This window comes from Phalacrocorax carbo, chromosome 12, assembly GCF_963921805.1.
Source record: "Phalacrocorax carbo chromosome 12, bPhaCar2.1, whole genome shotgun sequence".
In the NCBI taxonomy this organism is placed as follows: Eukaryota; Metazoa; Chordata; class Aves; order Suliformes; family Phalacrocoracidae; genus Phalacrocorax; species Phalacrocorax carbo.
The window spans coordinates 15,256,307-15,313,757 of record NC_087524.1 but is presented as its reverse complement, the minus strand read 5'-3'; the positions used below and the strand labels follow the sequence as shown (position 1 = coordinate 15,313,757).

The following is a 57,451-nucleotide window of genomic DNA, read 5'->3' as shown; positions in this document are numbered from 1 at the left end:
CAACCTGAGGAACAGCCTTTGTTAATATCATTATGTTCAAAACAAGCAGTTGTGGAGCAGGGACAGCTCACTCTGCAGTAACCATCTGCAGTGCTAGCTCATTTTCATCTGTCGGTAGAGCTAAGCATGGCATTTTCTGTCCCTTCAGTCTTATATGGTCTTCCCAATTTTCAGGTCTGCTTTTTCCCCTTCTATACTGAAGTTTAAGTTCTTCACCTTCTTTCAAGTCTTCTTTTTTTGTTTCTTACCATTTATGTGTTTTTTTCCATATTTTCCTGCCTTACAACTCCCACCATACTTCCTATATTTCCTGCACTGGCACTGTCCTTAAATGGAGAATATTTTTGTCAGTTCTGTCTCTCCAGTGTTTTATTTTAGCCTTGTATGTTTTTCAGTAGTTTGGCACAGAGCTCAGTTAACAGTGTAAATGCTACACAAAGGAGGAGAAGCCATCCAGAGTTTAGTGCATAAGCCTTGGGTATAGGAGTTACAGGTTAAGTTTCCTGTTGTCTCGACAGGATGCTGAGGTGATGTTCTCTCTTGCATGGCTTTAAGGCTGAGGCATTTAGAGAACACTTGCTAATTGCACACCCAGGCATTATAACATTTCCCAAAATGGTAAAGGAAACTAAGGAAAAAAAAAAATTACAATAGTATCTTTAGGCCTCATAAAGCAGATCATGTACATATCTAGCCATATGCAAATACATGAACATACAGTATAATTTTGTTTGGTTTATTTGAATGTAATTTTGTAGAGGTTGTCTGGCTCATTCTTTACAAGTACACAAAGAATACCATCTTTGCCAGGCACAGTCCCTGTGCGGTAGCTCAGACATAGTATTTGTCCAGACTATCAAATACTGAAAACTGGTAGCACAGTACTGGACAAAGTGTTGGTGATACCCTGTACTAGTTCAGGTAGCAGAGTAATTGACACAATTGACAAAAGACTTAATTTCATCTCCAGCTCCTCCTCATAAATAGCCCATAGTATGGTCCTGATTCCAGATGAAGGCTTTTTGGCACTGCTTCAATACAAATGAGTAAGAATAAATAAAAGAGCATCTTGGCATTAGGCAGACTTCTTTCCTGCTGGCTCACCAGCTTTTATGTACAGTTAAGCTCTCCAGGAGGAAACCAATCTTAATTGAATAGCTCTGAAACCCACAAATTTAATATTAGATAAATTAATTTTGTAGTGGAGCAAAGATATCCAGAACCTTTTGCAGATTTCCTTCTCCAAACCACCCCATACGAAATAATGACCAAGGCAAGGCAGGGCTCACATATGTTGTCTCGTCTGGGTAATAGTTTTCTGAGTGGACTAGGGCATTAACCTGAAATAATGACCCAGAACAGTGATACAAATTCTTTTCTTAAGGCCTTTAATGTGGGAAGCACTCCGATAAAAGGTTAGTGAGTATGCAAAGTTGTACGTACATTTGTTCATTGTTGGAGGATGCAGTAAGATTTGGGCTTTTAAGGTGTTTAGGTCAGTTGCTTAGAAATGGTGAACAATCTAAAGAAACTGCAGATAAGAGTAAAGAAAACCTATTAAATATCAAGTCCTTGGCTTCCCGCTTTAGGACTTTGTGCAGTATCTGCTCTGATTTCCTAGATAATAGGGTTCTCACCTTGACCTCACACCAGTATTCATATATTTAAGTTTACAGACACAGTTATGATCATTTAATCTGACTTAAAAGCATCATAAAAACCCACCAAATTTGATTTAGTTTTGGGAGGTGGCTGTGCCAATTCTGTGCTAACTAGGGAGCCTTCAGCTGACTTGCAGCCACCACCTCGCTGCTTGTCTGCCTTTCCAGAAGGACCTGCACTGTTCCTCTTCACGATTAGGCTACTGTTAAATTTAGTCGACTCAGAGACCAGCACTATTTTACTTTTGCTATTTCTGAAGTGCAGAATAACCCTTGCTGATGACTAGTTCAAGTTCCTTTGTATATGGTGGTTTACCAAAATATATCTCATTTGCCACATTCTTCCATATAACCACTCTGTAATTCTTCCCCACTTCCATTCTCCCTCTAAATTTGCAATGCTCCTAATGCTTAACTTTGTAGCCTAATTAATCTCCTTTTCCACTTCAGCTGTTACTTGTCTTCTGATGCATTTTCCCTTTAAAAGAAAAAAGACCAGATTCCATGTGCAAATACTGTCATTTTGTTTTTCCTTTAAAAGCATAAAGATGTATTCGGTCTTAAATTACCATAGTCCCCTGAATCCACCCTGTTTTCCTAGCTGCGTTACATTATCACAGCCCAGAAATTCTCATCTTCTACTGGTATTTCCTGGAATTAAAAAGTTTTAAGCCTTGTAGCTGCTGCCAGGGTCTCCTCAGTATCACTCTGAATTCTGCTGTTTGTTTTATATCTGTTGACTCAGACCATGCTGTTCAGCTTGCATTTTTTCAAGCAGGAGTCCTTATGGTTCTCCATCCCAGCCAGCAGTTAGTAAGGATACGTGCCCAGCATTTTCAGCCACTTACCACTCTGAATGCAGAAAGGGTTGCTGCTTTGCAAGCTCTGTTCAGCCAGCTCCCTGTCAAATCCTGGTTGCTACTGGCTCTTTTCAGTTGGAATCAGTCCCACGACGGTGGGTGCGGACCTGCCCACAAGGTGTCTAATTATAGGCTTCATGTGGGTGAGTGAGAACCTTTGTAAGAATGATACCCTTATTGCTGGATATAACAGATGTTGCCTTTTCTTGTCTCCTGTCATATCTAATTCATCAAACTTTTCACCTCTTAAAGTTTTGGTTTGGGTTTGAAGAAAAGCAAGATGAGGCCATTTTAACCCTTGAAGGAGTTATTGTGTGCAACACCCGCGCAGCCAGCACAAACTGCTTACCTGTAAGCTCCTGTTACAGGCAATGGGCTGAGCCTCCTCTGCGGTGCAGTTCAGAATAGGAGCTTAATTTTGCTGTTCTATGTGACCCACTGGAAGTCACCAGCTCTCTGTTTGTTATCTGTCTGCCATACACGCCCTGCGAAACAAACCCTTGTATATTTTTGTAAAACCAAGCCTGTTTATATATTTATATAAGAAAAATTGCATTACAACTTAAGTGCCTGAGCATTTCTTAGTTTTTTCTAGTGAAGTTACTCAAGCTCTGTCTACACACTACCATTTTGACTAATCTATGTCCTCTTAGGTCATGTGGGCTTCACAGATTAGGTGTCTCTGCAGCAAGCTCTCTCATTGGTTGGTATGCTCTGGATATAACTGGCATCTACTGAAAATATTGTGATCAGCTTGGAGCAGAGAAACCACAGCCATTTGAATTCAAAACTGTGTCAGGAGGAGGAGGACAGGATGATGATAATCATGCCATTCATCTCTTTCTTTGTAATGGCTTCATGACTTGTCCATCATGTAAGTCCCAGGTTCTCTTCTGTGCTCTGGAGGTTGTGGGTCACAACTATGTCACAGTCTTTCAGTTCCTGTGCAAGATCTCAAATCACTGCACTGCTATCTATGGGATGGGTGCTGTCATAATCACCTGTTCAGGCAACTGTATAAGAGCGACTGTCATCCTTATACAAGGAGTGATTCAAGTGCCTAAGGGCAGGAAGTAGCTTGGGTTGAATCTACGGTTCACATAGGAAGCCAATTTGTGGTCTTGAGATATGTGCATTGCATGAGAGAAGATATAATTTCAGAAATAACACCAAAATAACATTTTTCCATATGCTGAGCTGTACATAATGCACTCAGCCTGAAAGTCAAGAGTGTCCGCTATTCCTTGTAGCACATGGCACCTGTATGAATGTTTGGATCTGGGTCTGGTTCTTATTGATAAAGTGCTGCAAGCCAGTGCCATATGTAATGATAATCATTAGAAAGAAATCTCAGAGGAATCCCAAGGAAGCAGTGGCTAGTCAGACATGTATGTAATTTCAGGTAAGACAGAACAGATCTAGGTAATATGAATTTATCTACAGTCTAGTCTATGTCCATTGACTGGAAGATGGAAATTTGGCAGCAGTTATTGGACCTGTGTCTCCTCAGATGATATAGCTCATTAGGTAAGTCTGGGGAGGAATGAGGTTGGGAAGCCACGGAAAAGAGATAAGGAATGTCATGTGCCCCATTAGTCAATATATTGACATGTAAGTTAAATGGAAAGCAGCTAGTGTAACTTGTGCCTCTATTAATGATGAAACATCTTCAGAAATTGCTGAACATCTTTGTGTGAAAATCAGACCCCTTTGAAGTACTTTTTTATGGGACCAGGATTGCTGGATATGCTCAAATATTTTGCTGTACTTTCCACAGAGTTATTTCTTTGTGTGTGGTGTTAAAACAGTGCCACCGAGACACCCCCACCCCCCCAGTTACAAACTGAAACAGAAGTACACGCTTTCAAGCTGAAAACTACATTTGGCAAGAATATAAGTTTACTAACTTCTTTGGTTCGCTCTCTGATCTGCTCTGTATGCTGACAATTGGCAACCTGGTTGTTACAGAGGGACCATATACGTTTTCAACACAGAGTTTCACTATTGGTGTATTTCACAGTGGTGAATACACAGTGATGCAGTTTAAATTATTGTAGGGCAGTATGACAAGTCGGAATGAACAGTAAAAAGAATTTCTAGTCCATGTTGTAGGGTTTTGAGGTCTAGCTTCTTTTAGGAATGGTTTATTTTTCTGGGTCTGCTTTTATATCTTAAGAGGAAGAGTAGGTTTTTATGGACAGTAAGCAAAGGCTGGCTTTTGCAGTTGCCTCTGACAATATGCAAGTGAACACATCCAGGTGGTTTTATAAATGTCAGCTTGAGAATTATCAAGGACATAAATGCATTCTGGTAGTAGTGGCCTTCGCATGGGGAGAAAAAAGAGGATCTAAAACATTCACTGAGAATCATGTTCTCCAAAGGAATCTCAGCAACTCTGTGTCAAGTGCAGTGATATATAAATTACTAAGGCTTTCATAGAAAGATAACTGAAAAAAATTGTAAAAGCAATGTTTGTCTCTCTCATTTCAATTTTAGATTGAAGATGGTTAATGAATTTCTTAGCTTGGATAGAGGTCATCTGGAAGTAGCTTTGTGTATTCCATTCCCTAGAGAATTGCTGATACATATAAACAAAGAACAGTCACCTTTTTGGAGAATCTTACCTTTAGTCCTTGAGTGGCAGAGCCATGAATAAAAGACTTTCTTGATATTTCTATTGTCTAACTGCAATATGTTCATTCTGGTCAAGTGAACAAATCTTATATTGAATAGAGAGCAAATCAATTTGCCTTAGTGTATCCTTTCCAGTATTGCAGCAATAAAAGGAATATTTTGAAACTGATAAATTTTTATGACCTTCCACAATACACAGTCTGCTAATTAAATCAGTCAAAGCAAGCAAAGATAACATTAACTTCTGGGTTTGTGAGCTGGAGGCTTGTGAAGCATAGTATCATTTTAAGGAAATAACACCAGGGCAGAATTTTAGAGCAGATGATGAAAGTAACTGAAGACAGAGGAGTCAGCAGGGACAGCCAGGATTTCTTTACAAGTAATGGCCAGAATTAAAGGAATGTGGTTTAATCCATTATTCTGAATGCTTGATCTCCTATTACTGCTAGAATATCAAACTTATTTGAAAGAAGCAGCTGATATAAAAGGGAATAACTGCAGAGTTTGCCTTGGAGATTGAGAGGCAAATGCAAATCTTCTTGAATGCTTAGATTGGTAAAAGAATGACTCTGAACAGCCAGTTCTGACCAGTGGCTCAGAACAGTTAGCTGTCTAGGGCTCTGCACATGTCCTGCTTTGGGTCCCAAGCTTTCCTAGTGTCAAAAACCAGGAAAAATTGACATGAAAAGGGGGCTGACACCAACACCAGCCCATTTATTCACATATTGCATATGCTTCCGGTGTTGTAAGCCACTTGCCCCATCCAACCTTGTGGTAGCTGGGAGATAAGGTGTGTTTTTCTGCACAGCAATGTAGGCGTGCTCTGTTTGTGCGAAGATTAGTGATGATGCATGTTCTTTCCGGAAGTTTTTAGATCCTTGATAGTTAAAGATAAGGAACAGATTCTTGGCTCTGTTTTATCTTGGAAATATGCCATAAAAATAGATTTGGGCATGCTATCAACTTCTGCTTCCCAATTATTGGAAACAGAATAACTTAAAGCATCTTGGAGACAAAAGAAGACGACAGCCACGAGTTTCATAGAGTCTGTATAGACAGAATCTTAGAATCATAGAATCATTAAGGTTGCAAAAGACTTCTAAGATCACCAAGTCCAACCATCTGATAGATTTGCTAATAGGTCAGCGAGCAATTGTTTACTCTCCCAGTGGCTACTCCAATGCCAGACAGCTTTGGTTTTGGAAGAATAACTCAAATAAATGTTAGGAATGCACAAATATTTTCATTTTTGCTTCTGTCCCAGGACCCTGCCAAACATAACTGTTACACAGAATACCCTGACTGCATTACAGTCTCAACAAAATAACTTTCCAAAGATTTTATTTTATGTTCTTTATAACAGGCACACATTTGAGAATTAGAGCCTGCTGTAGGAAAAATCAGTAATTGTCACTGAGGGAAAAGAGTGAGGGAACTGTAGGTAAATAATTTCACTATAAAAATATCCAGGAGGAAATGCAAGTGAAGGTAGTGAGGCAATCCCCCTGCAAGAATGTTAACTGGGAAAATAGGCTTGCTCCCAGGAGATGTGATCTTACAGGTGGGTTGGTAACTGGTATGATACAACTGTGGGCTAAAAAAAATTAGAACCAGATCTTGGATCTTCCAGAAGTACCTTCAGGATGCATGTTCTCAGGCATTGAGCCATTATAATAATTTGCTCACTTCTGGTATGCCAAAGATAGACTCTAACCTGAATTAGATGTAAAGGGAGAAGGCAGAAAAAATTATCAAAATGCAACTATGTAGAAAATAATTAGCTTTTCTTGGGGAAACAGAAGCCTCAAGAGAGAAACAATAAATAAATAAATTAAAAGTCATGTGGGAACACATGAAATACAGATTATCTAGAAAAGAAAAAAAAGCCTGATGTATTTTTACCTGGAGAAAATAATGGGGTTTCCTGTGGAGTTTCTATAAGTAAAGATTCTGGCAAGTAGCTGGGCTATAAAATGATATAATCAGAAAGGAGATAATTTTAAAGGCAGAATGAAGGCAGTGGGGGGGCTTTCTGTATAGGAGCCTTGTCAAGCTTCAGCTCAAACAAAGACGAAAGACCAAAAGGACTAGGTAGGCTTATTCCTGCAAATTTGTCGTTCATTTACAAGGATTTTATCAATATATTCTAGGATATCAGAGTAGCAGGAAAAGATCTGAAAAGTCACAGAAAGAAAATAGGTTCAAAAGTGAGAGGAGAGATGGCGGAAACTGGACATGGAGATCTCTGCCTATTAGTTCTATTTATTAATTGTAATTACCCTTATGCTTTTGGTTCTGGACTCACAAATATTTATGAGGGACGTTTCGATAGGCTGTGCTTTTTGGAAAGAAGAGAGTCTGCTGTGTTATGCAAGAGAGTATTTTTTTCCTGTTAATTGAGACCTCTGATAAAAATGGTCCTTGTTTTCTCATTAACATACCTGCATATATCACTTTATGACAAGCATTCTGTTTCTCCTAAAATTTCTGATGTTACATATAAAGTAAATACAGGTGATGTAAGTGGAGCAAACAGATTTAAGAGGTTTGTTTGTATGTATGTTTGTTTTACCTTACCCCATTGCCAAAAGGCTGTCATGAGAGAGAAAAGGGACTGAGGCTGAATGCTTTATAATGGCTTTGTTAGTAATTTACTTTCAGCATAATTTTTGTAGTGAACAAATGTGTAAGGAGTATTAAATGAAATTTGTATTGTAATTCTGAAGCACTCATAGTGTTGCAGAATATTTAAATAACATAAAAGACTGAATGCAAATCATAATATGTCTTTAAAAACCCCAGACAAATGAAGCACACTTGATTAGAAAGAAAAGCTACCTTTCAACGCAACAGCCAAACATATCAAATGGGGCATCTCACTTGACATTTTAAGGATGCAATCTGAATTATTCCAAAAACCTAGCTTACCTTGTGGTGGGGATATGAAAGAGTTACCTGTTCCAGTCTTTGTCAAAGGCAGATTGTCTTGTGAAATATCAAACCCTTGCGGTTTTGGACTTTCTTCAGAGTCATAGCATCCAAAGGTTTCATACAAGTAACAATTTTCATTTTTAAATACAGAAGAAAATAGGAGGAAGACTATTTTCTACCAGTAACACAAAGCTGCTCTAAATGTTTTTCTTTTCACCATTAGCTCATAAAAATAAACCTCTTTTGCTCTGTCTGTAGATGTATTAGCAAAGAAGTGTGGTGTTGATGTTTACTACACTGAGGAATGAAAATTAACTCAAGAAACAGTATGTGACAGAAATGCAAAACAGAACAACACAAGGGAAGAAAGTAATGCAATATTTTATTTTTAGCAGAACTTATTGGGTGAGAAAATGTATATTTTAAAGTGGTCTAATCAGCTGGATCACATTTGTAGCAGGTCATCAGCCCATATGAGCTGTTATGTTTTTTCACAACACTGTTGAAATCAGTAGCTTAAAATTAGACAAAATGAAAGTTTGTATTTTTGAAACTAAGAATAAGATTTATTACTCGTAAAAACATTAAATTAATTTTTTATTAATTTAAAAGTGGCACAGCCAAGTATGGAGGCAGGAGGCGAGGGTCTTTATAGAAATCAAGTTCAACAGGACTTTGCTTCTCTCTTGTGACAAGCGGTGGCCTATATTGCACTGCTCACGCTGCCGTCTCCTATCATTAATCCAATGACCCAATCCAGTGCCTGGCCCTGCTGCACACTTTTTAATAACCCTGAGGAAAATATTTACATTTCTTTTGCTTCAGTTCTTGACTGTAAGAAGGGGGAAATAAGTCTTCCTTTTTCCCTCCCTGAGTATCATTTATTTGTGCAACTCTGAGGCAGAGAGCCATGCCTGATTTATTGAGGATGTTTGAGATGGTGTAATTGTTAGCTACAGATACTTCCCAACTGCATAGAAGTACCTGGGGTTGTTTTGTACTTCTCCAGGGGAGCGCAGAAGAGGGGAGACCCTACTTATGCAAGAAGGGGGACTTGCCTAAGGAGTTTCCCTAAGGGGCAGAGGAGGATGAGTTCCCTGCTCTTGGAATGATCTGGATGGTTTCCGGATCGTATTCCACATGGGTGAAGGTGGTGAGGGTACTGAAGCAATGAGTGTGAGAAGGTAGGCGGTTGATTTGTCAACTTTGCTGCAAGCATCCTAAGCAAGCTCCTCTGGCAAACTTCAGCTGAGGTGACTGGATTCTGACATCTCAAAATTGTTGCTGCATAATTTGAAACACACTTGTTCATTGCTCACGGTCAGCCCTGTGTAACGCATCTCCTTAACAGCGTCTGGTAAACCTCACTGGAAGTATTCTGGAGTAGCTAGTTGTTAGGATGGGACAGAACAGAGATGGCCACACACAGGATTTCTGCACCCCAATGATAAACCTCACATTACATTTAAAAATTAGCTGTATTTCTCAGACCACAGTGGGCAATTAGAAACCAAAAGAATTTTTGTGGGTAGCTTGTATTGAAACAGAAACAATCTTAGCTTACTTTGGCTGATGCTGGTAACTCTTAGTGGTCTGTTTTTGTTAACCAGTATAATCAAAATGCTGCCAAATTTGGGTGGGCTATGCTATATAGTAATGCAAATGGTGCAGCTCAGGCCCAACTTCAGTGGCTTCAGAAACACAAGGTAGAGGCAGAAAATTCAGCTTCACTGCTAAAGAGAAAATAGTTAATTTGAAGGCTGCCAGAAAACTGAAGATCTTCAATAGTGCAACAGAGTTTTGGTAACGAAGATGCCTGTTTTGGATATAGAGAAAGAGTCCCAGCTCACCCAGCGCTCAGCAGAGCTGAATAGGGCACATCAATGCGTTCTTCCCCAGGAAACATGCAACAATCAAATATTTTGCTGTATATTAAGCTGTCCTGCTTGACATGTGGTGAACTTTCATGGTAGAGTTTCTCAAGGTCTACTGTAAAACTTGGTATGCAGTCCCAGCTCAGTCTTCTGGATGTGCTGTTACAATATTGTTTAAATGTGCTCTTCAGGAAGAAAGGGCATGTCAGGCGAGGCCATTGAAACTCTGATTATTTTTATATTTAAAATTATTCCTCATATTCCTGATACAGAAGCAACCAGGTGCTTCTGAAAGCGCGAAGGTGTCCTTTTCCTGAACAAGGAGGTAGGCAATATTAAAGAATTTGGCTGTCTATGCTCCTTTTTTCTTTTCTCTGCCAGCCCCACCCCTTTTTGTTGTCTCTTTTTCTTTTTCTCTCTTCTTTTTTTGTTTGTTCTTTGTTTCATCTTCCTTCTTTCTTTTCTTTTTGTTTGTTGTTTCTTTTTGGATGCTTCTCCTAAGATAGGTAAGTGTATTTCAAAGGGGAATTGGCTAGGACATTTTTCCCTGTTTTATTATTTTCTCCCTTGACTCTGAAATATAATCACACTGCATGTGCACGTTACTAGTAAAATACATGTTATATGTCCCTGTAACTGGAATTCACCGAAGTGCAACTCCCCTGTATGGATAAAAGCTGACAACACTAATTTGGAAATAGAGCTTATGTAGTGGGCTGGGCAAATTTTTCATAATCTGTTGAAGGAACCTCGTTAATACTTTGTTTCTGACTGAAGAAGTGACCTCTTCCAGATGGTGCGGGTTGCCACAGTGGACAACCATTGCATTCCTCACCAAGCCTCAGCAAAGCGCCAGGGCTTGCCATGTGCTCGGCTGCACGGTTCCGCAGCCACAGAATGCAGACCTGGTAAGAGAGGAAGAGTTTAAGGAAATATTTTTCAGCACAATGGGATATTTTCTTAGCAGCAGCCCAAGACAATCAATATAAACGCTATTTTTATTTCATATTAGGTCAAAGCATGAGTTCTAGTAGACTGAGATCATGAAGTATGTGTTATCAAATGTGTTTTTTAAAGAATTACTAGTTAGTGACTAATTATTAAATTTTAAGATGTGTTTGCCTTTATGCTCAGACACCATTAGCATTTTAATTTGGACCATGAGTGTGCTTTTGAAGGTAATCTCTCAGTCCATTTTCCCCACTTACCATACTTTAAATTACATGACAGGGTGGTGTTGGGACACATAAGCTGGATTCATTTTGGTTAAAACTAAACTGAGAGGTGTTTTCTAGAAGTGTACCTAATGCACTGCAGATGCCAGTGGGTGCCCGCTCCATGGGATCGGGTTGGAGTCAGCCTAAAGTGCCCTGCCAGGACAAGTATACTGTCACACTGTGGAGAGCCGCTTCTGGCGCACTGTGCTACGTGCTAATGGAGAGGTAGGCACATGAAACTGCAGTTTAGGAGAAAAACTTGTACCTTTCTTATAAGCGCAGGGCCACACCTTGCCAGAATTTCAGATTTGATATCTCTGGTCTTTGGGGAAGTCTGGCTGCAGTGCTGAGGTGGTGGGAGTAACTGTAGTCAGCCAGGCATCCATGTACTGCCATGAAATGTGGTTTAGGTTCTTACTTTTGGTACTTAAACCCACTGGCTTTAAGGGGCATGATACCATGTGATGAAGGTTTAGGTATTTTTTCCCTTTTTCTGTTTGTTTGCTTTGTTTGTTGAGTGTCGTGTCCGTGTCTGGTCCCTCCCTCCCCCCCCCACCCCCAACCCATAGGATGGAACTGCCATTAGACGTGTACTCACACATTTCCGTTTTCCCCAGATATTATTGTGACTTCTTCAGCTCCCATGCAGCCTCTGTGTACATGACCTGGATGGTTTTTCCAAAGGAAATCAACTTCTGAAATGTTCCCAGAAATTTCTGTATCAATATAGTTCAGGTATGTGTTGCCTGGTTTGAAAGTTCCCCTGCCAAAAGAAAAGCATGGAAGTGATGCTCTGTGTTCTTTACAAATCAAGGAAAAAAAATGCTACAGTTTAGGCAGAAAGAGAGATGAGTTGTGGGATGCTATGAGAGTTGAAGCTTTGAATACTATTGTTATAATTTCATTACATTTTTTTCAAGAATTACCAATCAGGGATGTTAGGTAAAACTTCAACTTAGAACATGTTCTTGGAGAATGTGTTCCTTGGGGAACACACAGGGCTCATGATGTGGAGCCTCACGCGGATCCAAGGATTTCAGCTCAGGCAGTAGGGGATCACGTCTCAGCTCCAGAAACACCAAGTTCTGTCCTCCCTGCTGACTAGCTATTTGAGCCGAGTAGCAGTCTTTTATAAAGTCCTTGGATCTTAGATTTTTCACACATAAAATATATCAAATACTTTTTTGGACAAACACTGTAACAGGGCTAAACTTAAGGGAAGATCACACACACACACCCCCACACCCAAAAAAAAAAATGTGTATAATGTACTTTCCATTTAACCTTTTTTGTAGGGATTGGGAAGAAATGTCTTGTCGACATTTTGGTTGATTTCTTCCTCCAAATCAGTACTGCATTTTTTTTGCCTTCCCTGAAGCTACGGTGGCAGTGCTGAGGCTACCTCACCTCTCCCAATATGATTTATCCTGAATACCTGGAGGAAGTTCTGAGGACTGTAAGTTACTTTTGCCCCACCTTTGGCTGAAGTCTGTGGTGCTGATACCAGCTAGGCAAACTGGTGAATGCCACAGAGTCTCTGTATTAACCTTACTTGAGAAAGCAGAAGAAACACCATTCCTGCTTATATTGGGAGGTTATTGTGGATCCCACTACAGGCTTTCAGCCTATCAACCTAACGTATAGGGTTGTTGGTACCTAAGGAGGAGAGAGCTACTCAGAGAGATCTACAGAAGTATTTGGATGAATTAGTTGCTTAAAATCCTGCACCTTTCAGGATGAAAACAATAGTTACCCCAGCCTTTGTCAGTATTGCTGTGGTGTTTATTCTAGACATTATTTTTGGAAAATGAGATCTATCTTCAAATAAGTCCAAGTCAAAAAGTTCCCCCAGTGTTTCTGCTTGCTCTCAACCATGATGAAAATTGAAAATTATAGTTTAAATTTGTGCCTCTTGTGGTATCAGTGTTCATTATAACAGAACGCACACTACAGTGTGACATTAACATAGAAATTACCTGTAGGTGTACTGCTGCAGTAGTATGTTTGCAACCAAAGGTACCCCTGGTACAGATCAGCAACAGGACTATGTTCAAACACAGAAGAGGTTGGTTCTACAATATTTAAACTATGCTCTTGACAAGGATCAGTTTTTGAGATTTAAATTCACATTTACTGGAAAAAGCCAGGCTGAGTGGACAGGATCCCAGACTCCAGCACAGTTCATAGGCAAGCTGCAACTTTCTTACTCACATATTCCCTAGGGGAAGGAATGATTAAATGACTGTACATCATGCAGCGCTCTGTCTTCTCAGAGATCACCAAATGACATTTGAGTGCAGCAGTAGCCACAAAGCTCTTTGTTCTTGCCCACTTTGCATGCTAACCGTCATCAGAAAAGAAAATACAGAGCAAGAGAGACCAGCAAGCAGATTTCGACCACAGTCTGTAACACAGGGAACTTCAAATACTTACCATCTACTTTTATTACCAGAGTAAATCAAGATGAAACATGTAAAAATAGCTGTGTATAAATTCAATATGATAACAATGATAGAGCCATCTTTTCAACAGTCATGTTAAACTTACTTGTCAATTGTATATATTTTCCTGATCCCATTAGTTCCAGTCAAGGCTATATCTATATTTCCCTTCATGGTTTCTGTTGCAGATACTCTGACATGTATCTCTTTTCGCCAGCCTTTGAAAGCAAAATGAAATAAATTATGGTTGTAAGGAGGTTTCTTTCCTAATGGTAAAACTTCTCATATGTTTCAGTGTCTTTCAGGGGGAGGAAAGGATTGCACAAATGTGCTTGTAAGCAAACAAAATGTCTCTCTACTAAGGCAAATGTTAGTTCTGCATGGTTCTGGTAGTATTATTTCCTTGACAGTGGTCTAAATTGCAGATCCACTCTTTGCTGACCTACTGACTGTGCTGGGTATCTCATCTGCCTCGACCAATACTGGACCTTGCTCTTCTACTTGGCCTCACTTTTAAATCTGAAACTTCTTAAACTGATGAGGAACCCTGAGGGGCTTCATGAGTAGGATGTTAGCTCTCAACTATGAAGTGAGGTCCACTGGACTGCTGTGTTGTTAAAGGTACATTGAATAAAACCAGCAGCTTTCCCAGGGTGATCCCGATACACAGTGTTTAGGGTTTTTGTTATACCTGTGCACAGCCCAACAGCTGTCAGGAGATCCTGTCATCCTACGTGTCTTCCTAAGGCAAAAGCAGGCCTCAGATGCAATAACATGCATTGATTTCAAGCAGCCGGGTCTGGGAAGTTTTTGTACTGGTTTTAATTTGGGCTATTAAAAGGAGAATCTCTTCATGTACTTCATAAGGTCATATTTAGTTTCAGGCTATAATTTCTATAAACTCAACAATTTGCCAATGTTGAAATTAATGTATTCATTCAGATTTGAGAAATGGCTGGTTTCTCTATAATCAAATTGATTTTTTTTTACTTTGCTCTGTGGAGATGTAATATAAGATATTCTTTGTTCTTAATTTTGCTCTCATATTTTAGTGCCTAGTGAATAAGGACCTCAAAGACCCTCTCTCATTTATTGCCCTTGCAGTTCATCACCTCTGATGGATTATAATTTATTTATGAATTTTCTTATTTCCCAGTTCTGTGGCTGCTTGTACATTAATCACAATTAAAACTATACTTCTTATTACTCCCTGCCATTTTTACTTGATAACCTTTGCAAAAATATCCTTAAATGATCCAGTTTTATAAATTTTTGTCAATACAAACAATGAAATTTTTTTAAATTTTGAAATCTTGTACTTCCAGCATAACGTTCCTCCCACCTTCAGCTTTACAGAATTTTTGAAGCCGTCGTCTAATTAACAACATTTTAGCAGGGCTTCTAACTCAGAAGTCAGCAGCAGTTGATCTATTTCTGTAATTATCTCAGCCTTTCCCAGATAATGCTGGTACTGCATGTTCCCAGCACAGCTGAAACTCTAGGTTTTGTACTGCCACTCAGCAGCTCCCTGTAGAGCCCTAAGATACTTGTTCACACATAATTCATTGCCACTTTAGCATTCATCACCCAAAATAAGCACTTACGAGCATATGGAGGGAAGGGTCCTGTGTTTAAATAAACCTTTTGCTGTTCTTTTTCAGTTTTATGTAAAAACTTATCAGCATAATGACCCATCAGTGGGCATCCTTCCTTTGGACATGGGAAGCAGTCTCCCTGGGGGAAAATAACAATGTGTGTTAAAAGACATTATCTGTTTTAATCCTACTTCTTACATATTAAGAAATGAGGGTATTTCAGCTTTTTCCCAGCTTTTTTGAAAAGGTACTTGCTTCTGACTTCAGACGATATCTTCAGTATTTATTGGTGCAGTGAAAAAAGGAGCTGAAATGGACAGTCAGCTTATTTCATTCTGGTTGAAAATCAGAAAGAAACAGGTTGAAAATCTGGCCTAATTCCTCATGCTCTTGCAGAGACCATAAGCAAATACGTTAATGCATGTTGTGCCTTCCTACCTGATCTGTAAAATACCAGTAATATATTCATCTTTCATAGGGTCCATTGAAATGTTGTCTGTTAATTATTATAGGGTGGGTCACCATATTTGCAAGGAGGCCTGGCTGAATGTCTCACTCACATATTTAAGATATATAAATAAGATATTTAAGTTTAGGAATACTGAAGCTTGGGGTATCGCTTTGGGATGTGTTCTGTCAGCTTTTCAGCCTTTATTCCCATGCAGAACCTTAATGAAATTAATCTGCCTACATAGATCAAACATTCAGATCAAGGCCTTGATGTCATTTAAAGAAAAAAAAAGAGAAGCGTGTATATTTTCTGTTAAAGTGATTTAACTGCAGTTGGAAAAATGGTATTTTTATGTTTAGATAGCTCAGTTTTGGTATTTGGGAGGTTCTGTAGGAACTGGTATTTGTGGACCTTTGGCTATTTGGGCATTAGATGGATAAAAGTCTAAATAATCATCGTCACTTGTTTATTATGAGATTGAAAAAAACCGTTTGCCTTGCATCACTAAATTGCACAGGGTTCAGTTTTCAAGTCCTGAATTACATCAAGCTTTCAAGTTATGTGGTAACATTGCTACAGACATTAACAACTTTTCTGCAGAATTGTAATCATAACTTTTGGGAGTAGATGGAAACAAATTCAGACTTGTCTTCCGTCTTGACCAGTCTTCAGGTGCACTGCAGAATTAGTTGACCAAATGCCCAGTTACATCAGGCATGAAACACTGGGACATTGTGCTGCCTTCTTTCTTGTGCCACCTGAGGGTTGTGTGAGCAATGCTGTGCTGTATAAATATCTTCCCTGCCCTATATACTGTGGGTATTTATTGTTTATACAGATGTTTAAACATTTTTGAAATCCAGAGGCTGTCCTCTTGATGATGGGTTTCACCAGGTTTAAATGGACTTCCTTCAAACCAGACTGAGCGTCCCTTATTGCTGACCTATGCAAAAGGTGAACCCAGCCACTGCCTCTTGTTGCCCTCTTGCTCAGCTCTTCATCTCCCTTTGTAACTGCTTTTGTTTACATTTACTGCCTTATTTTCTTCGGGATCTTTTTTTTCTGGAGTTTGCTGCTTTTACATTTTGCCTTGTTTTTTGGATATGGTCTGGAGGAGGGTAGTCAGGGGGTCTGCATAGCCTGTATCCCATGATCTAGAGTGTAGAAATTGTCCCAGAAATTATTAAGAGAAGAAGGGCAGGGGTATAACCCCTCAGACAAATAGGTACCTGGTACTTACCAATACAAAGGCTCGGTATGTTTCACACTGATACCCGACAAATCCATTGGGAGTGATAATACTCTCAGCATAATACTGGAGACTCCTTTTATGTCCACATCCAACAGATCTATATTCTGGCAAAAAGCCCAGGTAAACAAGATTAAAGCTATACATTAACATAAAGTCCATGCAAAAACAACACTTGTGAGGTTTTTCCTCAAAACCATATGTACATACAGTGAAGTCTCAGATTAAAACCAATAAATAATTAAAAATATATTTAAAGTGTGAGTTATTTGGTTTTACAGTAAAAAATGTACCTATGGCTACATATATATTTTTTCAATGGGGAAGAGCTAGGTTCTAATCTGCATGTCCCTGTGCTCATACTGAAGTTAACAGAGGTGGAGAGGCACCAAGGCAGACCTCATGCAGCCTCCTGTCCTGCTATGTGTACTTAAGTGCTTTTACTTTAGCATGTGAACTGAGGAGGATTTAGGAGAATTTCCCTTTGATATTTCAAAGACTGGAATAATTCATAGCTACAGAGTTTGTAAAGCATATAGTAGTTATTATGAAGAAGTTTTCATTTGCTTACCATTATCACAACATGGTATTTTGTAAAACCACAGTTTCTGCTCTTTTCTAGAATGTAGTAATTGTATTGTGGTAATTATTTTAACTTCAGTGGTGATTCTGTGAAATGCTCTGAAAAGCAAAATGTTTGGCAGTGTGTCCTTGGTTGTGTCAGAATTATTTGACACAAATACATTTTCCCATCAGAGTGATATATAAGCAGTCAGTGCAGGAAAGAAGAAAGTTCTGTTTGGTTTATATTCACACATCCCTTGTAACAAGTATTGTCTTCATTGGCTCTGAAGGCTCTCCTTTATCAAAGCACAATATAATAAAGTTAGGTTGTATAAAAATAGGCTCTACTTTGCTTCAGCATGTGTGTGGGCTCACCTAATCACAGGGTGAAGTCTTGGAGGCACTGAAGTAATTGCAAGCTGGCACAGTTTATAATGAAATCAGAATTTCACCTAGTGTCAATCTTTATGCATCTTAAAGACAGACCAGTCGGTATTGATCAGTGACACACATTGTTCTTTACATAAGGAAAGAAAAAAACACATCAATAATCCTCTGAAAAGTACTTTTGTCTGTTTTTCTTGAAAATAATCTGCATCATCAAGGCTTCCTGAGTATGTTTTCTTTATAGTTCCTTCTTTAAATGTAATTCAGAAGGGTCTGTGTTTTTGACTTTAAAAACCTCAGCTTTTATGGTTGGCTTACTTTGTGCTAATGCCAAATTCACTTCACATCTATACAATGGGAACATAATACTCCTTTCCCTACTGCATCAAAAGCTGTAGAAAGAAGTTACCGAACAGCATTTCTAAAGCACTTCATACATAAAAGCACTACATAAATGTAAATATATACAAACAGAAGAGATATGCACAAAGTAAGGTTTAACAAAGAGGCAGGAATTAAGGATGTCTCTGTTTTTAGGAGCTGCATGAATCAGAATGGTTTGGGTTGGAAGGGACCTTTAGAGGTCATCTAGTCCCACCCCACTGCAGTGAGCAGGGACACCTTCAACTAGATCAGGCTGCTCAGAGCCCTGTCCAGCCTGGCCTGGAATGTTTCCAGGGATGGGGCATCAACCATCTCTCCGGGCAACCTGGGCCAATGTGTCACCACCCTCATTGTAAAACATTTCTTCCTTATATCTAGTCTAAATCTACCCTCCATTAGTTTAAAACATTACTCCTTGTCCTGTCACAACAGGCCTTGCTAAAGAGATTGCCCCCATCTTTCCTATAGTCCCCGTCAAGCACTGAAAGGCCACAATAAGGCCTCCCCGCAGCCTTCTCTTCTCCAGGCTGAACAACCCCAGCTCTCAGCCTGTCCTCATAGGGAAGGAGCTCCATCCCTCTGACCATTTTTGTGGCCTCCTCAGGCCCTGCTCCAACAGCTCCATGTCCGTCCCATGCTGAGGGCTCCAGAGCTGGATGCAGCGCTGCGGGGGGGTCTCACCAGAGTGGAGCAAAGGGGCAGAATCACCTCCCTCGCCCTGCTGCCCACGCTGCTTGTGATGCAGCCCAGGATATGGTTGGCCTTCTGGGTTGTGAGTGCTCATTGTTGTCTCGTGTCCAGCTTTTCGTTCAGCAGTGTCCCCAAGTCCTTCTCTGCAGAGCTGCTGTGAGCAACCAACTCCATCTGCTTGTGTTCAATAGAGCTGAGCTGCTGCTTCACCACAAAACATTGCAACTGCCTTGTGAAATGTCTCTGGAATTTTTAATATTTTTTTTGGCTGAAAATGCAGATATTCTTATGCAGTCTGATTGGAGTGTGTTTTGGTTCCAAGTGACTTTGTGCATAGTCAGCTTTCAGTCCTCTTTGTTACTAAGTTCTCCAACCAGTTCTAAGACAGAGCATTTTTGAAAGCCAATTACTTAACTAGCAGTAGGGATTTCAAAACATTGAGCTGTGAATAACAGATGTTCTAATTTCTGTAGGTTAGGATCAGAAGACAGAATTTTGGGGATCTATTGTACTGGATCCCAGGGTAATTCTGATTAACTGTCCAGCTTTCTTTGAAGAACACAAATTATCAATGGAGCAGTCATTTTACCATCTTCTGTATTTTTAACCTTGTGCTGTTCCCTTTGAAGACACTAAAGCTGTTAATGGTGTGGATGAGTATGTCTAACCTCAGTAATATTGGGACTGATGTCTCTCTAGGGAGAAGGGAAGCTCAGATTTTAAAATACTAATTTTTGGATTGTCCTTGAATGAAATTTTACCTGTCCTTCATACGTAGAATTCCCACTGAGGTCAGTCTGTCAGCACAGTGGCGGGCTCTTATAAAGGCTGTGATGAACAAGTCTGCATGCTTAAACTGAAGTTTCCATCTGGAATTTGCCTTGATTAGTATAAAAGAAAATTGGAGGGTATTTCACAGGCAGCTTCAAGTCTTCCATTTTTGAGCATTCGTGCCCTAGTCCAAATTGAAACTATATACATAATATATAAATTCAAAATCCTTTACTTTAGCATAGCCTTTATTTCTAACTGTAGCTTATAATGAGGTATTACTTCTTTAAAATATATTTACCCCTCATAAGGTCATTGATATTCCAGGTTGCAGGAGGTACACGAAGCTGCTTGCATCCTGGCATCCTCTTCCCACCATTTGGGTAAAAATCCAGGTGTCCACAAGTCTGAAGAATCCCTGGAGCTGAAATGCACAATGAATTGAGGCTGAACACTCTCAGGTACATTGTGGCCAACCTCTGCGTTGGTGTCAGCTTTTGCATGAAAACTTACCAAAGTCAAAGAAAAGATGACCAGCGTGAGTATGAATTATATCAACAAATTTTGCATCTGAAGGATCCAGCCTAACCATTGTGGGAGTATACTGGAAAAGGGGCCCAGCTGGATCCAAACCTAAATAAATGGAGATACTCTGAGGTAAATAATGTGTGTACACTGTATGACATTACATTTCTGCCTTTACTCCAAATTTAAAAATATATTTTGTGGTCCACATCCAGCAAAACAAGCAGGGTTTTAATAGAAAGGTGGTTGGAGGCATTGCAGCACAGTAAAATGATGAAGGGTGCTTGGCTTACTTTTGGGAAACAATGTCATGAGAAGAGGTTTGGGGTTTTTTTGCATGTTAGTGAAAAATATGAAATCTTGATATGTTATTCTGAGAATTTAGATTTGTTTGAGGATTTTTATTCTGTCAAATACCTATTTTTATTTCCAAAAGAGCTTGGTTGAAAATGTTACCCCTTCAGTGTCAGCAAGCTCTCTTCAGGGCTAAAGCAACACAGTTCTGATCCCAGTTTCCCTGAATTGCTTATGCGGCTGCTTCCTGTCTACACAGCTTAGCTAAAACAATGTCTATGCAGACAAATGAACTGACTGGAGGAGAAAGAAAGGCAGAAAATAGTAAGCCTTTGAAAAAAGTGATGTTTGAGTGTGGCACGACACAGAGAGTCCATGCAGCTATGCGACTGGCAGCTTTCTTCCTTTTCAGGGTGCCCATGGCTATTTACTGTCCCATCCTGACATACTAGATCTAGGGTTTTTAATTTTTCATTTTAGATTTTCCATCTTTTGAACTGCTGAAAAGTCATGTTAGAGCAGGCTTTTAAAACCAAATATGACAGTGAGTTGCTAGCGTTTTACAAGTCTGTTATTCCACATGTAGTACAGTATTTTGTTCCTGTTCTTTTATATAATTAAAAATCATAACCAAGTGCTCCCTGGGACTTGTTGTGGCCTGTGAAAAGTGACCTCTATTTAGCCACAGTTGGAAGAGTTAAGCCTTTCTGATCTGTTGCAGTTAGGCCTTTCTCAGAGCTGTGAACGTTGACATGAAGTGCATGGCATGTGATAGAACATGGCCTCGTTTGTGTGCCATCACGCTAGCTGTATACTGTTATGACAAACCAGTACATTGTGGTCTGTATTGTGTGTTTATAAGGCAGCAGTGATTCTTCAGTTCTCTTAAGTTGCATGAAAATACAAAGCTTCATCAGCTGAAACAGCTGCTATAAACAGCTATACCTGTTATTCTTCCAATGCCAGGTTTCCTTCGCCCTGCCTCCCCTGCTGCATGTGCTCCAAGACTATGGCCGATGAAATGAATGTTGGCAGGAGAGTAGCCATAGTCTTTCTGTGAAGATGTACGGAAAGGAAAAAGCAAGCATGTTAAGCAGGGGATACAAGCCTGTGGTGCTGCATCATGGCCCCATGCTGTGCCTGGACATGGCCAGACCAGCGGGCCGTGGAGTGGCTTGGGTGGGAAGTTACTGTTGCAGGTGCTGGGATCAGTTGGGAAGCAGTTCCCAATTCAGCCCAACCCCTCTTATATCACACCTGTGGAAGGGAATAACCTCGGTCAGGAATTGGTGTTTATGACAGAATGGGAGGAAAAGGGAACTCCTGCACATAGCTCCCCTACATCTGCACTGGTTGCGTATCCAGTGACCGCGCTGCCTCACCCCTGAACCTGTTAGTCCGGTCAGGATAGCAGTTTGTGGCAGAGAAGTCTTCAGTGCCTTTCTCTGTGGCACACCTTCTGTGTGAATCAAGTGGCCATCCTGCTAGGGAGCTGCTCCACCATGCAGGTCCTGCAGGACGGGGAGGAATGTGCCAGGAATGCTGCTGGTGTGCCATGCTCAGCTGAGCTTCTGCACGGGAAGCCTGGCATTGGTGGCCTGACACTAAAGTAGGTACTTCCGTTTGTGCAGGATTAGAGGCTTTTTATGATATTTTCAGCTTATGGAGTACCTCTGTACTTCCCGACTCTATTGCATCAGACCTAAAGATGCCACCCTGAACACAGCCTTTACAATACAGACTATGTGCCGACTTTCATGTTCCACGGATACTTTTACCTCAAGAATGTTCACCAGATATACCAGCTCAGCCCCCACAATGCGGACGTTATTAACTGCATCGGTGTACAAACCACTAGAGCCACCTCTCCAGTCAGTCAAAATGCAGTTCACGTCTTCAGTGTGAAACATGAACTGGTAGAAAACACAAAAACAGGAGAACAGAAGCAAACAGGCGTGAATTACAGTTGTAGCAGGGTATATGCAAACAATATTTTGTTTTGTTATAGCCGGGGACTCATTTTGTTTATGTGACTGGTAAAGACACATCTTTAGTGTATTAATTCCTCCTAATACTGAAGAATCAACACAAGGAGGCAGAGTGGAGGCAGTGGTTTGAACACTATAAAGACACATAAAACCTTGCTTCAGTTCTGTTTTCCATTCCAGAGGCCTTGGTTGACTTTAGGGTATTAATTTCTCTTAATGACAGTACTCCAGTTAAAACAAGAGGATAGTACAACTAGTTTTTTATTGTCCAAGCTTTATTCTTCAGAATTTATATGCTTGGATCATCTAAAAGGATTCATAAATTTGTGTTCATGTACTTCAATTGTTCAGCCCCAAAGTTCATATACATTAACCAAAATATTCTATTTATACACTTCTGGCAACGGAACATTCTGATTTTTCATTCTGAAAGAATTTCATTTTTGAAATGTGCCTAAATAAAATGAAACCAATCTGTTGAACAAAGCATTTTGTTTTTATTAAATCAAATGCTTCACTCAAACAGAAAAGTTTATTTTGACCTTTTGCTGATGTGAGAAAGGTGAGTTTTCTTCCTCCTTTATTATTGGCAAAGAGTTCAAAAATCAGTCAATTATAGCTTTCCTGTGGAGGTGAATGCAGCAAAAGGGCACTTAGCAGAAGGCTGAAGTGCACTATACTCATAGCTAGGAACAAAAGCGAGGTCATTTGGAACTGAGCTTCATTCTGATTTTTTTTCCCCTCATATAATCCCTGAATTAACAAGAGAACAGAGGTGTAAATTTTATGTGGGAATTTTAAGCCAGTTAATGGGATGGTGTGGATATTTGCACCTTCAAATACAAGCAAAATGACTGTCAGATGATGGTCATACCATACCCTGCATATATTTGCTATCCAGGGGAGGTCTGCTCCAGCAAGATGGCCATGTATAATGAATCGGGTTTTCCTGTGTGTTCGGAAATTTGAAGCTTTGATAGTTGAAGGATTTGTAGCAGAAATTTTCTGTGTTAAAAAAGACAATGAACAAACAACACAACAAGGATGTGACTGCTCCATCCCAGTGTACATTTTGATACAGGGCAGACTAACCCAGTGGTTAAGGCATAGTTCTGGACTCTGAAGAGATGGGTCTTATTCCTCCCTCATAATCTGCCTTGCCGGGGGGTATCAATTAATGACTTCAACAAATGATTCACTTCCTCCAGTTAATTGAACTAATGATACTGGCATCCTTTGCGTAATGCTTTGAGATATACTGGTACAAAATGCCATGTAAATACAAGATTTTATCAAACTTGGTCATAGAATTACAAAGATAGCATCTGCAAGGTATTATGCAGTTGACTTTGAATCTATACCTACTTTTCTTTCTTTTTTCTTTGAAGATAAGACATTCATTACTAAGCTTATTTATATTTTATGAGAAAGCCCTCCAGGCTTACAACATCAGAGGCTGTAGATATTTTGGGGTTTATTGAGAAGGAAGGCATTATTTTCCTTTAAAGAAATTCTGAATGCTGGGTTGTTTTAAAACTTGGCTCTTACTTATTTTTTTGTTTTGGTTTTGTAAGATTAAAAGGGGATGTCATGCACTAATTAGCACACATCTCATCTTCACCGAAAGACTGATTAAAGTTAAAACCTCATAGGCCGTCTCTGCTAGAGATGTTGGGCTTGTTCTGAGGAGACTCAAAGAGGAGAAATCATTAAACACCTCCACATTTTGTGACTGCCATCGATACTAAAAAAAAAACCTATGAAGCCTTTTTCATGTAATGTAAGCCACCAACAGCAACAAATTGCCTGCCTCCCTTTTCATATTAATTTGCTTCATTTTTCTTGCTCATCATCCAACTGAAATTCACACTCTGATGGTCATTTCTCTTCTTTCACCAGACTAGCCTATAGCTCCACAAAACTGCTTCATGCTGTGGATGAGCTCAGGCCAGAGACCTCTAACACCTTGAGCATCCTGCTGTGAGCTTTTGCCTTTTCCCAGTACCTGCTGATCTTCAGAGGAAAGGGCTGACTCACTGCTGGCATTTTTCAGTACGTTCCCATTTAATCCATCATAAACAGCCCTGCAGGCTCCTTTTAACCACTTCCATTATTCACTCTGTCACAGTCTAGAGCTTCCTTTCGCTGCCACTAGTTTGCAGATGTTGTAGACAACCTCACATTTTTACTTTTTATTCTTCCATACAGCTCCAGTCTGCTGTCTGTGTGCTTCTCTACCTGATGTGTTTTCATCAGGGATAGCGTGGTTCAACTCTCTGTAAGAGAATCCTCCAAACCCTCTCTAAGGTATATCTTACCAAGTCTTTTTCATTAGCTTTTTAGTCTTCATTTTCCCTCAGTCCCATTCTTCCAAAAAATGTTTAATATTTGTTTATTTTCTTTATCCATTGCCATTTCATTCTCTTTTTGGTTGTTTCCTTCTTTTTCCACATATGATTTCATTCTCTCCTTAATTTTTTTTTCTTTAGTCTCCTGTTTTCCTTTCTAAGCTTTCCTTTAATTTTTTGTGTTATTTTCCTTTCCCTCTCTGGTGAACACAGATACTTTTCTGACTTTCACTCTTAACTATTTACTTGCTCTTAGGGCTCAGTGTTGGCCACCGCATAAGAAGAGCCTCTGAGACCAATTGTATATAGTTCAGAGGACCTAGTAATCATGTGTAGGAACCACATCCCCAAGTTATGTGTATGGGCCTGAAATATGGTTTTAAGCTGGAGACACACAGGAGCCAAAATTGAGCTTTCCTTTTGTATTGCCTCCCCCACCTCTGGCTTTATAGTGCTAAACCTGAAGCTGAATTTGGGCCATTAGCCTACTGCAGAGAAGTATATTAAAAATATCCACAATATCTCAGATGATTTGCATTAGAAGGCTACGAATAATATGTTGTAAGTACACCTGGCTTGTCAGAAAGCTGAAATGAGAAAAAAGAGATGAGATGAAAGGAAATTGGGATGGACTGTTCATGGAGTGTGTAATATAGGATTGGGGCCTCTCCATAGTACCATAGAATCATTATGGTTGGAAAAGACCTCCAGGGAGACTTTTAAGCAAAAATACAGGATAAAAGAAACTGTCTGTATAATTTGTTGAATGTGTAGTATACTTTCAGTTATTGGAACAAAGCAGTTTCTTACTTGATATATCACGATGTTGTCTCTAGTGTAAAGGAGGAAATTGGTGTTCACAGCCTCTGGAGAGCTGGGCAAGCCTGCCAGTTGTCTCCCTGGGATCCCAGACCAAGGGGGCCTGTCTGTAAAGCATCCAAGCCTTTTGTAGCAAACTTCCCTTCCTGGGGTACACACACACACAAAAAAAAAAAGGTTAGTATTCTGGGAACATAGCAGGTACAGCTGCTACAACTTCACAAGAAGGTGGCAGGATAGCGTTTATGCCAGGGAAGCAGAAAATGGAAAATGGCTGATTCAGGTTAGGATGGCACCTGTGTTCATTTTTCATTAAGGGGCTTAGTTGCGCTCCTGTGCCTTGTGCATGTAATAGAGGTTTGAACTTCAAGAGTGATTCCTGTTGCAAGCACAGTATAGAGCTCAGTTTGTTGAACTCATGACTTATTTTATCAAACATACCGTTACACAGCCATTGGAAAAAGGTAATAAACTCTCGATCCTCTACGGATCCAGAGAACAAACCAGCTTTTGCTGCCAGTGCAGAGCAGTCCTTCAAATTAGTGCTAATGCTCCAGGGGTTATCTAAATTGTTACTTCTTGTGCAACAATTAATGAAGGAGTAAAATGAAACTAAAACATTAAAATAGATACCTCTGGTTGCTCCATAATATACATTAAACATCTTCCTTTTTTATTTTCATACGATTTTAGTGGAAGCAATGAAGTGGAATTTGAGTGGAAGCCTAGAGCAAAGCATAGCCTCAGGAAGTGTGGTCTGTGCCTAGAGTTTCCCAGTTTCTGTTGTGGCTTTAATACAGCAATGATACAAATATGACATACAGGTATTGCCATTAAATGTCATCCTTACCCACTGTCGTAGCACAACAGTTGTGAAATCCCAAATAATTTTTATGGCTATTAAAAAGATACTGAAAAATTGTACTTATTTACCTAGGATAGGTGACAGATTCATACTACATCAGACCGTGACTTACTGCATTTGTTACTCTGTACGAAACACAGGGGCAGAGTAATATATACGGGAAATACATCTAGAGAAAGGGAAGATTTAATTGCGGAGCTGCACCTAGAGACTCCAGAAATGATCCAGTCATTTTCACAGGGGTTTTCCCTCTGAAGCCAGTGAACTTTTGGACTATGCCTCTTTGTTTCTCTCTGCTCTTTCTGTGTGTCTGCCCCTCTTGAACGGTTCTTTCCTATTGGTAAAGAGGTGTTTTGGACTGGGACTATTTTCTCGTTCTCTGCATAGCACTGAGAAGAGTAAGTGCCTAAGCTAGCATTATAAGCGCTGTAGCTACCATAAATGTTGGTGTGGCTTGAGGGTGGGTAGGGGAAACTGTTCTGGAAGAATTTCAGGATCAATTCATATACAAAAATACCTTTTCTATTTCCCATTTTTTTTGCTAGCTGCAAAAGCCTTTACAGAATTAAAAATTAATAGGTTAAATGTGGGAAAGACATGATGTAACTCAACATTCCTAATGAAGAAATCTGTTAAACCTGTTCTAAAGCACATCCTTTTTCTAAAACATAGTTATTCTGGTGTAAGCTGCACACAACAAGTTTTAGTGTTTACTGATTTTATCAACTATGTGTCTTACCTTTGGCTGCATCAAGAAGAAAGAGAGTAGTGATCCATACTGCAAACATCTAAAGCAAATAAGAATACAGTTCAAACCAAATTAAAAATAGAATCTGGAATTCACATAAGGGTTTCCTCAACCCATTTAAAAAAAAAAAATAAAACAAATCACAGTGACCATAGAAGTACTTCAGGCATTTAATGAGTTGGATCCAAAAGAATCAACACTTCCTTAAATATAGCAAGGTTTCAAGAAAACAACTTTTGGAATTCTTTCTGTTTGCCATGGAGATTTTGCATGCACAGGGTATCCTCTAAGCATCTCTTGAAGATTGCCTACCTGACCTTGACAAACAGAAGCTTTTTTTTTCTCTCTAGAGCAGCAATTTATGGACAATCAAATGAAATTCTTAAAGGAATTGCAGCAACTGTTTTCTTACAGTGAAGTTTCTTCTAGCATTTAGTAGAAAAATTACTCATAGAACTGCTATGCAGTGATTGTATTTAAAAGAACCCAGGAACAAAGTTATTTTGTGTTTCTAAATCATATAGATAGTCTTGAAAACTCATTTTGATAATTTCTGTAATCCTGTACACTTATCAGCCCTGATCTGCTCGATCAATTAATCATCAGCTGATAGGTAGGATCGGAGTAAATGGAACCAGTCATTTACTTTGAGGTGAAGTAGGGAAAGCCTACGTTTAATCTTACTACTACTAGTAACATCTTCAAATGAAAGAAAATCAGTCTTAGATAACTCTAATATCAGGCCCTGATCCTCCAGTGAGTCCTGCGCCCCTTCCTGCCCTCCCCACCCGTACTCCCCCCAGACTCCTGAAGTCAGTAATACACGGTTAGAAGCAAAGTGAAACCCACTGCAGGTTTAAGCATGCCCTGCTTCCATCTCCTCTCCTCCAGCCACTCACCAAATGCCCCATACCTTATCACAATGCACCTAATTGATGTTCCTTAGATGCTTTTGTCTCCAATATATCCCATTTTACCTTGGCAAGGCTCAGAGTACGTTCTTTGGTGTAGCTCTCAGTGGATTGCGGCAAGCCTTGCAGAAGCCCTCTGAGGAGCCTGGAACGAAGCAGGACAGTACTGCGCCTGCCCAATGAGGGCACACGGCGGAGGGAGGCTCCCCCGCCGCCGCTGCACAAGGCTTGGGTTCCCAGCTGCATCTCTGACTGCTGGGTAGTGGCAAAAGAGATCACCTTGTGTCAGGCATGCTTCATCTGAGATAACCCGAACCAGGTCAGACCAGTTGCTGCGTGACTCCACCCGTTTAATGCAAAGTTTCAAATTGGGTGTTATTGTTGTCTGCTGGTAATTATTTTTAAAGCTTAAAAGTACTGTGAAGTGTGATGTAAACACTGAACAAACACACAGCCTTTCAGGATCAGCAGCAAGGCCTTTGCTATTGGCTGGGCTGCTCGTCTCGGTGTGATGCTGAGTTGGAATTCAAGCGCCTTGGCAGCACACCGGAAAGCTGCAGCAGAACCCCAAGCTTTTGGGTCCTACTCCAGAGTTTTAGTAGCAAAACTATCCTTCCTGGAGCTGACCACTGCCTTAAAAAATTTAGGGTCTGAAGCAATATTTTAAAATTTGTATTTGATAGTTAAGTCTACCATTACAACTTCAAGACACAAACAAGGTGTTATTTGTATGGTAGCATATATATTGGCAGGGTTTAAGCTGTTACCTGAGAGAAGGGTGAAAAATGATTAAAAATTTAAATTGCCCAGTCTATCATCTGTTATTTGTTCACCTTGTAGTTCTCTTGTCTATAATTTTGCTAGTGAAATGTATTACCTGACTTTTCTTTGAAAAGATGACAGAAATGGTTTTAAACATAAACAGGGAAGATTGTCACTACATCTGATCACCATGAACCTTCCTAATTAAATCATATTAATTGCAGTAATTTTAGTTTTTACTGGTTTGATAATGATGTCTTTTCACATAGTACTATATTGTCACATTATTATGTTAACATTTCTGATAAGGCTTTCCTAGAAATCTTTGTTCCTGTATGTAGACACAAATGAGAATCTCACGACTCAGCATTTCAATATTAAGCCCTTTGAGTATGTTGGGTTACTGCTGGCACCTCCTAAGCCAAGGGTGTACAGAAAGGGGAGACTCCCTTTGGGTATAATCCTTTCCACTGACTGATGACTTATAGCTAGCACATACAATTATGAACTGGGTTAAAGTGATTCTTAAGAGTGCTAAGGACAAAAACATTTCCAGTCTTTTTTCTTTTTCTTTTTTTTTTTTTTTTTTTTGCTTAGCTAGCCTTGAAAGGTTAATTACTTCAGATACAGCTTGTAGAAGCAAGCAGATCCTCCATCTCTGTGCTCTAACCCTAGCAGAAAATTAAGAAAGGAGGTAAAGAAGGTTAGTATGTAGCTCAGGGAGTTTGGTTTTTTCATGTCGTCGGGTCTAAGCCCAATAAAGTGTTGAATTATTCACATTAAAATTCATTTGAGTTATCTTCTGCTCACAATATTAAAGACTGTTGTTAGGGTGGAGATGAGCCAGTTAACCAGTCACCAAGAGAATTCAGCAAACAAAAGCCCCGACCTGGTGTTTGGAAGAAACGGTTGAAAGAAACACTCAAAAAAAAAATCTACTTCCAAGTTACCCTAGGTCATCAGGCACTCAGAGGTGGGATACTACAGCACATGGTATGCTCAGATCTGTGATACAGCATCACAATCAACAGAAGTGGATGCTTAATTTTTTTATACATTTAAGCATTTATAGACAAACTTAGAGAGGCTGATTCATTAGAATTTAAAGGCCCCACAGAAAATTAGTGTCTAATCTACATTACCTGCTTCTGATTCCATTCTATTATATGTAATATTGGACCAAAGCCTGACTGCAGTCTATCCTCATAATTTCTTCCCACTTCAGAAGAAGAGTTTGCTGCAGAGGCAGGTAACTCAAAATTAACCTAGGTGACTCAGTAAATTATTCTCATTAATTTGAGTTCATAGATTTTACCTATAGAGAGTATTTTGGTGCATATGCTCTCTGGGGAGCTCAAGAAATCTGAATTACCCATTACATTAAGAAGCCTTTCTGGAACCTGGTATTAGAGTCCCAAGCCATACCTCAACCCTCTGCTGCAACATGGGCTTCAATAGCTGTCTGGTGGTGATGATTTCAGACCACTTACAATGATCCAGTAACTTTGCCAAGTTAAAATTAGAATTACAAGATATTTAAGGACTTTTGATTTTACCTATGATGAAAGCATCGTTTCACGTCCTAGATGCAAATGTGTACTATGCATTTCTTATAAATTCTATTCTAGCTATATTCTATTCTATATTCTACTCATTCTAGCTAGTATTGAGCATCAATTGGAGCTTAACTTCTCTAGGTTTTTCTCAGAACACATGAAGTGATTATTTAGTGACGTTCATGGTGCCTTTCAGCAGCCTGTGAGGCACCACAGTGCTCCTCCAGTGTTTAAGACAAGGTTACTGGGAGAGCAAGGCATCTTCATATGAGTAACAAATTAGTCAGAGGATTTACTCCATCAGGCGTGAAATGGGTTTTCTATGCCAGTTTACTAAAACCAGGAAGGCTGTAGCTCAGCAGCATTGTTAGATGTCAGCACTTCTGTGTCAGCTTCTAGAAAACTCCTTACTTTAATGGGGTTAATGACTGCAGTGTTACGTGGGACCCATGCAGGAAGTAGCAAGCTGCAAAATGCTGACTCCCCGCCCCTTAGAAGTTCTTGAGAATTTCTCTTCCATCAACTTGTCTAAGCTGTCCCTGAACTCATGCACGCTTTTAGCACACCTGGCATCCCGTATCAAACAGCCGCACGTTGTAATTACACAACTATGAGAAGAATTATCTCCTTTTATTTGTCTTGAGGTGTACGACTGCCAGGTTCATTTCATGCCCCCTGTTACTAGTGTGGAAGAAGATGAACAAGTAATTTTGTATTTGCCTTCTCCATGATCCTCTTCATTTTATAGGCCACGTTCACACCCCTGTCTCTTTTCCAGGCTGACTTCTGTTTTTCCCTTATATGCCAGCGAAGGCAGGAAAGTGCCTGCTTATTCCCTTTCACTGGAGTAGATGAAAATTAGTCTTTTCCCCTCCATTACCAAAACCAGTAAGGAAAATTCCTTCTGTCCTGAAGTTTTGTTCATGAATGTCTGTTTTCTTGAGGGATGAAGTGGCCAAAGTTCTGCAGCTCAAAGACAGCTTTGTGCAGTCTCTCCTAAAATCTCCCTTCTATAGCAACCTCTCTAAGAAAGGAACTTCTGTGATGAGGTACAGTGCATGTAGCATGTTATGACAAAGAATAGGACTAATAGGGATAATTCATTTAAGTTATTGTGCATGGTTGTTTATGCATTTTATTTTCCTTTTGTCCTTTAATGGTAATTGCCCCCACTTGTCATGTCTTAACCTGGAGAGCACACTTTCTGGGCAGGGACTTACCTACCTACCTCTGTATGTTGTGGGGTGTGAAACGGAGTTTTGGATAGTGTACGAATAATTTTTATTACAAGTGTAACAGTAATGCAAAGGTCACCTTTTCCAGCAGTTGTAAAGCCCTAATGAAGTAACACTTTTGAATAAAAACCCCTTAAATAGCAGCAAGTATATTCTTTCCAGTCTGCCTAGCTGCTGAAATAGATATGGAGGGATTATTATTCTTTTTATCTGCTGTTCCTTCATTATGATCCAGCTTCTAATACTTCTGTTGATGCCAGTCCCAATGGAATCACTCATAGAATATAATAATTCTTAGCTAAAGAGAGAGCACTAAATGTTAAGTTCTACTTGCTTTGTATTTTAATACCATTTATCAGCTGTTGTGTGACTTATTTGTACCTCTCATGGTAGTTTTCTTGTACTTCTTAAGGTGATCCTGGAGATACCATGAGATTTGGTCTGTAATGCTCCTGACTACATTTTGTCACAGTAATTATATTACAATGAAGAAGCAGTTTAAGAGCACTGGCTCTCCTCATAGCAATATGAATTTTAAAGGCTGTAAGTGTGTAATTAGCCATTCTTTATTCACTGCTTACCTCTCTGGTTACCGTCCTTACGGCTCAGTTACCTGTAACACTTACTGGCATTCCTGAGAAGATGGGTGAGGAATGATTAAACTTTGCAAGGAACACTGCAAGAAACATTCCCCTGAGCTTCATCTGGCCTTTTGCTGTCTAAATCAAGAGGGCTGTCTAGCCTGGACTGTCCTGGACAGACCTGGCGTAGCTGAGAAGGTCCGAAACATCCCACTACCATGCTACAAAGTTATTTAATTCACGGTCAGTTTAGAGCTCCTAGAAAATTGGAGATCCATACCCTGTAATAGATGTAATAGAGCAAAGTTAAGCATCCTCTTTCAGCTCTAGTACTGTTTAACTTTCATTTGGCAAAATTCAGTAAAATTAACTTTAGATTGGAAAAAATGGGAAAAAAAGTCATATTTGCACAGAGCTTCAGTTTGATAAAATATCCCTCTCCCTGGAACTGTTTAGAGAAGAAAAGAATTCAAAGGGTGTTAGTAAGTTCAAGCTTTCAAGCTTGAAAACATGTGTTTTATTATTTTCACATAATAATGGTGCAATTGCTAATAAGCATCTGATTAGTTAATAGGTCGTGCTTGTCTCTACAGCAGCTACTTGCAGATTGTAAGAATATAGGCTACATATTGAAACTTGGACGGTAGGTCAGTCTCTGATTGGATTCAACAGAGTTGGACTGATTTCACCAGGCAATATCGGAAATTTTTGTCTTAATAAACAAAATAAATGTATTACTGAGGTTATGCCTTAGCTTGTGTCAAACAGAATCCAAGTGAGTTAGCTTTTAATCATTTCTGTGATAAAACACTCCTGTGCTTGACGTATATTCTGAAGACAGCATTGAATTTCAAAGTACAAAATAGGACACTGGAGAATGTGATATAAATACAAAATTTTAAATCTCCTCCAGCAAGGTATTTTAAGGTCTATGGACACTGTGTGTGTTGATCTAAATTTCAAGATGTAAATTAGTTAACTACAGTGCAAAAAAAAAGAAAGAAAGAAGCAAACCTTTGGAATTTTTCCTAACCAATTGCCATTTCTTTCTTTCTCTAATCAACCATCTAGCATGAAATTACTGGTTTTGTACATTTGAAAAGGTAGAAACTATTTTTAGAAAAGGAAATTAAATACCATATAAAATGTATTTCACAGATTAATGGGAAAGCATGGAATAAAGATTCTAATCATAGCTGTTTTCCACAGTGCTGAAGAAAGTTGAGGTAAATGAATTGTAATTAATCACAATGATTTTTGTTATACGGTTTAAAGATTACATGAAGTGGTGGGATAGAAGTTCTATCTGAAAGCCTTTGATTTTATATTTCTGAATTTTTGATTGTGTTAATTAAAGCTTGTGGTTATTAGTAGAATAGGAAGCTATCCTTTATGAAGTAATTGGGACAAATCCCTATCTGGTAGCATCATTACTGAAATGCTGTGCCTTTAGAAGCACTGTATTTTTTTTTTTAGTTGCTGCTTCTGTCTGAAATTAAAGACATTTTATATTAAACAAGTAACGTCATCTTGCGGGATGGATGAATTATTTTCTATATGTAGATAAAATAATTTTATGTATTTATTTCTGAAAGATAAGACTAAAGGTAGAGACATAGACATTCTACATATTCTAATCCCTCACCAGATTTCAGTCTGAATCAGGTTTTTAATATCCTTATATCTCATTTTTCTCAATCCATTAAATGTCTGTAATTGTTGAAGCAGAATGCCTCATGTTTAAAAATGGATGATAAAGACAATAGAATGATACCAATTTATACAAGCTGTTAGCTGCTCTTAACTAGAAACACCTAATAAAATAATTAAGTGGTTCATATCAGGGCTTTGATGTGATATGTGTCCTGGTTTGTGTGGGTTTGGTTGTTATTTTGCAAGTGCAGGTTCTGTTCCATTGCACTTTTAACTTCAGTCGAGTACAGGAGGTTTAGGTCAAGGTGCTGTTACGTTTGTGTCCCTATCTTTAGGTTCTTAACTACTTGTGGTGTGGCAACATGTGTAATGGTTTAATAAAACCGTGTATTGTTTTTGTAGTATTCTCTATGCTTGCAGCCTGACTGCAGGTTTATGCATGTCCCTGATTTGTGTCATGTCTGGAGAGGAGGTTTGAATTTGGAGCTGTGCATCTAAGGCACAGGTTGATCTATAGATTTCTTCCTCAGAAGGACCCCTGGAAGGGGCCGACAGAAGGAGAAGCAGGACATGAATGGTTCCTGAGGTCTGCTTGGTGCCTTTCACTGGCTTTGCCACTCCCTGTACAAAGGGATGACTTACACAGGGAATAAACTTTCATCATATTTGCCTGTGACAAAAGACTACCTGTAAACAGGAAGGCTTTTTTATTTTGCTTTTGAACACTGCTGTTTCTTCTGTCAGTTTGGCTTTTTAGTATACTTTGAGAATGTTGTCAGAGTTTTAATAATTTGTGGGCCACTATTGGAATTAAGCCAGGTTTTAATGAATCACTACCTCTGCCCTCTGCTGTTTTTGGAAGGTCTCTCAATGCACATTGAGGGATGCGAGCCAATACAGGGTAGACTAGGAAGAAAAGTAACTAACTTATGTCATCTTTCTCTAAATGAAGTAAAGAAAAAGCTACAGGATGGCATCCATTTATTTTGCAGGCCAGCTATATCAGTATCATGTTCAATTTGACTTCAGAATCACCATTTTGATTTTAAGTCTTTTAGCTTTGAAGTTATGAAAACGCAGATATTTTTTTTTTTTTTAAATTATGAAGAAAACAGTAATAAGGAACAGAGAAAACTCTTTAAAGGGCCATTCCAAAGGAGGGTAATGAGGCAGGGTTGCAAAGCCCAAAGTTCTTTTAAGCCCAAGGAATGTGGGAGTGGGGTGTTGCAACTGGCACAGCATGCAAAATATAAAGGCATTACCACACTGATTAGACCTAATAAGTTTAACTGGAGTATTTCATAACGTGAGTCCAACCCAGCTGAAGTTATTGTCATTGTTTTCAATAAGCAAGGGTAGAAGCCAGCATTGCAATATTCATTTCAGGGTATATATAGTTGTGGTTTCTATTTGAGGTGCATTCAAATGTCTGAAAAAGATGTCAGATTTCAGTAATATTTCAGTCATCTGTTACTGGACAGGCACTAAGTGCTAATTGTGAAGAACTGGAGAGCAAAAAGCTTTAGGACTGGTTTCTGTGTGGCCTTCAGGCTTCTGAAAACCAGTTGGGTGGCTTGTGAACACATCACTTACAGATGATTACATCATGCGGGCCTTGGGTTTTCACAGAGCTGTGCCTGTTTTGGGATTATTTAACAGTTAAATCTTATAAAAAGAAACGGCTATTTAGGTAGCCTAAAATTATGTGACAGAAGGATAAAATCTTCCAGTGGCAGATAAGGGCTTCTAGGCTATTAGTCCTCCTCGGTCTCATGACTGGACACCTTACAGATGCAGTGTACAGTCAGTTTGTGTGTGCAGAGAAGGGACTCGCTTCCCAGATACGTTGGTCACATTAGATGTGCTCCACACTGTGCCTGTGTACATCCTTGTCTCCTCTCCAGGAGAGAGAATGCTGAGGCTCTGCTATGGACATGTTAACCATGGACAGATGTGAGCAATGCTGGTATATGCAAAGGAGGCGGCACCAATTATTCTTGTCATTTGAAATGTTAATGATACACAACATGTGTAAATGGCAGGTTGTAAACAACCATTATATGCTGTTACTAACAGACTACAGTTTGAGTTGATTGAGATTAATGTAAAACATCTAATGATCAAAGCTAGAATTATCAACAGTCACAAGAGGCGAGAGCCAAATGATGCCTGGGCTGCAGGCAGGATAAGCTCTGGTAACTTAGAAGTTTCCTGCAGCCTTTGCCAGACTCATCAGGACCACTGCCATCGCTGGGACAAACTACTTCATCTTGCTCAGCTGCAGTGTTTCACTGCTGGGCTTAGTGTGCCGGGCACAGTCTCAGCATGCTCTATCATCCATAGGCAATGTAGACGTGCTAGACTGACTCTGTGTCCCAGCAAAGCCTTGAGCACTCATTCAGGATGAGAACACGCTGTCAGCCAGGCAAGTCAGGTCTGGGAGCCAGCGGCTTTCAAAGCCCTCAGGGCTACTGGTGATAGGAACACCAGACAGAGCCTGCATCAGATGTGATAAAAAGTAAGGGGTCTCCAGAAAGGCTGTTCCACCACCTCCAGCTGCTGGAGACCTGAGTCCAGTGATCTCACTGGCGTCAGAGCCTGGCCCAGGAATATTCAGTGTTTGGCCAAGAAATCAAAGGCCATCCTCATTGCTGGCAGTTTCATGGGTTCTGAGAAAACCATCTCTTTTTGTTTCTCTGAAAGACTTCCTGCTAACCTTGAAAACACACTCCAAAGGGATTGTTTTTCATGGCCTTCATTTAGCTGCTGTCAGTTCTTAAAGTAGTAATCCTTTCTTTGCTATAAATTATAAAATTTAGCAGGTGGGGTAAGCTAATACTTTTTCTTTTTTAAATTTGCAATTTATAACATGGAATTAAGGCAATAAGGAAGTTAAAGGCCTTTTTAGCCTTTTTAGTATAACACTGTTGTTATAATAACTGGAAGTGCATTCACTGGCATGAAATCTTAAATATAGTAGAAACAGCACTTCAGGAGTTCTTGGTTTTGCCTTTATAGATTTTCTCTGCTGTACCCTTTATCTCAGTAGGATTTCATCACTGAAACTTTTCTGATATCCTGCAGTAATGCTTTACAAACTCCTGAAATTTAATAATCTAAATTATTATTTCTTATGCACTATGTACGTGTATGCCTTTTAATGTGTTTACTGAACTCTGTGTATGTGAGTCTGTATGATACATGAATGAGATATTTACTGGCCTTAATTTTTAATACCATTGAAATTAAGTCATTCAAGTGATAAGAAAAAGAGAATTGTCGTCACACAACTACAGAATCTGTAGACACGGAGTGAGTTAGGTATGTGGTTTCAAGATTTACACAATCATCCTCTCCATTATGTAAATGCTGACTACAGGGAGCAAGTACAGCCCTCCCGGTCTGCGAGAAGCGCATGCAAAACTGCTGCTCACAATGGCCAAAAAAGTCACGGAATGTTTGGTATTCCATTATAAGATAAACTGATTTCTTTCATTAATGCCCATAAAGAAAAAGTACTAACAATCAACAACCTCAGAACAGTGAACTGCAGACGAGTAACGGCCTCGGTTACTGAAATGGCAGAGGTAACAAGCCCTGAGTTCTTCCTGTCTGCCTTAAATGTTCATATGCCTCAAACTGCTGCAATGTATACATTTAGAGAATTGATAAAGAAGGACAATATGTCCTAAAAAAATATATTATTTTGTGAACAGAATCTGGGTCTCATTTTATTAGAATGATCCCTGAATAACTGAGGTCCCCTTCAAAAATCATCTAGATTGATGTGTGAATACCATCATCTCTACCCATAGTTTCAGCTGATTTGCAAAGACACTCTGATCCATAATCATATGTGATGATTCGTCTAGATTATCAGCCCCAGGAAGGAATGCTTTCTGGTTCTAAGGCTGGGGTCTGTGCTCTGGCAATACTCTCATTATATATGGGGGTGAGACCCAACATGTACCACCCCTCTTGACATTGTAGTCAGCTGGGAAGAGAACATATGGTGCACCCCGGACTGGCCTAGTCTTTAAACCTAAAGAAAAAAATCAGCTTTCATTGCATCGCTGAGCGGCACCACTAGTTCATTATTGCCTTAAAATAGTAAAGCCTCTAAAGCATTAAGTATTAGGTTGCTTCATTAGTTAATCCCATTAGACTGATATATGCAGGCATTTTAGCAATAACATTAAAAGTAAATTACTAGGAACATCACTTTTCTGGTTGCATTTTAGATTGCATAGTAGATCAATAGATGACTTCAAAACACTCTTGCTTTAGTGTAGTGCAAACCTGGCCTCCTAAATTCTTGTGTTCAGATAAGAGGGTGTTTGATGGTTTAATATGATGCTTTTGCCAAATGATATTTTGGGGAAAGATAAGTTAAGCGTATAAGATGGTAGTACTGGGAATATACTCTACTTTTATTACTGGTTTGCACTACTGGTGTTCCCAGGAAGCTTTGCTTGAAGCAGGAGTGCAGAATGCCAAGCCCTGCACGAGTACCATGTCAAGATACTTGTAGGTAATCGTCCTAAATTTGAGCAAGAGTGACTAAGTCAGAAGTGCTCACCTCTGGAGTCTGCATCAACTCAAAGCTCCACGCCTGAGACATGATGACACTCCATGGGGTTTGGAGTCTGTGAGAAGCTGGGACTTCCATGGTGGTATCATTTTATTAATACTGGCATTTTCACACCAATTCAGTAGCTGCCTGAAGGGAAAATACTTTAAAATGTCTACTTAAAAATAATTTGCAAGTAGTTTTTATTATCAGATATTAATTTCAAAACAGTATCTAAGGGCCTGAAGTACCGAAACACTTAATGAGGGTTTATAAATGATAATAAAATGTAACAGGCATGTATTAATCAGAGCAAGATACTCTTGTGAATTGAGCTTGATGGTTTGGGTCTTGAAATGTGCTTGGAGTTTCCTATGAAGCTAATAAGTATGATTACAGTTGTAGAAACGCCTTCACAGAGCAAGCATTTTACTACTCAGGACAGGATCAACAATCACCTGTACATATTTTCTGCAGAAGTAAAAAGCTCAGAAGTTAATACAGAAGGGATGGAGGAAGCGGAGACTGCCAGTGGTGAACCAAGCAAAGTATGAGATGGTTGACAGCAGTCATTGCTGCCTACCCCATTAGCTGCCAGGAGTTAATGGGTTTTTCTAGGTAAAACTATGATGCAGCGTCTCTTGGAAGGATTTAAAGGCATCAGAGATGACAACTGGTCTGGTATTTTTGTCCCTTCATATTCACTGTTTTGTGGCATTTCTTCTGTGAAATTTATTCTAGTTTATACCTGTGTTCTCGCACATGAAATGTTAGAGTTGATTGAATTTTTTTGTGAATTGGAATTACGCCTTAAATTAGATGAGCTACGCTTTCCTGCTACCCATGACTGAATCATAAAAATGTGATGCCTTATTTCCTTGCAGAAATTACGGTGAGCAATTATATGTTAATTTGCTCAAAGGAAAAAGGAAAAATCCCTGAACTACCTTTCAGGTAGTGAAGCAGATCCTTTTTGAAAACAAAATGGTGCTATTCAATGGAGTTCACGTTCTACTGAAGGACCATATTTGAAAGAAAATGAAATAAAAGCTAGGAGTGTTGGCAAGTGGATAGCAATATTTGCATGCAACCATATAGCTACAAATGGCTGTTGCATGTTTTGATTAGAGTTTATGATATAAGTATGTATCGGTACATTTGAGATCTTTGAAGTGGCGTATACTAGTATCTTCTACCAGAGTAGAAAATTACAGTTTGTTATTTGAATCCTCCAAGGGCATGAAAACCTCTGTTTATGTGCATTCAGTTCAACAGGAATAAATTAGACCCCGAGTAATATGATCTTCAGATATGTCTGATTTCTTATGTCATATCTGCTTGAGCTTTTTCTGAGGAGCACTGGCAGGAACCATTTGGTTTAAATAATTGTATTGAAGATATAGTTGGAGACAACTATGTTAAAAGGATTTTCATTAATCTATTGGTTGAGGTAGTTTCCCTGGAAACTTGAGAAGGATCCTTCTCACTGCAGTCTCTCTCTTTTTTTTTTTTTTTTTTTTAATGATTAATTATTTGCACTATTTTATTTGATAAAACGAATAAAAATATATACTGATTAGGTGAACGTTTATTTTCACTTGTTCTGGCATAGTTACAGCTAGGAGTTATAGTTTACATTTCTGAGTGTGACAAGAGATGGATGACAGCTGATACTCATATATATCCTCCAGTGAGAGCCTGCAGGTTTGGTTTTTTCATTGATGATTTTTCTTTACAGCTGGTTACCTAAGGGCAGTGAATTAACATAACTTTTTCTCTACCTAGTTTCACAACTCTCTTATGCTCCTAGAGCTGTCCCAGTCACTGCTGAGCCAATCACGCCAGCCTTTATTTGTTTGCTCACCTCTGCTGTGGTGCATGTCCTAAGCCACTCCTAGTCCTAGAATTTGAGCTCAGTGTCTGCTCTCACCACTTGTCCCCTTCTTACACATCACCTGCAAAGCACTCCGCTGCTTTTGTTCTGTGTAAGTGTCACAACGATGCACTCAACTCTTCTTGGGGTAACTGTGGCCTCACTAGAGGAGCATCGCTTGTCCGCCCTTCATCATGTAGTTGAGCTTCCTGCTTGTGACTGAAATGAGATCTTTAGCTCTTCTGTGATGCCATGGAATCCGTCTGTGCCGTGCAGCACCAGTTCATTTCCAGGTGCTGTAAATAAATGCTCTAAATTTAGAGGTGATAATTTCTATATGAAGACTATGCCTGTGCCTAGCAGTATAAAACTTGCATCGAGTTCTAGAGGAGCATCCTAGCTGCCCGTATGATGTCGAGTGGCATGTAAGGACGTGCTTTAAAGTCTCTGAACCTCAGTGGGTAGTGCTGCAATGGGGTGTTGGAACTGAGCCACCATCAAAGAGGAAAATCTGAACTATTTTGGTGATCATAGATTTTCAAAATGTAGGGTATTCTTCTGAACTTGATGGTGATGCTCTGTAGTGGACAGGTTTGAAAAATTTGTTAGCATGAACATCTGAAAGATGCCTAGAAAAACTCTGGTGATGAGGATACAGAAAGGTAAGGCAAAAAAACCAAGAAAAGATCCCTAAAATAAGTGATCAAGTTAAGAAAACTCAGAATGAAAATGTCTTTTTGTAGGAGCTAAAAAAGGATTAGGGACCGGAACAAAAGGACTACAGCCCATTTATGTTTTGGTCTCCTTCTGTGTTTACCTTGTAAGTATTAAGGAAGCAATAAGATACATCCTATGTGTTTGTTATAGATATTCAGGCATGAATATGAGACAAGGTTGCCTTTCTTTCTGGGAAGTTAATTTCTGAAAAACATCTCCCTGCTTTTCAGTATTTACTATTACACACGGCTTAGTAGCTTCTCCTAGGTAAAGAAAAAAACACTGCAGACTTTAAAATGAGTATTACAAATATTACTGTTAATCCTAGACCATTGTCTAATGAGGCACATGTTCATACTACCACCTAGTGCAATTCATGTTCAATGCAACAGCAATATACAATATGTCTTTATTATTAATGAATGCTTCTGAATAATTAACCTAGCTGATATACTTACTGACTATAGTAATAACTCTATATTAATGGAAGAAACAGAACATGACTTTCCTTCTACCTCTAAGCCTTCTGTAAATAGGACACTGACTTCCATGCTTTATCTGCCTATTTTCTCATATGTATATAGTAATTTCAAGATGGTAATCAGTCCCCTAGCTCACTATTACACACCTATGCTCCTGCTGAATTATGCAGCAGTGGGTTTATACGAATGAACAGTGGTTGGTTTGTACAAGCAACCTGTTAATATTTGAAGTGTGATTTAGAGAAGGAGAATATATTTTCTTGATCTCATGTGCTGTGGTATGTAAAACCACAGTAAATCTCTAAGTTCATAGGTATAAGCATTCTGATCTTAACAAAAAATGGTATGAATTAAACAGTAATGTTGCCAATTCCTAGTGTGTAGCTATTACTTTGGTGCCATTCTACTTCTTTCATGAAACAGTCAGGTTTTTTTAAAAGGTATGTCCAACAGACATCCCCAGATGATACTGGGATTATTTAAATACATTTCCTAAAGCCCAAATGTAATGTTGGTCCTTAGTATAACTATGTAATAATGAATATACGTAATAACATTGTGTCTGTTTGCAAATGGTGTGGTTGGTTTTTTTATATCAGAATCTTCATTTTGTCTCTATTAATAAATTATTTCAGAGTCAAAAGCGGATATTATCATCAATTTTTTTTAAAGAAGTTAGCACATTTGATGCTTTCTGTTGTTGTGTTTAATTCCCCAGCCCTATTTTAATGCCATGTAAATAAGATATACATATGGTTAACCTAATGTGCAGCAGAACTTTCTCTAATACTAGCTGTATTTGCCCCTGCTCAAAAATAAAGAATGTATACTTATTTCATATAAAGAAATAATACAAATATATTAATAGTAGTCCTGTTTATGGGCTAGACATACTCTGAAAGAACCAAATACATTTTAATTCAATGATCAAGTATTTTTCCAGGCCTCTTCTTTTTCTGTATCCCCTTCATTTGAAAGAGTCAAACCTAAAGAGACAGGAAGGATCAAACTCCTTATAAACACATAAATAACTGCGAAGTTTCATTTATTTGGAATTCCAATGTGATTTTGGCAAAGGGAACTTACCTACATGAAAAGCCAAGTGTTTAAATCATAGGGTACAGACTTAGAGGGCCAAATTTGTGGTTGATAGAAAATGCACTGAACTTTAGTGAGATTGGAAAGTGTTCAAGTATGAACAGAATGCAAATCAGTTTATTTAATAATTATAAGCTGTAGTATTGTAAGTATATAGCTGGAAGTTATATGTACCTTTTCTGACAGAATAAACTATTCTAAGAGAAATATCAAATATGGTGTTACAGGTTGTCCATCATACCAGCAGTGGCTTTTTCTGTAATATGATACCACTGGTTTTACTTTTGTTTTCCTGTTTAGATGGCAGGCAGGTGTACCTATAGATTTACCTCAGGAGCCGTAGAGGAGTGAAAGATTATGACTGGTGGTCTTATGACTCCAGGTGAATTTTCTCTAAGATTCTGGGCAGTGCTCCCAAATTTCAAATGGACCCTGCAGGTAGATTAATATTGCAGCCATTTAGAATGATGCAGAAAGGACAAAGAGCTTGAGTATATTGTTTCCATTTTGTGTTTGGAAAGAAGCATGCTAATGCACTCATTCTACTGAATTCATTAATAAGTAAGGAAGAGGTTAGGTGTCTGCTGGGATAAGGCTTTTTAAAATGATCAAGGCTGGATCATTTACACCTGAAAGTTCATAAAGAAACACCTTTGGCTGAGGCACTTCATGTACACTAACCAGCTTTTGAAATTAATTTTGAAGATCTGGAGAAATTGCAGAAGCAGGAAAGCTGTGAATAGTTTATGAGTATTTGCAAAGGACTTGTAGCTAAATGGCCTGTTAACCTGATGTGAGCTCCAAGTGCAATAGTGGGAAAGGGCAAAGAATTTCAGTGATAAAGAATTAAGTGATAGGAATACAATTAATGCTAGTCAGCATGATTTTGTACAAAATGGGCCTGATTTAACTCTTTGAGAGATTGCAGATGTAATCATACTGTGTAGATGTCATATGCTTTGACTGCTGGAAGACGTTCAGCAAGCACATTATACTATTGGGCATTTAAAATAGCTGGCACTGTCGTACATACAGTCTATAAGCAATGAATTAAAATCTGAAACTGATGGTTTTGAAAAATAATGCCAGTGAGAAATAATCATCCAGTGAGGATATTTACAATTGTGTCTTCCAAAGAAGACTGCTCAAACCAAAGTGATGCTACAGTTTTATGTATAACAGAATCACAGAATCACAGAATCCCAGGTCAGAAGGGACCTCAGGGATCATGTAGTCCAACCTTTCTAGGAAGAGCACAGCCTAGACAAGATGGCCCAGCACCCTGTCCAGACAACTCTTGAAGGTGTCCAACGTGGCCGAGTCAACCCCTTCCCTGGGGAGATTATTCCAATGGTTGGCTGTCCTCAGTGTGAAAAATGTCCCTCTGGTGTCCAATTGGAATCTCCCCAAGGGCAATTTGTGTCCATCCCCCTTGTCCTCTCCATGGGACTCTGTGTAAAAAAAGAGTCTCCATCTTCTTTGTAACTACCCCTTAAGTACTGGTACACGGTGATGAGATTCCCTCTGAGCCTCCTTTTCTCAAGGCTGAACAAACCCAGTTCTCCCAGCCTGTCCTCATATGGCAGCTTCCCAGGCCTTTGATCATCCTGGTGGCCCTTCTCTGGACCCCTTCCAGCCTGGCCACATCTTTTTTGTATAGCGGGGACCAGAACTGTACACAGGACTCCAGGTGTGGCCTGACAAGCGCTGAGTAGAGCGGGATGATGACTTCTTTCTCTCTGCTGGCGATGCCCTTTTTGATGCAACCCAGCATCCTGTTGGCCTTCTTGGCTGCAGCAGCCACTGTTCGCTCATGTTGAGCTTTCTGTCCACCTGGACTTAAATATAAAATCACTGTTGATAAAATACACAGGAGACACAGAGGGTGACAGCATGATAGATATGCTGAATTTGCACATGCTGAAGTTGCACAAAGTAACATGGGTGGTTTGGTAAGCAGAACAAACCCATGGAATTAGCTTCTGTTTCAATATTTTTCACATGCAGAGTTGTATATCTGAAAAAATGCAGTTTATAAGTATGGAGGGGAGGATGGTATCCTTGAAAACACCAGCTTTGAAAAGTGATTATAAATCATCCTGAACAACTGAGTCAACACAGACTTCTAATGTGATGTGTGAGGTAAAAAGGTTTAATAGGAATTTGTAAATCTATTTTGGAAGGCAATTTTACGTTTATATAAGCACTGATGAAGTCAGTACTAGAATATTGCTTACAAGTCAGCTGTCAGTGTTTCTAACAGTACAAGAAATGGGAAAGGTGTAGGAAAGCCATGAAGACTACCTGAGCACTGGAAAAATGCCTTAGTGTGATGGACAGAAAGAATGCAATTTGATAAACTTATGAAAGAAAAGTATGAAAGGTAACTTGATTGTAGCACAGAAGTACTGATAGAAGGAGAATATACCATGTATTAAAAGCTTTTTAATCCCAGAGAAGAAAGCGTAAGTGTAACACATTCAAGCTATCAATTAGCCAAAGATTAGCATGCCAATCAGTTAGCAGAACAGGTCTGATGCATCTCCGCTCTTGAAATCTTCAAACCGAAGCTGTGTTCCTTTCCAAAAGTTGGGTTTTAACCTGGCTAGATTATTGGTCTCAGCCTCACAGTATGATGCCTCCTCTTTGTATATAACCTAATTTAGTGTGGTCTCACAATGCATGATATTTATTTTATTTTTGCACAGAAATTGTACATCATTAGAGCCAATAGAAGTATTTTAAAGGCATTGTGTCCAACATCATTATGTATAAATGAAGCATATAGCAGTAGCAAAAAGTGTTTTCTAATTAAAATTGTCGAGGGAACATTTTTTATTAATATGAAAAACCACTAGATGGCACTCAAACATCCCTTTAGAAATCCCCTCACTTTGAGCCTGATTATCCATATTTTTTTAATCAAGACTAAAAGGAATTTATGAACCATAACATGAAGAATACAAGGGACATAAAATGCTGATATTAGGATGAATTTTCTCTCTTCCTGTTTATTGTACACCATATACCGTTCGCTGTTTAGTTTATGATTGTCTGAATTATCTTTATGCGCTTAAACGTTTGGAGACTTTGTTTAAGGGAACTTAATCAGTACCAAATTATATCAAATGCTCCTTAGAATACGGAATTGAACGCCATTCCAATCCATAGTTCGATTGCTGGCTAGGCCTTATTCTTTTCCTGCAAGAGTAAATTTAGTTAAATAAATTACAGTAATTCTGTCTTCTAAAGAGAAACAGAGGCTTTGGGCTCCTCTCTCACTAGGACATGGCATTAGGACTGCTTGGAAATTTATTAGTACACAATAACAGGATTTATGATTTCAGTAAAATCCAAGAAATATGCTCTGTACTTAAAAAGATTCTTTTCTGGCATTTCATCTATTTAACAAATTATTTACATGTAAAATTAATCACCGTAAAACTGTTCCTTCCAAACAAGTAGATATTGTCTTTAAATACTCAAGTCATTAAGTGGGAAGAAAGGAAACATCTCCCACTTCACCTTTCCAAAGAAATTTTTAAGCTCCTCAGCTATTCGGGCTGACAGACCTGATGGGAATGATCATAGGAGTGGTGAAACTGTTAATACCTGGGAATTACTGTATGGGTCTGGTTGAAGAAATGCAGACGTTTATAGTTCAGTGTAACACACCTAGTGTTTTAAAATGGAAAGTGATGTACTGTTATAGTTTCTGATACAACTTTAGTAAAACAAATAAATTAAATACAAGCTTTCTGCCGATGTCAATCTCATGCTGAAAATGCATTCAAACCCTACATGTATCAGCAGGGTGATTGGAGGTGACTGTGAATGTATGGATGTGCCTTGAGTTTGGCCATTCAGAGAATCAGAGCTAACATGTCCCCTACTTGGAACTCAAAGCCTGTAAGTGTTTTTGACAGTTTGGGCTTTAGGGGGTTTACCAGTGCGCCAGGTGAGAACTGTCCTTCTGCAGACGAAGTTATTACTAAATATAATCGTTTTTCAGGCCAGAAAATAGATGCTTTGCTACACAAAGGGCTATTAACAGCAGCCTGGTATCTAGAATATAAAAAAGACATCTAAAAACTTGATAAATTCAGCCCCACAAATTCACCAAATGAACAACCAAATAATTTTAAAAAAAGTCATTTGGATAAGGGGCTGACAAATCCTAGCAGGCACAATGAGAATGATGGGAATTGGAAGGTTGGGCTATCACTAGAGTATATAAGCACTGCATGCCAGCTGCAATCAGTAAAAGAAGCAGAGCTACTACTCACTTAAATACTCTATTGATGAGCAAGGCATCGGTCATTAAACATTGGATCTGATCCTTTACCCAGGTAACATACTTTAGTATCCCATTTAATTTCAGAGCAGAGGACTGGAGGTATTTGTAGTACTTTTTACCCAGGATCTGTTTATTGCATTGTCATCTGTGGAAATGCGTGTGCAGCATATCTATTAAACCTGTTATCTTTTTCATAGAAATCACCTGGAGGTGTTTTCTCTTTCTAAAAGCTTCAGGACAAATCCCTATTTATTACTTCAGCTCAGTCAGTGGTAAAATCCTTTCTTGTGTTACAAACTCCTGTCAAATTGAAGACGACAGTGGTAAGCCGGTTGACCCACTCTACACCTGAGCTAGCGTACTGACTTAGTGTGAGTTTAAACTTGTACTAGCATGACAGCATAGAGAGATACCCGTTGTTTCATCCAAATTTACTCCGACTTAATACTGTGGTATCAGTTAGAGCAGAAAGTGCCCAAACAGGTATACACACAGAGAAAAATGCATGGAGCTGTTAACAATCCTAATGTATTTAACCCCCATTATATAGTAAAATCTAACACTACATTTGATTGAATCTGAAGCAGAAATGTATTGAATGGCAAATCCAAAAGCAGTGCTCTTCACCCTTTCGAAGGACAAGGAGGATCTGCTGCAGATAGGTAGCGGTGGTGGTCAGGCACGGCATCCTTAACCAGGGAGACAGTGCTGGAACGTGTCTTCTCTTCCTGGTCTTCCCATTATCATTCTTGTAGGATCTGTGCTCTCAGGTTTCCCACCACACCTTTGTGGCAGGGGTTGGTCTTGCAGGTACTTTTTCTAGTCATTTTTCATCTAAACATGTAATTCAGTCACAGGTTTTAAAGACAAATATTCCTTTCCCTTGGGGTCTATTTTTTCTACACTGGTCCACTGCCAAACTGTCAAGCTCTACATCGGCAACTGGCCCTCTGGCTGGTGACTGTCAGCTGCCTCTGTGACTGAGGATAAGCTAGATCAGCTGAACAGGGATGCGCAACCTTGTTTGATGTTTTGCCCCCTGTGTCCTACATATGGATTTTTTCTCACTGACTCAGTGTGTCATTCAGTTACACGTACCTTTTTGTTGTGTGTATGACTTATTCTTTATTTCTTGCTGTCATTCATTTTATAACATTAATTTGGCACTATCACCAATTCGATCATATTTATGTCAACCAATTAGAGATAATTCGTCTGGGTGCTGTTGCATTAGCTAACTGTAATTTTATTTTGTGGTCAGATATTGTAGTGGTTTTCTTGGTAGACTTTGAATTGGCTGTTAATAATAAAATAACATGAAAATGTAGTAGCTTGCCTCCTTTTTATAAGAACCAAAATAATTATATTTTAATTTCTTTTTTGTGGGTTTTATTTGTTTGTTTTTGTTTCGGGGTTTTTTGTTTGTTTGTTTTGGTCTTTTTTGTTTCTCCTCCCAGTTGTAGCTGTTTCTTGGTTCAAGAATAGGTACATATCTGGGTGAGTAACATTAGGTCACAGGGGTGCTTTTTATACAGTTAAGCTGTATCTTCACTGTAGTTTGTGCTCTCTCCGCTGGCTTGTTGGCTGTTGAAGTTCTTGAGTGTTCTGCTCCTCAGCATGGCCTTTGACCATGACTTTGGCTTAGTATATCTCCCAGTTTCGTTGGCTCCTGACCTTGGGTTGTCCTTGCTCTGCCTCCAAACTCATTAAGGCTGATTTGTAAACCCATAATCTTGTAGAATCAGAGTTTAACAGACTTCCTCTTTTGGGCCTCTGTGGTCAGACCTTACTCACCCTGGCTGAAAAACTCTTTTTGAAAGTTCAGTGATTTTTCTCAAGCCTTATCAGGTCCATGGCCTGGATTAATTATTTTCCTGTGAGACTTTTTTCAAATGGATCTTGGATTCTCCTTTACAATAACCTGTTTGCATTAGGCTGCTACTGGGAAGTGTCTTTTACAAAGCGTGGCTGGGAACTGTGATTTGATGATAAAAAATCAGGCTGCTCAGCTGTGTCTTAGGTATGTGGTCACAGTAGAGGAGAGGCACTGTGGTGTCAGTGTGTAAGCCCGAGATAAAACTGCAATTCATCAAGTCTTTTGTGAAGGATGTAGGACTTGACGCTTGTCAAATCTCAACCCTTGCCAGGTAAATTTTGTAATCTAAAGTATTTCTCTGTCTCTCTTAAAAAATGAGGGAGTTTTTATCTGTTGATCCTAAAAAACAACTGTTCCCAGGCCCAAGAGGGAAGCATGGCTAGTTTTCTCTATGCCTTTTTTTTTTCTAGAATAATGACTTTTTTCTTGGGATATCTTTCTCTTTCTCACTAACTGCTTCAAGTATTTCTATGGCTCTAATTAATCTTTTTTGGTCATAAAAAGGGACAACTACTTCCTCTGGCCTAACAGAGGTTCTGTTAGACTGTCATGCAAGGTATATAATATATAATCTACCTTTTTTAAAAAAATATTATGTCATCTGTGAAATTATTTATTCATAATAACTGTATTTTCATGGCAATTTGGCAATGTTCTGTTCTTTAACATATTTATTAAAAATTACAAAAAGCTTGGTTCGTTTGCACTCATTACTTAAAAGATTATTCATCCCTGGTTTGAGAATTTTAAAGAAAATCCACAAACCACAAAATGTCACTTAATTTTTAGTTTGAGTCTTCCAAATAGAAATATTATATTTGTCCCAAATTACATTATTCATAATCAGTGGTGACAAATGTATTTTTACACTTGGAGAAATCAGTATATTTTACATTCAACCTGCAACAGCTGGTTTAGTCTGGCATTACATTTTTTTCAGAGCTGTTGAGGGATTTGTTTAGCCCAATAAGATTTGTATTGATTTGTTTCACTTTTTTGGTGAGCTTTATTCTTGTTTTGTTGTTATATTGATTCTGAGAGCTTCAGCCATTTGAGTTATTACAAATTTTGCTATATTTATGCTGTAATTCTACTACAGGAATCAAGACCTTCACAGCTATTAAAAACAAAACACCCTACCAACCAAAAAACCATCCCCCACAAAAAACTGATGTTGCAATTGATTTCCTGGAATCTGAAGTATCTCTGAAAAGGGCTTACCATATTTTTCCCCAGATGTTTTTCAGGTGAATTAAGGACATTCATTTATATTATTAATTGATAGGTATTAGATGTTATTGCTCATTCCACTGACATGAAATGTATATGTAGAACGCTGGTATGAACGAATGAGTCTGTTTTATGTCATATCTGAGTATTTAATACATACTGACTAAACAACTATATAAATATAAGACCATTGCAAAAGAGATGCAAGGATTCTTGTAAATAAAAGCAATGATAAGTGAAGAAACTCAAAGTCTAAAAATAACTTTTTCCTGCTTGATTAACCAATGCACTTAACGTAAGCAAGCTCCCATAAATTAATAAAATGATCAGGGTAAACTCAGCCATCCTAACAAATCCCCCATTTGTATCTGTTTCCAGCTGTTAAACCCAGAAGTAGCACTGCTTTAGCTGTCCTTAGACACTCTGATATGCAACTGTATAATTTTGCAACATGCCCTGCATTTGATCAAAACCCACAAGCAGCAGTTGCCTAACTTTAAAAGAGTCAGATGGTTCCATAGAAGTCAGAGGGACTAAGTTCTTTAAAAGTAAGCTCATCCTACGAGAATGTCTCTTAGGGAAGAGCCAAAAAAACCCCAAACCTCTTATAGGGATGTCAGCTCCAACAGCACTGGTTATTAAGAATGATAATTCTAGCCTCTTGGAATCATCCTAGTAAACCCAGTGGATCAGAATACTCTTTGATACCAGTGCTGTAGATCAAACCTTGCCAGACTTCAAACTGCAGCTGTGTCCCAAGAGGAAAAAAAATTCTCCATTGCAGGCAGAATTTCATCAGCTCCCAAAAGTGATTTATTCCTCCCTTCTTATTAAAACATCTTTTACAGTTTTATGTGTGACAGGCCCTCTGTAGTTTGGAGAGCTCTGGGTGCAGAAAAACTAGTGAAGAACATCTTCACTAGTATATCCCCCTAAACCCCCAGGTGGGAAGCAGATTGCAAATTTTTGCACACACAGTTGGATGTGATGAGACGATGACCACAGAGTGGACCGTGGCTGAGCAGAATGAATGTTTTTACATGGCCCTATTGTAAGCACCTGAATCATAAAGCCAGTTCCTACTGTGGAGTTGGGAACTGCTGTAGCAGTTACATGTCCTACATGCTTGAATGAATAGGGTTCTTTATTCAATGGAAATTCTTAACCCATTCTTTAGAAACTTGGACTTCTCATTTAGAAAATGGTTTTATCTTTTCTGTCAGGTGCTGAATCTAGTGCTCAGTCTTTTGTGGGTTGTAGGAGAGGAAGAAAAGAAGACTTCTTATCTAATCAGAAGGCAATTGCTAAGCAGGGGACTGGCTTACCGTCAGTGGAGGCATCTACTGCTCAGTAGATTTGGGAACTATTCTGGACTATCATGCAGTATTGCTGGAGCTGAGCTGTTTCAGTGAGCTCGTTACAGAATTGCGTTGTCAAGGTACAAACTAAATAGCAGCAGCTCCTGTTAAGTATTTATTGATGTAATAGCATTCTTCTTCTCAGATAAAACTTCCTATTTTTAAGGTAGTGATGTGAGCACTCATTCTAAAAAAAATAGTACATAGAGAATAGAGCTAGTAATATAGGAACACAGCTGTATGTGTAGGGGACTATGAACTGTCCATTCATGGGCAAAAAAGAGGAAACTAAATATGGATACCTGTTGAACTTGAGGCTAAAACAGAAAACCCCACCACTTTTAAATGACTAAAATTTAATTTTGATGGACAGTAAAGGCAGAAAGTACAAACTGTGGTTTAATCAAACAAAAAAATAGAAGCAAACCTGACAGAGCCTGAGTAAAATGGTTTTAAAATACTCAAAGACTAGCTTCTATGGCACTTCATATCATACGCCACATATTATTCACTTCTCTGAAGACTTTTTTAGTGATAGGTTCTGGAAAAGAGAAAGAATTATAGAAAATGAAATCTAATGAGTTCAGTGTGTTCTTTACAGAGAGGTTTTTAAACATTAAACTGTTCTCTCTTTTTGTTTCTGAAGTTTGACAAGTGTGATAAAATTAATGGATAAAGTACAAGTAAGTTACATTCCTTCAACAGAAACTTGAAACTGATCATAAAAGTGAGTAATACACATTTCCCATGACTTTTATTCTGCTACTGATGGTAGTGGCAGCTGCATCTTCATACAGCTCGATCAGGGGCTGAGAAATGAACCTTTAAAACCCCTTTGTCTCCAAAAATGGGACTTAAATACTTTTTCTCTTTATATTGTTACACAGACTGACGATCAAGAAATTGGAAATTAAGATTGACATTTAAAGAAAAAATACGTTTTAATAAGTTTTTGTAAGTATTTTGTGAGTGGACAAAATAAAATATTACATAAAAGGATGCTATTATCATCCTATTTCTCCATATTCCCATCTTCCATTTAACTGACAGCTGGAGGTAAATATTAATTTAGTTCCTAAATGCATAATCTTCTGCAGCTTTTAAGAAACTAATGATTAGTACTGGTCCACCCAATAGTCCTTTCTTGTGCTAAAAACATGTCTTTAAATTCTTTTCTCTGCTTCCCTTTTCTGTGAGAAATTCTATTCCTGGACATTTGGAAATAATAGGCTGAAACAAATAAGAATTGGAGTGCACCTGCAATGCTAGGATGTTTGGCTGTGTACATAATATAAAAAACTGCTTATCTAAAACCATTGCTAATCATCTTAAATTACACCTTTAAAATGAAAATTATCAGACACTTAAAATACATAATGAAAATGGCATACCATTTGCAGAATTTCAATTTCTGTTTGAAGAGTCTCACAGATACTTTCCCAATCATCATCTTTGCAATTTTCCAATTCTTTCTTAAGCCTGTGTCCAAAACCAAATAAATTTTTGGATTGGAGAACTGTTGCTTGGGCAACTATATTTTTCAGCTTTGCTCCCAGTTGTCAATTCAACTTACGTGAGAAAACCCTTGTTGATCTATTTATGTGATCAGGATTTAAGTTTGTTTGGTTTGTAATTGGCAGTCCACTGTGCTCTTCTCCAGTAATATTGCTGGATTTCATTCAGCACTGGCATTTGTGATGGCAATGCGAGGAACTTCAGAAAATGACATTCTGGATTTTACAAAGTATATCTTGACTAAGTACTTTGTTAGACAAATTTCTGGACCTTGTTGTTTTCATAAACCATGAAAGATTTATGGCCTCATTAGTCATAATTTTCCTTATATAAACATGTGAATTTGAATGTTGATACTTAGGAAGTACCATATGTTATTGTTCTATTTCCCTGGATATCTACTTGTAGCCGCTGGTGGAGACAGACTGTTGGATTGGATGGGTCCTCTGCCAATGATTCAGTCATTGCTCCATACCCCTCCACAGCCTCATTTGATGTTGCTGCTGTTCTCTCCCCACCGCTCGTTATTCTTCACCGCTTACTGACTTCCCCAATAGCCTTAGCCAGGAATTCCCCAACTTTTTCAGTAAGGACTAATTTAATGTAGCGATTTTTGCATGCAAAAGAGCATTTAGTCCTGCTAAAAGGAGACACCTAAACTTTGCACATCAGTGACTAGTGGTTTAAATTAATACTCAGTAGATGAAGAGGAATCTATGCCAGAGCTTTTAGTAGTCTGACGAATACAAAGTGATGAGATTATACTGAGTCTTTCCATGGCTGCCGTAAGAAAAGCATAATGAGAAAGCTGAAGTTGCTTACCCTTAATACAGTTTCGGCAAACAATGTGAATATCCTGGGACATATAAACAGACTGAAAAAACAGAGGAAAAGTATATGTTCTGCTTTTCGTTAAACAGCAAAACTGATGCATCAAAGCAGGACCTTGTTTCTTTTGAAGTTGAAAGAGGAGGTAACAACCGTTTTTTCTTTTATATACTATAATGAGGAATAAATTATTTAACCCTGTTATATAGATGACGCACCTCTTTAGCTGTCCTACTGCAGATAGAGTTTGTTTTCTACACAAGAAAATGGCTTTATGAAAAGTAAAAAGTATAGCTTCGTATGAGAGGAATAGCTCAGTCACCATGTGGCATTAGAATAGTACCATAAGACTGGACCGTAAGTTAATTTTGCTGGTCCTGTGGAAAGTGTAAATACCTTACCATCAATATGGAAACAGTAGGAGCTCTGTGTGTTTGTATTACAAAGGATTGAGTGCCTCTTCTTTCAGGAGTATTTCTCCTGCATTCATAATGGATACAAGTGTTTGGTCAAAAGGAAGTTTTGTACTACACTTTAAAAAATGAAATATTTCTGTAGTTCTGAAATATTACTGTAGTACAGTGCTAGCTTACAGAAGATTTGCACTGAGAGTTCATTTCAGGGTCTAAGATCAGCTTCTGATCTTGATTAAATCATCTTAACTTCATTGCCTGGCCTCCTCTTTTTTTTCTCTCTATGTTCTCTGTTAGCGTGATATTAGAACCCTATTTTGTTTAAGACAAACAAAAGTCCTGCTCTGCCTAATTTACTTTAGGAAAAGGCGTAGTGTGTTAGTCTCAGAGAAAAAGCTCTCTCATTGTCTTCCACATTGTAAAATTGATGCATAGTCTCTTTGCTAGTTGTCAGCTAAGAATGATACCCATCCATGTTAGGTGTACACTAAGGCTAGGATAACCAGAAGATAAGCAGAAAGAGTTGCTTATCTCTGTCTTGGGATTGTGAATTAATTACTGTTGATGATGTGCATTGAAACTTTAATGTTTTGCATATGGATTTTAAAATTTTTCTGAAAATATTTTATAAAACTTTTAAATGTGGTGACAGCACAACTCCTTACATAGCATGGGGTAGTGGTGATAAAAGACATTCATTCAAATGTGGTGTTTAATTTTTACATTAATCAATTGATTCTGCTTTCAGGTCTTCCTTCTTATTTAGAAGCTAGATAATTACAGTATGTGCCAGGAATATTATACTCACAAAGCAAGTGCTGTCTGTTAGGTTACAGTCTACACAATTAATGCATTGGAGATGCCTGAGTTAGTGAATAAATGATGAATTTTTACCAGAAGGAATGTGAGACAATTGAACTATTAAAAAACCAAAAGTTTAACCTGGAAGCAGATTTAGCTTTTTCATTTTACATTTAAGATAAGCAGGATATTCATATTCATCTTTCTACTATCCGATTGAATGTGCAAACCAATTATTCATGAATCTGTACTGTCTGGATGGAGGGCAGATCTTCTGTCACCTTCAGACAGACCAAGGATTAATATGACATTTATACCTCCTTACGACAATAATAAAAAGTAATATCTGAAAAAAAAAAATCTGAAAAATCACATTAGCATTTGGCTTTCTGTCCTTTGTTTTTGGTTTGGTTTTTATTAGCATTTTGGTCTCTTTGACTATGATAAAATATACATTTCAGAAAAGTCATTGTGCTGGATTAACAGTGTGTTGGTAAGTTACAGCATCAAATGTAATGGGCTCTAACGAATGATGGAGCTGAAATGCCACATTTGTGAAAGGAGGTTTGACTGTTCCTTTGAAAAACATTCAAGATAAATAGTGATAGCAAAACCCAGCCTTAAATCAGGTAGGTGGGATAAGACCATCAGCATTTTTTTGGATGCTACCTTGCCCTAGACTGAAGTCTGCTATCAGTGGTCCGTTTGCTATTACTCTTGAGTGCAAGAAGTAACAGAGATGAAGAGGAGATCACTGAAAATGATCAATTTTGCAGCTTTGAAATGAGAACAGCTATTAAATGTCATTGGCATTTGTGGTTGATATGCAGACTTCTTGAATTTCAGCTGTATATACAGAAGGCACATAGGAAAAAATAATTGTGACATCAATACATGCTGGTATTATGAATTGAACTATGATGAAAATAATGTTACTGTGAAACAGGTTTCTGTGAAAATCATCCACGGATTCAAGTTACTGGATCAAGGCTTCAGTAGCCCAAACTTGCATTCCAGGAACAATTTTATGTGAAGAGGTCTCAAAGAAGAAATAGTTTGTGTAGCAGGCAGAGAGAATATGTGGGTTTGGAGCCTTGGTTGTTTTTTTTTTTACTTTTAAGTGGGGATGGAAGACCCTACTTGGTTATTGTTGGAATTGCAGAAGGAGCAGACTGTGTCTTGTTTTTGTTTTTTGGGGACTGTAAAACATTTTTTTCTTATTTTCTTTCTTGTGTTTTCCTTGTTTATGACCACCATTTTAATTTTTAACCATAAATACAAGGGAAAACATTAGTGTGTATTATAAAATGGAATTGCTTGACACTGATATACGGGGCATAGAATTTATGGTACAAAATGAAGTTCCATAGGAAGTTATATATCATCTGGAGAGTATGTATGTTGATTTTCCTGAATTTTATCATAAAGGTCAGGAGGAACATCTATCAAGGTTTTAAGACTTTATTGAGATTGAGGAAAAGTATAGAAGACTTTGGTTTATTGTCTCAAGCCAAAGTAGAGCTAACATGTAGGGGTCATTCAGCCTCAGCTCAGTACTGGGACTAAATTAATGTGTACATTCCTAAAGTGAGAGCAAGATTTTGCTGAGTATCTACACTTTGCTGACACAACTAAAGAGGAAATGCTATTGAAACTGTTGAAGAAGTCAATAAATTTCAGACTATTCTCAATTGATTGAGGAAGGGAGAAAATAAGCCATAAATGAAATTCAGTATCTCAAATGTAAACTCAAGCACTTGAGTTTAACAAATAAATTATAAAAGCATGTGCTTGATGGAGCAGAAATAGAATAAAAATTAAGAAAGTGATCTAGTAGTAATAATAAATGCCAGTAAGAAGATGAACCATGAAAGCGAACAGGGTACTAGGCTACATAAAAATGGGAATTAATGTAAATTAAAATAAATAGAAATACCTTAGGTAAAATAAGAAAATTTCAGCTTTTACTATTCTGGATCAAATGCTAATTGTAACATAAATATTTATCATTGATTAAATCTTGTGTTTTCTGAATGCTATCAGGCAACTATTTCTAAAAGTAGTTATAAGTCTTGAAAAGTGTAGTCTGTTTTTTTAAATTTGTTTTTCTTTTTTGTTGTTTGGTGGTGTGTTTTTGTTTGTTTTTTTTTTTTTAATTTATATTCTCCAAATACATAAAACATCACAAGAAGCCTTTAAGGAATATATTATCATAGATGAATAAGCATGGAAATGTTAAGGCACACTGAATTAAACTGCACATTTAGGGTGAGATTTGCTTTTGTGCAGACAGCAAACCACAGGTATATGGACTACTTTCCATCTGAAATGTAAGAACAAGTTACACAGGAAAGAAAAGATTACAAGCATCAGAGAAGTCAAAACTGAAATGTGTTTCT

The 57,451-nt window shown here is 38.5% G+C and overlaps 2 protein-coding genes across 2 annotated transcripts in view; both read right to left on the bottom strand.

Annotated features, from left to right (window-relative positions):
• Positions 1-10,664: 10,664 nt before the first annotated feature.
• LOC104053727 (pancreatic lipase-related protein 2) lies at positions 10,665-27,487 on the bottom strand. Its single transcript, XM_064464480.1, has 12 exons — positions 27,288-27,487; positions 25,675-25,829; positions 23,396-23,521; positions 22,307-22,441; positions 21,474-21,582; positions 20,223-20,342; positions 20,011-20,133; positions 16,905-17,020; positions 15,223-15,352; positions 13,725-13,836; positions 11,778-11,940; positions 10,665-10,865 (listed from the first exon to the last, which is right to left on the bottom strand). Exons 1-12 carry the CDS (start codon positions 27,334-27,336, stop codon positions 10,665-10,667), a joined length of 1,539 nt encoding a protein of 512 aa, XP_064320550.1. The 5' UTR covers positions 27,337-27,487.
• A 24,516-nt stretch (positions 27,488-52,003) lies between these two features.
• Positions 52,004-57,451, bottom strand: part of CCDC172 (coiled-coil domain containing 172) — an 18,960-nt gene continuing 13,512 nt past the window's right edge. The window contains exons 7-8 of the mRNA XM_064464506.1: positions 52,887-52,974; positions 52,004-52,036 (exon numbers count right to left, since the gene is read on the bottom strand). Of these exons, the coding sequence (XP_064320576.1) occupies positions 52,004-52,036; positions 52,887-52,974 (121 nt within the window). The remainder of the gene's footprint in view (positions 52,037-52,886; positions 52,975-57,451) is intronic.

Excerpts from the sequence above, each read along its gene's own strand:
- LOC104053727 (XM_064464480.1), bottom strand. The coding sequence starts at position 27,336 with ATGTTTGCAGTATGGATCACTACTCTCTTTCTTCTTGATGCAGCCAAA. Across the intron at positions 21,583-22,306 it reads ATCTGGTGAACATTCTTGAG|AAAGACTATGGCTACTCTCC; the intron begins GTAAAAGTATCC and ends ACATCTTCACAG. Across the intron at positions 20,343-21,473 it reads TGGCATTGGAAGAATAACAG|GTTTGGATCCAGCTGGGCCC; the intron begins GTATAGCTGTTT and ends CCATTTATTTAG.